This window comes from Dendrobates tinctorius, unplaced genomic scaffold (assembly GCF_039654945.1).
Source record: "Dendrobates tinctorius isolate UK_male_01 unplaced genomic scaffold, ASM3965494v1 ptg000038l, whole genome shotgun sequence".
Taxonomy (NCBI): Eukaryota; Metazoa; Chordata; class Amphibia; order Anura; family Dendrobatidae; genus Dendrobates; species Dendrobates tinctorius.
The window spans coordinates 21,194,956-21,266,687 of NW_027361706.1; the positions used below are offsets into that span (position 1 = coordinate 21,194,956).

General features: G+C 45.6%; 3 protein-coding genes across 7 annotated transcripts in view; 2 read left to right on the plus strand and 1 right to left on the minus strand.

Moving 5' to 3' along the window:
• The first annotated feature begins 19,351 nt into the window (after positions 1-19,351).
• TSEN2 (tRNA splicing endonuclease subunit 2) lies at positions 19,352-41,116 on the plus strand. Of its 5 annotated transcripts, none has more exons than XM_073574258.1 (12): positions 19,352-19,475; positions 21,460-21,658; positions 24,289-24,370; positions 24,796-24,832; positions 27,033-27,495; positions 28,096-28,173; positions 28,260-28,310; positions 36,048-36,186; positions 36,538-36,574; positions 37,404-37,515; positions 37,782-37,871; positions 40,524-41,116. In XM_073574258.1, the coding sequence occupies exons 1-12, from the start codon at positions 19,360-19,362 to the stop codon at positions 40,581-40,583; spliced, it is 1,464 nt and encodes a 487-aa protein (XP_073430359.1). In that variant the 5' UTR covers positions 19,352-19,359; the 3' UTR covers positions 40,584-41,116. The 5 variants fall into 5 exon arrangements, with proteins under 5 accessions (XP_073430359.1, XP_073430360.1, XP_073430363.1 ...); XM_073574259.1 differs by having other exon boundaries at positions 19,359-19,475; positions 21,463-21,658; XM_073574262.1 differs by having other exon boundaries at positions 19,444-19,544; positions 21,463-21,658.
• Positions 41,117-41,248: 132 nt separating this feature from the next.
• On the minus strand, positions 41,249-51,029 carry MKRN2OS (MKRN2 opposite strand). Its single transcript, XM_073574263.1, has 4 exons — positions 50,776-51,029; positions 42,308-42,357; positions 41,966-42,128; positions 41,249-41,888 (listed from the first exon to the last, which is right to left on the minus strand). The coding sequence occupies exons 1-4, from the start codon at positions 51,024-51,026 to the stop codon at positions 41,669-41,671; spliced, it is 684 nt and encodes a 227-aa protein (XP_073430364.1). The 5' UTR covers positions 51,027-51,029; the 3' UTR covers positions 41,249-41,668.
• Positions 51,030-71,123: 20,094 nt separating this feature from the next.
• MKRN2 (makorin ring finger protein 2) overlaps positions 71,124-71,732 on the plus strand; it is a 19,156-nt gene continuing 18,547 nt past the window's right edge. Inside the window, exon 1 of the mRNA XM_073574264.1 lies at positions 71,124-71,319. Coding sequence (XP_073430365.1) covers positions 71,294-71,319 — 26 coding nt within the window. The 5' untranslated portion in view covers positions 71,124-71,293. The remainder of the gene's footprint in view (positions 71,320-71,732) is intronic.

Consider the following 71,732-nt stretch of genomic DNA (forward strand, 5'->3'; position numbering starts at 1 on the left):
TTTCAAATCCAGTAAAATCACAGAGACCGGTTAAATAAAGAAACGAATGAATAGATCTAGGCACATATATATATATATATATATATTTTATACATATCATAGAGACACATTTATATATATATTTCTAATTCATACAGTTCACCATAGCAGAATAGCCGCTGAAACATTAGCCGGCTTTTGGATAATCATTCTCCTAGCCGACATGAAATGACACATGGTTTTCATATAGTTAACCATTTCATTTCATGTTTTTTTTTTATGTCTATCACTATTAATTAGATGAGGGTTTGTGGGTAAAGTTTTGGAGTTGTAGGGGTTCAGTTGGTGTTGTAGGGGTTCATTTAAGGGGTTAATTCGTTGTATTAAATTGCAGGGACTCCCGCTGACGTCACTGAGGCTGCAGGGAGTCTCAGCAATTTAATACAACAAATTAACCCCTTAAATGTACCCCTACAACACCAAAATTTTACCCATAAACCCTCATCTAATTAATAGTGATCGACATAAAAAAAAACATGAAATTAAATGGTTAACTATGTGTGGGGAAACCTGTCATTGGGCTCCATTATATGTCCATGTAGCTATCCTGCGAGAAAATCTCACCAGACGGATGTAAAACGGATCCTTACATGTGATTAAAATCGCATCAATGAAGAAAAATCGCATCAAAAACGGATCACTGGTTAAGATACCTTTGTGCGATTTCGTACCGTTAAAATCGGACCGTTTATTTAATCGTTGTGTGTGAATCCAGCCTTAGATGCAGAATGGACAATCGGAAAGAAACAACATAAAACCACTTTTGATACTTTGGACTTTTAGGCTGTGTGCCCACGATGCGATTTTTAAGCGTTTTTGCAGCGATTTTCGGCACGAAAACGCTGCGAAAACGTTCAAAAATCTTGTACATGGCGCACCCCATGCATTCCTATGGGAAAAAATCGCAGCATGCTCATTCTTTTGTGCGGAATCGCAAAGAATTGCCGCGATTCCGCACCCATAGGAATGCATGAGAATCACTTAATTCCCGCATGTGGCTATGCCCACCATGCGGGAAGTTAAGCGTCTCATGTGCGGTTGGTACCCACGGTGTGGAGGAGAGGAGACTGTCCTCCAGGCCCTGGGTACCATACCCCTGTAAAAAAAAGAATAAAAAATAAAAAATCGGGGTATATTTACCTTCCGACGTCCCGCGCTGCATTCCCGGCCTAAGCGTTCCCAGTAATGCCTTGCGGCAAGGTCCTGTGATGACGTGGTCTCGCGAGATCGCTATAGTAACGCAAGACCAACGTCATCACAGGTCTCGCAAGGCATCGCTGGGAACGCTGAGGCCCGGGAATGCAGCGCGGGACGCCGGAAGGTAAATATACCCCGATTTTTTTTATTTTTTTTTAGCATTTTAACATCCTATCTTTTACTATTGATGCCGCATAGGCGGCCTCAATAGTAAAAACCTGGTCACACTTGTCAAACACTATGTTTGACGAGTGTGACCAACCTGTCAATCACTTTCCAAGCAATGCTTCAAATCGCTTGGAAAATGCTTGAGAAAATCGCGGCAAAATCTCGAACAGAATCGCGGAAAAAACCATGCGATTTCTGGGAAGGAGTCCGGTTTTCATTGTGCGTTTTAAAACACTACGTGGGCACATAGCCTTAGTCGGTTTTTCTCTTGTGGTTTTATATGTTCACATGTTGCATGTTTGCAGGATTTTATTCTACCCCTAAAACCAAAGTGGTAGCAGGAAAATCGCTGCGTACAATCCTCGTGTTTTTGCAGCGTTTTTAATTGTTTTGCTTTTTCATTCATTTATTTGAATTGGTGAAAAACGCTGCAAAACTGAAAGAATTGACAAGCTTCAGATCAAAAATGGAGAAAAAGAGATGCAGCGTGTGACTGAGAGTTTAGAAATCTCTTCTCTAGGCTGGTACTGTAAAATGCGAGGGTTTTTTTGTAGAAGGAAAAAGAAGTTATATCAAAATTATGATCCAAAAAATACCCTGTGCCAAACACAATATATAAATCCCGTCTGTTTCACCAGTTTCTCAACTGCATGAGAAAAGTGAACAGAAAAAGCACAAAGTAGACATTTTTTCAAAATCATAAATTGCAATTTTTATTAAATAAACAACAATAGTAATGAAAACAAGTAATGATAATAAAAAAAACAAAAAAAAACAAAAATGCCTCAGATGTGAACGACGCCAATGGCTGGAGACACCTTTACACACAGTTTGCCAGCATTAATATATGGAAATTGAAGATATACAGATATCTCAAATGTGAAAGAAGAGGGGTACAGCCGCCTATATTAATCTCCCTGGAGTAGGATTAGAACATCATTAAAGTGCCTGTGCTGAGGTAGGAAAATGGCTGCCTAAGTCCAGCATCATATATGGAACACCAGCATGCTCAATTAACCCCTTTACCCCAAGGGTGGTTTGTACATTAACCCCTTTACCCCCAAGGGGGGTTTGCATGTTAATGTTAAGGTTTTTACAATTCTGACCACTGTCCCTTTATGAGGTAATAACTCTGGAACACTTCCATGGATCCCGGTGATTCTGACATTGTTTTCTCGGGACATATTGTACTTCATGTTAGTGGTAAAATTTTATTCATATAACTTGCGTTTATTTGTCAAAAAAAATGGAAATTTGGTGAAAATTTTGAAAATTTTCCAACTTTGAATTTTTATGCCCTTAAATCACAGAGATACAGCACACAAAAAACTTAGTAAGTAACATTTCCCACATGTTTACTTTACATCAGCACAATTTTGGAACAAATTTTTTTTTTTATTAGGAAGTTATAAGGGTTAAAAGTTGACCAGTGATTTCTCATTTTTACAACACCATTTTTTTCTTAGGGACCACATCACAGTTGAAGTCACTTTGAGGGGTCTATATGATAGAAAATACCCAAAAGTGGCGCCATTCTAAAAACTGCACCCCTCAAGGTGCTCAAACCCACATTCAAGAAATTTACTAACCCTTCAGGTACTTCACAGGAATTTTTTTAATGTTTTTTAAAAAAATTAACATTTAACTTTTTTTCACAAAAAAATTACTTCAGGTCCAATTTTTTTATTTTACCAAGGGTAACTGGAGAAATTGGACCCCAAAAGTTGTCCAATTTGTCCTGACTATGCTGATACTACTGTATGGGCACACGTCGGGGCTCGGAAGGGAAGTAGTGATGTTTTGGAATGCAGACTTTGATGGAATGGTCTGTGGGTGTCATGTTGCCTTTGGAAAGCCCGTGATGTACCTAAACTGTGGAAACCACCGACAAGTGATCCCATTTTGGAAACTAGACCCCCCAAGGAACTTATCAAGATATGTGGTGAGAACTTTGAACCCCCAAGTGCTTCACAGAAGTTTATAACGTACAGCTGTACAATTAAAAAATCATATTTTTTTCCACAAAAATGATCTTTTCACCCCCAATTTTTATTTTCCCAAGGGTAACAGGACACCAAAAGCTATTGTGCAATTTGTCCTGAGTACGCTGATACCCCATATGTGGGGTTAAACCACTATTTGGGCGCATGGCAGAGCTCGGAAGGGAAGCAGCGCCATTTGACTTTTTTGGCTGGAATTGAGATCGGACGCCACGTCGCGTTTGGAGAGTCCCTGATGTACCTAAACAGTGGAAACCCCGCACAAATTACACAATTTTGGAAACAAGACCCCCCAAGGAACTTATCTAGATGTGTGGTGAGAACTTTGAACCCCCATGGGTTTCCCATAAGTTTATAACGTACAGTCGTAAAATTTAAAAAATCCTATTTTTTCCACAAAAATGATCTTTTCACCCTCAATTTTTATTTTCCCAAGGGTAACAGGACCCTAAAAGTTGTGCAATTTGTCCTGAGTACGCTGATACCCCATATGTGGGAGTAAACCACCATTTGGGGGCATGACAGAGCTTGGAAGGGAAGCAGTGCCATTTAACTTTTTTGGCTGGAATTGAGATCTGACGCCATGGTGAGAGAGCCCCTGATATGCCTAAACTGTGAAAACCCCCACAATGACCCCATTTTGGAAACTAGACCCCCCAAGGAACTTATCTAGATGTGTGGTAAGCACGTTGAACCCCCAAATGCTTCACAGAAGTTTATAACGTGAAAATAAAAAATATTCTTTCCAAAAACATGATGTCATGGTCAGGCGTGGCTGGACACAGCGCCTCCAGCAGGGCGGATTTAGATGACACGCATGACCCTGGATACACCGCCTCCAGTTGGGCGAATTTAAATAATAAAACTGGATACACCGCCTCCAACAGGTGAATTTAGGTAATACACTTATGTCTGGAAACCCCGCCATCAGTAAGGCGAATTTAAACAATAAAAGGGGAAACCTGGGTAACAATAACAATGGTGGCCCTGCGATAGGGAACGGGGACGTGGAGACCTCCTGCACTCCCCTGAGTCAGTGTCTCTACACTGCTAACGTTCCCTAGGCCGGTTGCGCACCAGGCGCCGATCAGGAACCTAAAAACCCTGACTCGCCCTGCACCTAAACCCTCACCAGTGAAGAGGATGGTGCAGAAACTAATCCCACCACTGCACTAAACACACATAAGGAAAAGTGACAAAACAGGGAATCACCACTTAGCTTTGCTCTGTTGCTTATGCTCCCAGCAACAGAGCCCACCACCTGAGTGCATCTTTTCCTCCAACCGGATCCAACACCATAGTGCAGCCTTGGAGCAAACAGAGTCCACCACCTGCATGCAGCTGTCCAGAAACAGAGTCCAGCATATGAGTCCAGCTTTTCTGCAAAAGAGTCCAGCATCTTGAGTCCAACTTTCCAGCAACAAAGTCCAGCATCATGAGTGCAGCTCTACACCATAGCTGCCACTCCACCAAGCCATGCAAGAACTCCTTGCTGACACCGTAGCTGCAACTCCACCAAGCCATGCCAGCCCTGCTCGCAGACACCATAGCTGCCACTCCAGGACTCTGACTGAGCTGCCCGGGACTCTCCTTCAGCTCCATGCTTCACCCAGGCTTGCTTGTAACTGAGGACTATCACCAACAGTGATTGACACACCTGACACTTCTTTATAGAGCAAACACACCTGATTTATAATAGCGTGCACAAACTAAGGTAACCAGAGTGCAATGACCCTAAAGGCCACCGGGGGAAAACCAGAACTGAAACCACCACAGTGCAATGACCCTAATGGCCACCGGGGGCAAAAAACACACTTTAGCACACAGCTAAAGGAAAAAAAAGGTTACTTGTGCATTTTCTCTTTCATATCCAACCAGGATCATGACACATGAGCTTTTAGTCCCCAATTTTTTTTATTTTCCCAAGGGTAACAGGAGAAATTGGATCCCAAAAGATGTTGTCCAATTTGTCCTGAGTACTCTGATACCACAAATGTGGGAAAAAACTACTGTATGGGCACACGTTGGGGCTCGGAAGGGAAGTTGTTATGATTGAGTCACCGTAGGAGGCAAAAACAGAAATGCTAGGTAAGTCCAGAAAACCAGAGAGGTTGGTAGCTATCGGATTGCAGACCCCTGAACCTATCAACACAACTAGCAGTAGCCGTGGGGGGTTCCTACGATGCCCTAGACCCCTCGATCACAGCCGGAGAATTAAATAGCCTAAAGACAGAAAGGGAAATCTAAACTGCCCCAGAGCAGACCCCAAAGCAAAAGGCAGCCCCCCACATATAATGACGGTGAAGCAAGAAGAAAGAACACAACACAGACAGAAAGATAGACTGAGCAAAGACGGGGCCCAAGCTAACTAGATAGGAAAGGACAGGAAGGCTGCTGTCTGCAATCCGTGAAAAACCCTATGAAAATAAGAGCCAACAGACTGACAGTGAAAAGAGCCCTGAAGACGCTAGGCTTCAAAAAGACTATGTCAGTACTCAGGAATATTCTGAAGACAGAGCAGCAGGCAAAAGAAGAATCAGCTCACCCCAGCAGGGAATGGCAGAATCCAGAAAAGCAAGGCAAACAAAAACAAAACACAAATGCTAAAAGGCAAAGCAGAAAACTTAGCTTTAGAGGAGCAGGAATCAGACTGGTTTCCTAGAAGTCCACAGAGAAATCACCCGCAGGGCAGAAGGGCGTCAGCAGCCTTATATCCAGTCCGTGACTCCACTCAGCCAGTCATCATCATTAGACTCAGGTGCCTGATAATCAGGCTCATTACCTTCCTTTACCAGAATAGGGAGTTCACCAGACCTCAGTGACGAAGGGGAAAATGATCTCACAACACTACCTACCCCTTGAGGAGGGGTCACCGAACCCTCAACCACGCCACCAGGGCGATCAGGGTGAGCCCGATGAAAGGCACACACCAATCTTTTGGCATGAATATAAGAGGCAGAGACCCAGGAATTATCCTCCTGACCATAACCCTTCCACTTAACCAAATACTGGAGTCTCCGTCTAGCCAGACGGGAATCCAGTATTTTCTCTACCTCATATTCCATGTTACCTTCAACCAATACAGGGTCCGGAGGTGCCACCCCAGGAACAACTGGTTCAACAAACCTCTTCAACAAGGACTTATGGAACACATTATGGATTTTAAATGTGACAGGGAGAGCCAAACGAAAAGAGACCGGATTAATAATCTCCAAAATCTTGTAAGGTCCAATAAATCTAGGCTTGAACTTAGGAGAAGCCACCTTCATAGCAATATTTTTTGATGATAACCACACCATATCACCAATCTTAAACTGGGGACCAATGGTCCTATGTCGATTGGAAAACCGCTGGGCCTTTTCCTGGGAGAGAGATAACTTATCCACCACTTGGTCCCAGATTTGGTGCATTCGTTCCACCACAGTGTCAACACCTGGGCAGGCAGAAGGCTCCACCTGCCCTGAAGAAAATCGAGGATGAAACCCAAAGTTACAAAAAAAAAAAGGTGACATCAAAGTGGCAGAACTAGCTCTATTATTTAAAGCAAATGCGGCTAAGGGCAAAAATGAAACCCAATCATCCTGATCAGCGGAAATAAAACATCTCAAATACGACTCCAAGGTCTGGTTTGTTCTCTCTGTCTGCCCATTGGTCTGAGGGTGAAAAGCAGAGGAGAAGGACAACTGAATTCCCAGCTTGGAGCAGAAAGTCCTCCAAAATCTAGACACAAACTGAACTCCTCTGTGAGATACAATGTTCTCAGGAATCCCGTGCAAGCAAACCACCTGTTGCAAAAACAGGGGCACCAACTCAGAGGAAGACGGCAACTTAGGGAGTGGTACAAGATGAACCATCTTAGAGAACCTATCACAAATCACTCAAATAACAGTCATCCTCTGAGAGACAGGCATATCAGAGATGAAATCCATTGAAATATGGGTCCATGGCCTCCTGGGGACCGGCAAAGGCATCAACAACCCACTAGAGCGAGAACCAGATTTAGACCGGGAGCAAGTCCCACAGGACTGCACAAAATTCCTGACATCATGAGACAAGGTGGGCCACCAAAAAGAGCGACTCACCAGATCTCTAGTACCAAAAATACCTGGATGACCAGCCAATGCAGAGCAATGAACTTCAGACATCACTCTCTTCTTCCACTGGTCAGGAACATACAACTTTCCACTGGGACAACGCTCAGGTTTGTCCTCCTGGAACTCTTGCAGAGCACGTCTCAAATCAGGCGAGATGGCAGAAAGAACTACCCCTTCGCCTAAAATGGTAGCAGGCTTGGTCACCACAGGAGAATCAGCAAAGAAGCTCCTAGAGAGGGCGTCTGCCTTGACATTCTTAGTTCCAGGAAGAAAAGAGACCACAAAATCAAAACGTGTAAAAAACAAGGCCCACCTAGCCTGTCTAGGGTTCAAGTGTTTAGCCGACTCTAGGTAAATCAAATTCTTGTGGTCAGTGAGGACCACAACTTGATGTTTAGCTCCCTCCAACCAATGTCTCCACTCCTCAAATGCCCATTTCATGGCCAACAGTTCCCGATTCCCCACATCATAGTTACGTTCAGATGGAGAGAACTTTCGGGAAAAGAAAGCACAGGGATTCATTTTAGATGTTACAGGATCCTTTTGGGACAAAACAGCTCCTGCACCAATCTCAGAAGCATCCACCTCTACCTGGAACGGGAGTGAGACATCAGGTTGCCGCAAAACCGGGGCGGAGGTAAATCTTCGCTTCAGCTCCTGAAAGGAAGCAACAGCCTCCGGAGACCAATTCAACACATCAGCACCCTTCTTAGTCAGATCAGTCAATGGCTTGGCAATACTAGAAAATTTTGCTATAAATTTCAGATAAAAATTAGCAAAACCCAAAAACTTCTGGAGGGCCTTCAAAGAAGTGGGCTGAACCCAATCATAAATGGCCTGTACCTTGGCCGGGTCCATTTCAATAGTTAATGGAGACAAAATAAATCCCAAAAATGAAATCCTCTGTACTCCAAAAAGGCATTTCGATCCTTTGACAAACAGGGAATTCTCCCTCAATATCTGGAACACAGTCCGAATATGTTCCACATGAGAATCCCAATCCTTGGAGAAAATCAAAATATCATCCAGATAGATAATCAAAAATTTATCGACAAAGTCTCGGAAAATATCGTTCATGAAGCACTGGAAGACAGAAGGGGCATTAGTGAGCTCAAAAGGCATCACCAGGTACTCAAAATGTCCCTCCGGAGTATTAAACGCCGTCTTCCATTCATCCCCCTGCTTAATGCGGATAAGATTATACGCCCCCCTGAGGTCAAGCTTGGTAAACCAGCAAGCACCTCTAACTCTAGAGAATAGATCCGAAATCAGGGGTAACGGATACTGATATTTAATAGTAATGTTGTTGAGGGCACGATAATCAATACAAGGCCTTAAAGAACCATCCTTTTTGGCCACAAAAAAAAAACTGGCACCTAAGGGTGAAGAGGATGGTCTAATATGACCCTTCTCCAACGCCTCCTTAATATAGGACCGCATAGCCTCGTTCTCGGGTACAGATAAATTGAAGAGCCGACCCTTGGGAAATTTACACCCCGGGCTCAGTTCAATTGCACAGTCATAACTCCTATGAGGAGGCAAGGACGCAGACTCATTCTCACTAAATACATCATAAAAGTCCGCCAAATAGTCAGGAACATCATGCGACTGAGTAGAGGTGGAAAAAACCGGAGCCTCACTACAGGCACACCAACAACCCCAACTCACCACAGACACAGATTTCCAATCCAAGACTGGATTATGAATTTGCAACCAGGGAAACCCCAGAACAACGGCATCATGCAGACCATGTAACACCAAAAATCTGCAATTTTCTTGATGGTCTGGGGCGACCCGCATGACCACCTGGGTCCAAAACTGAGGTTTATTTTTCGCCAAAGGAGTAGCATCAATCCCCCCCAAAGGGATAGGCGTCTGCAGAGGTGTCATAGGAAATCCACAACGTTTAGCAAAATCCAAGTCCATTAGGTTTAGCGCTGCTCCCGAAACCACAAAAGCCTTGGCGGAAAATGTGGACAGGGAGCAGATCAGAGTAATTGCCAGAAGAAACTTAGGTTGAACACCACCAACAGAAAACGTGTGTGCAAAGCGTTTCGTTTAGGACAAACAGAAATAATATGCGAGGCATCTCCACAGAAAAAACACAGCTTATTACGCCTTCTGAACTCCTGACGTTGCGCCTTAGACAAAACTCTATCACATTGCATAGGTTCAGACGTCTGTTCTACCGGTGGCAACACCTCTCGTGCAATCCTGCGTTCACGTAAACGCCGATCAACCTGAATGGCTAATGACATAGAATCGTCCAGACCAGAGGGAACAGGAAATCCCACCATAGTATCTTTTACGGCTTCTGACAAACCCTTCCGAAAGAGAGCAGCCAAGGCATTATCATTCCAGGTAGTAAGGACTGCCCACTTTCGAACTTTTGACAGTACAACTCTGCAGAATCTCGACCCTGGTTCAATGCCAACAGGGTCTTTTCAGCCTGATCAATAGCATTAGGTTCGTCATACAACAACCCCAACCCTTGAAAGAATGCGTTCACATTAGTCAGAATAGGATCATCTGGTTTCAAAGAAAACGCCCAATCCTGGGGATCGCCACGCAGCAAAGAGATGACAATTTTAACCTGCTGCGCGGAGCTCCCTGACGAGTTAGGCTTCAAGGCAAAAAATAATTTACAATTATTTTTGAAACTCAAAAATTTAGATCGATCCCCAAAAAATACATCAGGTGTAGGGATCTTTGGTTCAACAGCATGCGAACGAGCAAGGTAGGCGGAAATTTCCCGCACTTCAGCAGCGAGCTGCTCCACACGATCAGACAATTGCTTTATCTCCATTGAGAGAAAAGAAAAAAAAATTCCCCCTACGGCCTCAGAGATATAGAGGAAAGAATATACACACTCTTTTTTTTTTTTTTTTTTTTTTTTTAAACACAATTCTTTCCTGCTATTGAGTACCCTAGGATCTGCGGTATGGCGGGTGATTCTGTTATGATTGAGTCACCATAGGAGGCAAGAACAGAAATGCTAGCTAAGTCCACAAAACCAGAAAGGTTGGCAGCTATCGGATTGCAGACCCCTGAACCTATCAACACAACTAGCAGTAGCCGTGGGGGGTTCCTACGATGCCCTAGACCCCTCGATCACAGCCGGAGGACTACATAGCCTAAAGACAGAAAGGGAAATCTAAACTGCCCCAGAGCAGACCCCAAAGCAAAAGGCAGCCCCCCACATATAATGACGGTGAAGCAAGAAGAAAGAACACAACACAGACAGAAAGATAGACTGAGCAAAGACGGGGCCCAAGCTAACTAGATAGGAAAGGACAGGAAGGCTGCTGTCTGCAATACGTGAAAAACCCTATGAAAATAAGAGCCAACAGACTGACAGTGAAAAAGGCCCTGAAGACACTAGGTTTCAAAAAGACTATGTCAGTACTCAGGAATATTCTGAAGACAGAGCAACAGGCAAAAGAAGAATCAGCTCACCCCAGCAGGGAATGGCAGAATCCAGAAAAGCAAGGCAAACAAAAACAAAACACAAATGCTAAAAGGCAAAGCAGAAAACTTAGCTTTAGAGGAGTAGGAATCAGACTGGTTTCCTAGAAGTCCACAGAGAAATCACCCGCAGGGCAGAAGGGCGTCGGCAGCCTTATATCCAGTCCGTGACTCCACTCAGCCAGTCATCATCATTAGACTCAGGTGCCTGATAATCAGGCTCATTACCTTCCTTTACCAGAATAGGGAGTTCACCAGACCTCAGTGACGAAGGGGAAAATGAACTCACAACAGGAAGTAGTGACGTTTTGGAATGCTGACTTTGATGTAATGGTCTGTGGGTGTCATGTCACATTTGGGGAACCCGTGATGTGCCTAAACTGTGGAAAAAAAAACATTTTTGAAACTAGACCCCCCAAGGAACTTATCTAGATGTTTGGTGAGCACTATGAACCCCAAAGTGCTTCACAGAAGTTTATAACGTAGAGCCATAAAAATAAAAAAAAACATTTTTTTCCACAAAAATGATATTTTTGCTCAGAATTTTTTATTTTCCCAAGGGTAACAGGAGAAATTGGACCCCAAAAGTTGTTTTTCAATTTGTCCTGAGTAGGCTGACACCCCATATGTGGGGGTAAACCACTGTTTGGGCACATGGCAAAGCTTGGAAGGGAAAGAGCACCATTTGACTTTTTCAACGCAGAATTGGCTGGAAAAGACTTTTTTAAATTTCATTATTTTTCCCTATCTAAGGGGGTGATAACGGGGGGTTTGATTTACTATTTATGGCGGTTTTTATGTTTGGCAGCTGTCACACTCTAAAACAGTGGTCCCCAACCTTTTTTGCACCAGGGACCGGTTTCAAGCAAGACCATTCTTCCATGGCCCGGCAGGGCGGGGATGGAGGTGTGGCAGGGGCGGGGCTTTGGTCATAAGGGGCGGGGCTATGGACACGGTTGTAGTGTAGCAGTGCATACTTAGAATTAAATAACATTTATAATGTGACTCAACTCACCATAGGTTTTGAATAAGTGCTCCATCACCCCCTTCTCCCCATCATTGCCTTCACCCCATCACTCCCCTCTCCCCATCATTGCCTTCACCCCATCACTCCCCTCTCCCCATCATTGCCTTCACCCCATCATTGCCTTCACCCCATCACTCCCTTCTCCCCATCATTGCCTTCAGCCCATCACTCCCCTCTCCCCATCATTGCCTTCACCCCATCACTCCCCTCTCCCCATCATTGCCTTCACCCCATCACTGCTGTCTCTCCATCACTTCCCTCATGGCCTTCTCCTCATGTCCCCATCTCCTCCAGGGCCAGGCTACACAACCACAGACCAATACATACACACACAGACACACAGACATACAGACATACATACATACATACATACATACGCACACATACATATTATACGTACATACACACACAGACACCACCTCTCACCTGCCCGCCGCCCGCGCTTCCTCGCTCTGACACAGCAGCGGCCGCGCTCCTCTCTGTGTCAGAGACAGGAAGCGTGGGCGGCGGGCAGGAAGCTGGACGGGTCCTTGCAGCTCCGCTCCTGCTATTCCCTCTTGCAGGCAGCGGAGCTGCTTGGATCGCTCCCTGCCGCTGCTACACACGCCGCCCCAGCCCCCGCTACGCCACTGACCGCCCCTGGCTCCCCTTGTGTCCGCGGACCGGCAAGGGCACTGCAGCGGCCCGGTGCTGGGCCGCGGACCGGCGGTTGGGGACCCCTGCTCTAAAAGACGCTTTTTATTGTAAAAATAATTTTTGCATCACCACATATTGAGAGCTATAAGTTTTCCATATTTTGACCCACCGAGTCATGTCAGGTCTTATTTTTTGCGGGACGAGTTGATGTTTTTATTGGTACCATTTTTGGGCACATGACATTTTTTGATTGCTTTTTCTTCCGATTTTTGGGACGTAGAATGAACAAAAACCAGCGTTTCATGAATTTCTTTTCGGGGAGAGGGGGCGTTTACACCGTTCCGCATGTGGTAAAATTCATAAAGCGGTTTTATTCTTCGGGTCAGTACAATTATAGCGATACCTCATTTATATTTTTTTATGTTTTGGCGCTTTTATACAATAAAATTTTATATAAAAAATAATTATTTTTGCATCGCTAAATTCTGCGAGCTATAACTTTTTTATTTTTTCGCTGATGACACTGTCTGGCAGCTCGTTTTTTGAGAGACAAGATGACATTTTTAGCGGTACCATGGTTATTTATATCCGTCTTTTTGATCGCGCGTTATTGCACTTTTTGTTCGGCGGTATGATGATAAAGCATTTGTTTTGCTTTTTTAAGGGGTTCACTAAAGGGGATAACTAGTGGAACAGTTTTATAGGGCGGGTGGTTACGGACACGGCGATACTAAATATGTGAATTTTTATTGTTTTTTTAAATTTACAAAAAAAAAAGAATTTATTAGGGATTTTTTTTATTATTTAGGAATTTTTTATTAATTATTTTTACAACTGATTTTTTTTCACTTTATTATATTGTCCCAGGGGCGACATTATAATTCCTGTGCCCCGGTACACTGCGATCATGTTTGAATTATGATTTATGCCCTTAAATCACAGAGATACGGCACACGAAAAACTTAATAAGTAACATTTCCCACATGTTTACTTTACATCAGCATAATTTTGGATTTTTTGTTAGGAAGTTATGAGGGTTAAAATTTGACCAGTGATTTCTCATTTTACAACACCATTTTTTTTTTAGGGACCACATCACACTTGAAGTTACTTTGAGGGGTCTATATGATAGAAAATACCCAAAATTGATACCATTCTAAAAACTGCACCCCTGACAGAGTACAAAACCACATTCAAGAAGTTCATTAACCCTTCAGGTGCTTCATAGGATGTTTTGAATGTTTAAAAAAATTAACGTTTAATTTTTTTTCACCAAAAAATACTTCAATTTTTTTTATTTTACCAAGGGTAATAGGAGAAATTAGACTGCAAAAGTTATTATGCAATTTGCCCTGAGTACGCTGATACCTGATATGTGGGGGGAACCACTGTTTGGGTGCATGGCAGAGCTCGGAAGGGAATGAGTGTCGTTTGACTTTTTCAACGCAGAATTGGCTTGACGCCATATCGCTGTCACGAAGTGACTGTCCCTTTGTGACACGACTCAACAAACCGTCGGTCACAAAACGTAAAACAAACAAGGGAACACCGGGGACACAATTACAATGGTGGGCCATGCGATATGGAGCAGGGAAATGGACACCTCCTGCACTCTCCTGAGGCTGTGCCCTGGTCTATCCTGATGTCCCTATTCGGTTTATTTCAAATCATCGCCGAGCAGGATACCTTAGCCCTCACTTGCCCTGCACATATCCCTCAATAGAGAATTGGTAAGTGCGGATACTAGTCCCACCGCTGCACTAATATAACACCAAGGGAAGACATACAAGCGAGGTAAGACAAACAACAACTAGCTTTATCTGCTGCAATGCACCGCACAGCAGAGTTAGGCACCAGATCACGGCTTTCAGCTGAAGCACCACTGCACTCAGCCAGCTCCTGACTCCAGCTTGGTTGGTCTCCAAAGATGAAGTGTATCATCAACAGTTAGCTGAAGCATCAGGAGACCTTTTAAAGGAAGGTAGGAGTGGTCACTACCAGCATCATCAAACTGACCAGCCACGTAATTACACCAGCGGCCACCGGGGAGAAAAACTGAAATTAACCCCGATGGCCTGAAAGGAAAAAAGGTTTAATATGCAAAGCACAATCTGCCACCGATCCACAAATGGATCGTGACAATCGCATTTGGAGAGCGCCTGATGTGCCTAAACAGTGGAAACCCCCCACAAAAGACACCATTTTGGAAACTAGACCCCCAAGGAACTTATCTAGATTTGCGATGAGAACTTTTAACCCCCATGGGCTTCACATAAGTTTATAACGTACAGCCGTAAAATCCTATTTTTTCCACAAAAATGATCTTTTCACCCTAATTGTTATTTTCCCAAGGCAAACAGGACCCCAAAAGTTGTTGTGCAATTTGTCCTAAGTACACTGATACCCCATATGTGGGGTAAACCACTGTTTGGGTGTATGGCAGTGCTCGGAAGGGAAGGAGCGCCGTTTGACGCAAAATTGGCTGGAATTGAGTTCGGGCGCCATGTCGCATTTGGAGAGCCCCTGATGTGCCTGAACAGTGGAAACCCCCCACAAGTGATGCCATTTTGGAAACTAGACCCCCCAAGGAACTTATCTAGATGTGTGGTGAGCACTCTGAACTCCCAAGTCCTTCACAGAAGTTTATAAATCCCAGCCGTGAAAATAAATCATATTTTTTCCACAAACATGAGCTTTTAGTCCCCAATTTTTTTTTATTTTCCCAAGGGTGACAGGAGAAATTGGACCCCAAAAGTTGTTGTCTAATTTGTCCTGAATACGCTGACACCCCATATGTGGGAGAAAACTATTGTATGGGCACACATCGGGGCTCGGAAGGGAAGTAGGGACGTTTTAGAATGCAGACTTTGATGGAATGGTCTGCGGTTGTCATGTTGCCTTTGTAGAGCCCCTGATGTACCTAAACTGTGGAAATCCCCACAAATGACCCCATTTTGGAAACTAGACCCCCCAAGGAACTTATATAGATGTGTGGTGAGCACTTTGAACCCCCAAGTGCTTCAAAGAAGTTTATAATGTAGAGCCATAAAAATAAAAAAAATCATTTTTTTCCACAAAAATGATACTTTTGCCCCCAATTTTTTATTTTCCCAAGGGTAGCAGGAGAAATTGGACCCCAAAAGTTATTGTGCAAATTGTCCTGAGTATGCTGATACCCTATATGTGGGGCTAAACCATTGTTTGGGTGCAAGGCAGAGCTTGGAAGGGAAGGCGCAACGTTTCACTTTTTCAGCGCAGAATTGGCTGGAATTGAGATCAGACATCAGGTCATGTTGCGTTTGGAGAGCCCCTGATGTGCCTAAACAGTGGAAACCCCCCAATTCTAACTCCAACCCTAACCCCAACACACCCCTAACCCTAATCTCAGCCCTAACCCAAGCACTAATCCTAACCCTAACCGGAAAATTTAAATAAATACATTTTTTTTAATTTTATTATTTTTGCCTTACTAAGGGGGTGATAACGGGGGGTTTGATTTACTATTTATGGCGGTTTTTATATTTGGCAGCTGTCGCACGCTAAAAGACGCTTTTTATTGTAAAAATAGTTTTTGCATCACCACATATTGTGAGCTATAATTTTTCAATATTTTGACCCACAGAGTCATGTGAGGTCTTATTTTTTGTGAGACGAGTTGATGTTTTTATTGATACCATTTTCGGGCACGTGACATTTTTTGATCGCTTTTTATTCCGATTTCATGAATTTCTTTTGGGGGGTGCGTTTACACCGTTCCCCGTGTGGTAAAATTGATAAAGAGGTTTTATTCTTCAGGTCAGTACGGTTACAGCGATACCTCATTTATATTTTTTTTATGTTTTGATGCTTTTTATGCAATAAAAACAATTTTATATAAAAAATAACTATTTTTGCATCGCTTTATTCTGCGAGCTATATCTTTTTAATTTTTTCACTGGTGACGCTGTATGGCAGCTCGTTTTTTGTGGGACAAGATGACGTTTTCAGGGGTACCATGGATATTTATATATGTCTTTTTAATCTCGAGTTACTGCACTTTTTGTTTGGTGGTATGATGATAAAACAATGTTTTTTGCTTTGTTTTTTTTTATGGGGTTCACTAAAGGGGTTAACTAGTGGGACAGTTTTATAGGGTGGGTTGTTACGGACGCGGCGATACTAAATATGTATATTTTATTGTTTTTTATTTACAAGAAAAATAATTTATTAGGGAAATTTTTTTTTAAAGGTTTATTTAGGAATTTTTTAAAAATTATTTTTACACTTGATTTTTTTTTTTTACTTTATTACATTGCCCCAGGTGGGTCGCTGATCTGATACTTTGCAGTACACTGTGTCAGATCAGCGATCTGACAGGCACTGAGGAGACTTTCTCAACGCCTTCTCTCAGCAGGCACTGAGAAAGCCGCTTCTCTGTAGGACCCCGAAGGCCCCTGCGGCCATATTTGATCCGTGGGCCTGCAGGGAAGAGGCCCTCGGAACAGCGCGAGCTCTTCCCCCGGAACCTGGATGACGGCTCCTTTGGTTCCGGCCCGGACACTCGACGGGGGACCGTTCCTCCCACACTAGCAATCAGGGGAATGGTTTTGGTGTTGATGTCAGCTGTGTAATGTCTGCTGACATAAAGCTCAGGGTTAATATTGAAGAGGCGTCTATCAGACACCTCCATTACTAACTCTGTAGTCAGAAGAAATAAACTCACACACAGAGAAAAGTAATTTTATTGTCAAAAGCACTTCCCGACATTATCCCTCTTCCCCCATGTATTACTATGAAAAAAATAATGCACAGGTCCGCCGGAAACCAAATGGAGGTCCCACGGCAATCCCCATCTAATTTATCTAGTGTATGGAGGCCCATTCAGAGAACGAAGCTCCATACACGGGAGCAGGAGCTGATGCCAGTTCTCACACAAATCTTTAAAGCGTTTTGAACAAGCGAACGGAGCTTCAAGCCTCTATGGGAACAAAAATATTAAGTGTAAAAGAAAGATCTAAAAAACACTAAGAAAGCGAGAGAACATTACTTAATGGGTGCGGAAAATCTGCAGCATCTAAAACTGATCAAAAGCTCATGGTGGGAACGTGACCTAAGAGATACGGGTCTTGGAAAATGCCAGAAAAAGATAAACCCATAAAAAAATGGAGGATTTGCCTTTATTTCACCATTTTGCCTCACGTGGGAGTTTTTTTCTCCGCTTTTCAGAACATTATGTGGTAAAATGAGTGGAGTCATTTGAAACTACAACTCGTCCTGTAAGAAATAAGCCCTGTGCAGGCGGAAAAGGGAGGAAAAAGCTACAGCTCTTGGAAGAAGGGGAGGGAAAAAAATAACCCCTTTCCGACATTGGGCATAATAGTATGCTCACGTCACAATCCCTCCTTTTAATATGTGCTCCGGTGGTGAGCCCACATCTTTCCCGGCACATGTCAGCTGTTTTGAACAGCTGACAAGTGCATGGGACAGCTGCGGGTGGAATTGCGATCCACCCGTGGCTATTAACCCGTTAGATGCTGCTGTCAAACTCTGACAGCAGCATTTAATATGCAATTGCGCCGGAAATCCGCCCATCGGTGACCCCCATCACGTGTTCGCATGGTCACCATGGGTTGGCATGACAACTGGAGGTCTCAAGCAGACCTCTATGGTTGTCAGTGCCAGATTGCCCGGTGCTCATAGCAAGTGAGTAATCCTGCTATATAGAGGCGATCTGATCATATATAGAGCCGATCGGGTTATGGCAGCTTCTAGTCTCCTATGGAGGCTATTGAAGCATGACAAAAGTAAAAAAAAAGTTTTTAAAAATATTAAAAATATATAAAAGTTTAAATCACCCCCCTCTCGCCCCATTCAAAATAAAACAATAAAAAAAAAATCAAACCTACACATATTAGTTATCGCCGCGTTCAGAATCTCCCGATCTATCAATATAAAAAGGATTAACCTGATCGCTAAACGGCGTAGCGGGAAAAAAAAGTCAAAACACCAGAATTAGGTTTTTTTGGTCACCACAATTTTAAAATGCAATAATGGGCGATCAAAAGATCGTATCTGTAACAAGATGGTATCAATAAAATCGTCAGCTCGGCGCGCAAAAAATAAGCCCTCACCTGATCCGAGATCGCGAGGAATGGAGACGCTACGGGTCTCGGAAAATGGCGCTATTTTTTTTTTTTAGACTTTGTATTTTTTTTTCCACCACTTGGATAAGAGAGAAGCGAGACATGTTTGGTGTCTGTGAACTCGTAATCACCTGGAGAATCATAATGGCCGGTGTCAGTTTTAGCCTTTAGTGAACCCAGCAAAAGAGCCAAACAAAAAACAAGTGTGGGATTGCACTTTTTTTTTGCAATTTCACCGCTCTTGGATTTTTTTTCAAACTTTCCAGTACACAACATGGTAAAACCAATGGTGTTGTTCAAAAGTACAACTCGTCCTGCAAAAAACAAGCCCTCACACGGCCATAGTGACGGAAAAATAAGAAAGTTATGGCTCTGGGAAGGAGGGGAGCGAAAAACGAAAACGCAAAACTGAAAATAAATATTGTCGTGAAGGGGTTAAAGCGCAAAAATGAAAACAGGAGATTATTCAGGGTTCAGTGCAGCAATTCTGTCAGCCGCCAACTTGCTGATGGTTTCCAAGTGGCCGGTAAAGGTTTTTGCAGTGTGCCATTAGTCAGGCTCTATGCATTGCTCTCTACTGCTAGCTCTGCTGCCTGTCTCTCCTCTCCTTCATGGGCCTCTGCTTTCCTAATTCACAGATTATACAGGACAAGGGAGGAAGGCACCCAGAAGGCGCGTATAATCCAGACAATACGGCAGAGGCTGCGTCTCCTGCAGAGACATTACGGTAAGGTCACATGACTCGTGTAGGCGTGGTCTGGGTGGCAGCACGTGGTGCTTCCTGAGTGTCTCTGTGGTGAGTGACAGCGGGACGGTATATTTCGGGTGTCTGGTCACTCACAGTAGTGACTGTCAGCAGCGGTCACACTGGCTGCACTGACCGACGTCGTCACCAGCAGCTCCGTAGTGTGAATGTGATGGAGACACATTTCTGTGTATTTGTATTAAGAGGGCATAGACAACCAATCAGAGTCAATCTTTTATCTCGTAACCTGGACTGGAAAAATGAAACGTGGAGCCTGATTGGTTGTCTGGGGCAATTCGGTGTCATCACATCAGTAGGGGTCTCTCCACTGCCTCCCCCTCATTATACCACAGCCTGCTCCTAAATGTGGGGTCACCCGGGGTCTCCAGTGTCCAGTATGGTAGGAGACGGCATATTATACCTAGCAGCCATGACACTTGGCTCAGACTCTGCTGCGAGCGTGAGCCGAGGGTCAGTGCGCCGTGCTCCGATCCTGTCACGGCACAGGTGCGGAGGAGACAGAGAAAGTAATTTCTCCATCTCCTCTGCTGCCGGCGTCCGTAAGAATAGCACTGCACTCTGATGACATCCAAGTGCAGTCCGATGTGTCACGCGCCCCCACAGGCTTATTGTGGGTACCCGGGAGCCGAGTCTCGCTGCCTATTGCTGCATTGGTATGAGAAAATAATGGCCGATCTGAGCTGCCCCATAGAGTAACGCTGGGCTGGTGTGAGCGAGCCCTAACAGGCTGCACAATGCAAAAGGGGGCAACAATGTTTATCCAGTTACATGCGCTTAACGGGAACCTGTCATGTAAAAAAAAAAACCTCTCTTACCCCTTCTATATGGGGTTAATCTCCAGGTTAATAGCGCCCTGTACCTGCACTGAGAGCCCCTCAGCCAGGAGGTAATGAGCGTTATTTCTCCCCAAGCATATGGGTGCAGCTTCCATCGCTGCTCAGTACAGAGCTGTGACCGGACCGACTGACAGCCGGCTCTAATGCTGAGCTGTCAGTCAGTTTCTATGTGCACCCCTAGCCTGAGAGGAGGAAACAGGTTAATTTCCTGCGGTGATGATCTCAGTGCGGGCAGCTTCAGAACCCTATTGGCTGGCAGATTAACCCCTTATCTGCAGGTTAATAGCATTTTTTGACATGACAGGTTCCCTTTAAGTTGAAAAAAAAAATATTATTGTCCCCAAAAATTGGACTAGTCGTATAAACAATTCTGCAGCTTCCATGTAGTTCAATGTGTTGCAGGCTACTCAGTGCCGGCCCACCAGCCGGCCGGCCCCCTGCACCTGATCTCCACAGATCTAAGCTATAGAGGGGCTCTCCGGGTTTAGATTCCGTCCATGGCCTATCCGGTAGGACTCGGCAGCAGCCACGACACATTGGAGCTAGGGACGGCTCATCAGTGTCATGTGCCCGGACAGCCCCCATAAGTCTAGTGTGATAGGGTCAGCATTAGGCCTGTTTCACACTTCCGTTTTTGTGTCCGCCAAACGGATCCGTTTCCGTTTTTTGACGGAAACTGATGCAAACGGATCCGTTTTTTAAAAACGGATCCGTTTTTTTGACGGATCCGCGGTAACCGTAATGGAAGTCTATGGGACAAAAAAAAACGGATCCTGCAAAAAATGGCGGATCCGTTTTTTTACGGAAAACAACGGATTTTGACGGATTTGAAAAAACGGAAGTGTGAAACAGGCCTTAGTCGTAGGTTTGTAGTCAGGAGAAGCTGGAGACTGGGAGGGGGGGCATTGGGTTTGGGAGACCCTCGGCGGGTCCAGACATCGCCCTCCGTCCCTGGGCCGTGAATGTCAGATGTGTGGATGTGGCCTCAGTGTTATGGGGGAGAATTCACAGCAGCCGCGCCGTGGGCACATCTAGCGATGGGATATATGGCGGTCTGTCTCTTTCTGTATTCTTTATCGTATAGTCCAATGCTCCTTCTCTTATACCAGCAGAGGGTCGGCCATGTCTCAGGCCACGTTCCACGCTCCTCGGAGGAAGAGGAAGGTGTACGAGTCCTACGAATCCCCCTTTCCCATCCCGCTAGCTCATGATTGTGTCATGAAGGATTTCCGGATCTGTAGGGGAGAGATTATTAACAATAATGTGATTGTGAGGAGCACAGAGGATATAGAGCTGCTGTATGGGAAGGTAAGACCCGTCACACCCTGGGGGACAGCGTAGGTGGCCGTATCATGACGCCTGGCTACAGACTATAGGCCGCCGTACTGGAAGTGCAGCTGCCGGAGCCGCCGGCTTTCAGTCATAGGGGAGATGATCGGAGGGGCTACTGCCTACGATACAGTGAGTGGCTGCTGTAAGCCCACCAAGGCCCTGTGATTGACAGCCGACTCTGCAGCACGAGCTGTCTAACTGCTGCACCCCCATGTATGTCACTCAGTGTTACATCTGACTCTTTTCCTGTGGAGCCACGCTGCGATCTAACGTGACAGCGACAGTCACAAATGTCCCCAAACGTGTCCCGTCTTCCATCACTGGTCGCAGAGTTGCACGTGAGCGGTTTTGCCGTAGAGGACAATGCAGGTGGCATTTGACAGCGATTGGCTTGAGGTTCGGCTCTAAAATATCCGCGCAACAGCAAGTTACAGACAAGCTGCGGAAATGTTGTTGGCCGCGTGGCCGGTGTGAGAATTGCTGCTGCGCGTCATATGTCACCGTGCTCACCCAGCTTTCATCTTCTATAACATCAGGTCGGAGTTCTGAATGATTGATCCAGTGGACCGACGACCGGCATCAGGAGGAAAAGATCGGCTCTTTTGGGCCGGACTGGATCATGCATTGCGGTTGCGCACGTTCCTCTTCCCTTTGTCATTTTCCATCCCTCGGATGAACTTGCTGAGCTTTTCTCTTCTGTCAACCATATTCACTGAGTAATTGGTAGAATTAACCTTCTCTTTTACTGTTGGATCATTTTATAGATTTATCAACTTAATTGGGTCTGTCAGATTTTATACAAAGTAAGGGCAGGTGCAGACGACTGTGGGACCCGACAGAACATCAGATGGTTCTAGGACCAATGTTAGTCTAGTCGGCTTTGCACATGTCCAGTTTTTATCCTCAGAGTCTGTCCGAGGAAGAGATTGCAGCTTGCACGATTTGCATGCGATTTTCTGATCGCACTCGGCCATGGAAGTAAATTAGTGCTTGAGAATCATTGAACTGCATTCGGATGATGTCTGAGTGCAGTCCGATTTTCAAGTAGTCACAAAATGGAGAAGATGGAGACATATTTTTTACATTGTCTCATCTGAGAAAATCAGAGTACTCTCTGATCACGCTCTCGTCACCCTCTGACCGCGCTCTAATCACGCTCTGACCGCGCTGTGGTCACCCTCTGGTCACGCTCTGATCAGAGTGTGATTCGCATAATAGGCCTGGTTCTCTCGGATGAGAGATATTAGGCCGGGTGCACACGGTCAGTAATTTTCAGCACTTTGGATGCATTACATGTTAGCTGCGTCCAAACCGCTGCCGGCTATTGAATGCAGGTGATTCCGCATGTGATTCCTGAACCGTGCGGATTCACTGCGTCCTGTACATTGTACGGGTGAGGTTTATATTGCTGAGACTCGCCTCTCCACAAGGTAAATGGACATGCATCAGTTTTGAAAGACGCGTCGCCTGTCCGTCTCCGTGGGTGATCCTCAGGCATCGATGCACGCATAGTGGGCATGGGAGTTCGTGAAATCCTATCCACTATGCTGTAACATCTGGCCGGTGCGGATGTACCAACCCGCAGCGTTTACTGACTGTGGGAACATACCCTTACCGTCCTGTGACCCTCGCCTGACCTTCATTATTCCGTAGGCAAAAAATAAAAGCGCAAAATCTTTCAATTCCTACAAAACCCGTCACTTGCCGCTTTCCCCATCGGCTTTTGTCACAGTTTACTTGCAGTCTAAGGCCCCATTTTCGCGTCCATGTCTCATGTGTTTCCTCTAACCGTGCCTTATATGGGTATAACACGTACACTTTATAGTCTATGGGAATGTTCACATGTTGTGCACCGATAGTCGGCCAAAAGAAAAAAGTTTTTTTTTATGTGACATGATAATCAAATTTATTAAAATCTATGGGTCCATGAAAAAAAATCTCCTTAATGCCATCTGTCTGCTGCGTGTATTTCACTGCCTAAAGCTATGAGACGCTTCAGAATCTGCCATCAGCTTTTTGGGGGGTTTTATGGTTTTTTGTTTGCATGTAAGAAAAACTGATGACACACGGGTGATAAAAATGGACCCAATCACGAAAAATGAATGAGAACTTGATCCTGCACACTGATAAAAATCATCTGTCCTTTTTTTTCAGACTGATGTGTGAAGGTACTTTTAGGCCGAAAGGTCCTGGAACAAAACCATACACCTTTTGGTCTCGGAGGGACACATTATCTTCCCATTTGCACACACCCTATAAGACCAGAAGACAATGGAAGGGGTTTGTTAGGCAATCACTGCCTGTCTTGCAGCTGTAGAACAGCCGTGAGACATGCCGCCGCGGTGACTCGAACATTTTATTCGATCACACCAAAGACACATGGTTAGGACCCGAGCATGCTCAGATAACACCTTATCCAAGCTCGTTCGCTCATCACTATTAGCTAAGCCTTTCCCTTTGGGCTGAAATCAGGAATTTGGGGCGACCATTGTAGGTAAAGTTATAATAGACTTGCATTTTAGACTCCTCAAAACGAGCCCATCAGAAAACCGGAACCAAACCTAACCATGGATTAAGGATTGTTATTTTTGTCCTTTTGTCTCCAGGGATATTTTGGGAAGGGGATTTTGTCACGCAGTAGACCAGATTACAACATTGCACAGGAGGAGCTGAGAAGCCGCTGGAAAGGTAAAGTGAATATCACCCGCAGCTTGATATATCCATCAGCAAAGACAATGGGTGCAGAGAGTCAGCGCTGATAGGCCCCATACACATGGGACAAATGTGGGCTGACGAACGGTTGGGCTTATACTCCATTGACCTTGTTGGTTTATTTTACACAAGAATACATCCAGAGGGTGTTGGGGCGAAAAAATCCAACATGGTCGATTTGGTCTTTATAACAATGGCGAATGTTCGTCGGTCGGCCATTGGTCAAAAATGACTACTCTTTCATTTCACCTAGGCAGCCAGCGATGATTCGTTATGGTCAAAATTGGATGTTTTGTCTGATGTGTATGGAGACCTTAAGGATTTTTTGCCCCTAAATCCATGATCAGTGCTGATAAATACAGGAAAATAGTCCAACACTAAACTATGTTTCTCTTTTGCAGATTCCAAAATTAAATTTCCAGTTATTTCATCCATCAAGTAAGTATATTCTGGCCATAAGTTCATTGCTTTACATTGTGAAGCAGCCAGCGCCATCAGTAAGATGGGAGACTTTTGTGTCACCTCCTTAATTAGGCCATAGATCTAATGGGTTGCATGCAGGACCACAAATCCATCCAGTCCTCTGTCTAAGGAGTCTGTCCTCACAAAAAGACTGTTCACCCCAGGCAAAGGCGCTCCGTGCGCTCTTGGCGTGGCCAAACTGCTCAATCCATCTGGCCACCTACTCGTTTTCCATCTGTGAGCTGGAATGTAAGTTGGTATAAATGCAACATGTAGGCGCGTGTTCACACTGGCCGCTAAGCAGACAAAACCTAAGATAAAACCAAAATGAGAAAATACCCTGCAATAAATGAATATATAGTAATAGTGCATGAAAATAACATAGGATGCTTAGTTAACATGATTTTGCTAAAAAAAAAAAGTAAAAGCCATCCCACCACGTCACGGTGACCCTATTCGGGACGGTCTTAACCTCTGTTATTAAATCTTTACCATATGTTAAATGACATGAATGTGAATAAGGGTCGAGCAGGACTGATACCCCGACTAATGGACACCCAGGGAGCGATATAAACAACATGAAAATAAGTTTGGGCACTTAGTTAATGTGATCAGAAAATGAAAAAGCCATCCCATCACATCAAGGTTTTGTCTGTTTAGTGGCCAGTGTGAACATGCGCCTACACGCTGAATGCACACCAACTTATATTCCAGTTCATTTCTTTAGGTTCTTGTTTCAAGTTTTTGCGCTCTATGCAAATAAGGGGGTGGCCTCCCTTTTTTTTGAGCTGGACATCACATTTATATAGCTCCTGATGGCTGGGTGTCCATTAGTCGGGGTCTCTGTCCTCTCGGCCTTGATTCGGTTATCTCATTTGACATATGGTAAGATTTTAATGCTAGAGCTAAGGACCATCCTGATTATGGTCACCTTGATGCGGTGGGATGGTTTTGACATTTTCTTTTAATCAAAATCACTTTAACCCCTTTCTGACATCTGACGTACTATCCCGTCCACGGTACCCGGGCCCGTATGACCGGGGATGGGATAGTCGGCGCTCACGGGGGGAGCGCCACTTATTGCGGCCGGGTGTCAGCTGATTATCACAGCTGACACCCAGTGCTATGTGTCCAGGTCATGGACCGCCCCCGACACATTAACCCCTGGCACACTGCGATCAAACATGATCGCACTGTACTGTGAGCACAGGGAAGAATCACGCGGGGAGGGGCTCCCTGCGTGCTTCCCTGAGTCCCTCAGAACAGAGCGATGTGATTGCGCTGTTCCGAGGGCCTCCTCCCTGCAGGCCCCCGATCCAATATGGCCGCGGGGGCCTTCCGGGTCCTATAGGGAGGCAGCTTCCTCAGTGCCTGCTGAGAGCAGGCGCTGAGAAAGCCTGCTGCAGCGCCTGTCAGATCGCTGATATGACACTTTATAGTAATGTCCCACACTGGAGGCCTTTTGATGAAGTAGCTAACGAAACGTGCGTTGGGGCGAGGTGGAGCACTCTGACTGAGTTGATAAATTTGTAAGTAATATGTTTACTCCTTGATACCCAATTTTGGCATTTTTTAATATGCAATGATGAGTTGTAGATCAGATTAATGCTCTCTTTTTTTTTTTAATTAATCCAGATCATTAGTCACCTTTTGTACGGCCATTATTTATACTGAACTGATCAGAGGATGTAAATTAGGCTTTAATGTGTACTTAAAGTGACTTTTATATTTTGGCATTCTTTTTGGTCAAAGTGTCATTTATCCCAGTCATTGTGTTCCACTTATTGTGCCTTGTAGACTCTGTGTTATTATTATTTTTTAGGAATATTTATTTTCAATAAAATTTGATTTTTATTTGGACATATACTGTGGTGTTTCTTTGGTGTTGGTAATAGTATTAGTCTATGTTTAGATGAAAGCATTACAATCTTATATCACATTCTGAAGGCAGACAATATCGGAAAAAGCTTTATAGTCAAGAGGAAAATAAATCCAACCTTACAGATCAGCATTTTGCACAAAAGGTGATTATAATAAAGCCGATAATCATAAATCATACACATCGGCCACGGGTTTAGATTACTTGTTTATGTGACTTTTTTATCCCTTGATTGTATTTCTTTTTTTTCCTTTGGTTTATTAATAATTAATTTGGAAAATGATTGTATGTTTTTAGGTATCGGCATCATGTAGAATGGGCCAAAGAGCTGTTAAGAGGACAGAACATGGACTCAAAGTCAATCGGCAAGATAATTGGCGATTACACCAGTACTATTGATCTGCCAGGCGAAAACGATGAGACTGTAAATTTGGAGGGTAACGTAGAGGAGCTGCAACCCGGGTCTCCTAATAAAGACTGCGTAGTTCGAGAAGGAGATTCTCATTATGATCCTTTGTTCCAGTATCGCTCCGACCCCGGCGCCAATCACACCGCCACTCAGCAAGGCAAAGAAGCTCTTGAGAAGATGCACTGCCATAGGCACGATGACCTTATCATACACTGTGGATGTAAGCCTGAAAAACAGACTGTTCACACTGAGCCTGAAGGGACGAGCGTAATGGAAGATAGGGGGCATGAGTACGTCATGGTAGAAGAGGAAACTATAGCTGAGGCTGAAGACATGGGGGAGGACAGAGGTGTAAGTGTTGTGCACGGTGGACCTGTCACTATACACTGCTGAGCTTTTTTTGTCACCCCTGAAAATACACATGTCCACGAACCAGTTCGTAAAAATCTTCTTGAATCTCTAGCTTTGTTGTGTGGACAATCCTTGTCCTGTGATTACATTTTACCACGTACAGGCCTCCTATAGGCCCTCACATCCGCTCTTACACACAGTGCTAAATCCGGGCAGTGGACCCTTCATTTCGAAAATCGGTGAAGGTTTCAAGATGTAGCTTGGATAAGTTTTAGATTAGAGCTCTTCTCTAGTGATCAGCGAGCGTGCTCAGATAAGGTGTTATCCCAGCACGCGCGGGTCTTATTTGAGTATTTTCGGCGTGTTTACAAATAAAAGAAATGCTCGAGTCCCCACGGCTGCATGTCTCGCATCTGATTGACAGACGCTAAATCAGACTTGTGCCCCGTAGCATAATATTGGACCGGGTGCGATCTGATGGGAAAGCAGGAGGAATAATAATAAGGTAGTGAAGTATAGCACAAAACTTCATAACTTTCCAAAGGTTGCTCTCTAACTATACACATTGATTTGCTCCCATTTTAATGTTTACAAATTTAGGAAGTGAAGACGTTGCAGTTAGTCTGCCGCCGGAATCCGTTCAGAATTTTGGAGTATTTACAGTTGAGCCATGAAGAAGTAAGAGTTTCATTCCCTCCCGTGCTTCATGTAGAATCATAGCACATTTACATTACTCAGTCTTTTCTTCACACACTGTCTTTTAGGCCTTCTTCTTAGTATATGCCTTGGGGTGCCTGTCCATCACGTCTCAAAAGGTAAGATGCGTTGAGGTGGTCTTAGATGTACACAACACTCCAGAGAAAAATCCGAGGGGGGATTTATCATCATCGTTACTATTTAGTACAACTCCTGTTCCCCTCCACTGTGTTTCATCTACTGTTGGGCCTTCATCATTCCCTCAAAAACAGTTTTCTGGTGTAACACAAGCAAAAAGTTGCACATTTTTACATGCACCATATTCGTGATTATTTTACTAGAAAATGTCATTTATCGTGCAAATATTTTTTAGTCAATGGCCTCTCACTAAATTAGGCAGTTTTTACTCCAGTGAAGTAACACTGCTCTTTATCATCAATTCCTCCCAGTGTGTCAATTTATCCAGATGTTTTCTTTAAAGGCTATGGACCTTTCACATAAAAATATTTTCTCCTTCGTCTCATTGGGGGACACAGAGACTGTGGGTGTGTGCTTCTGCCGTCTGGAGGCTGACACTAAGTATACAAAAAAAGAGTTAGCTCCTCCTCCGCCGCATACACCCTCGCCCCCAGACCGGGCGTAACTCAGTTTTTTGCTTAGTGTCTGATGGAGGCACACGCAGTCTGGAGCTCCAGACTAGATTTTTTTTTTTTTTTTTTGGTCTCTTTCTATGAAGATAAGATAGGGGCGACGGATCCTATAGAGAGGGTCCGATCTCCCCAAATCATCAACGGGCGACCATGTGTGAGTAGCCCTCCACGTGTTTTCTCTCCCGCACCGAGGGACACATCTGGGACTTTTCCCCAGACAACTATTTTTCTTTGTTATTTTTCTAAAGAGGTGGCAACGCATCCTGATAAAAGGATTCGGTTCCCCATGAACCCCAGCGGGCGAGCACGTGTGAGTGATCCTCCACGTTGTTACTCTCCTGCAACGTGGGAATGCATTAATGCCCCGACCACCCCTAGGTAGGACACCAGGGGTGGTCCTGGAGGCGCAGGTGAGCCAAGGGAGCGAAGCGTCGAAGACTGGTGCAGTAGCCTCCCCCTCCCGGTCAGGTCGGGCTGGCAGGGATGGGGTTGAGAGCACCACAAGCCCACGGCGCAGAAGCCACAGGGGGGAGGCCCGGCTCACCTCTCTTGTTGATGGGCGTGGAGTGTAGCCAGAGCCCCGTCGGCGGCCGCGCTGTGTGGTGAGGCCCGAGCGCCCGCCCGCCGGCCGACTTCCGGGGGTAGCCGGAAGCCCCGCCCACTAACTTCCGGGGGCGGAGAGCGGCAGGCGCGCTCAGTTACCGGGGAGCTCCCGCCCTCCTCCCTCGAACGCCGCACGTGTAGTGCGGCCAGCGGCGGCCGCGGTCCCCGCTGTATGGGAAGGTCCGGAGTTCCGCGCGCCCGCCGACTTCCGGGGGTAGCCGGAAGTCCCGCCCACTAACTTCCGGGGGCGGAGAGCGGCGGGCGCGCACAGACACCGGGGAGCTCCGCCCCCCTCCCTCTCCTCTTTTCCTCGCAAAGTGCGGCCGGAAGCCGCCGCCTATCTCCCGGAGTGCGCCGCAAGTGCCCCGGCGAGTAACGCCGCACGCCCCGTGGAAGAGACGCAAGGTGGACATTACCGGTGGGTGAGTGCAACCCCGTTTCGAGTGCCGCACTAGTGGTCAAGGAAGGGGTTATCCTCCTCCTCCTACCCTACCCTGCAATATGTCTGGCAAAGGGAAAGCTCATTCTTTCCTATATGCTGTTTGCGTTTCCTGTGGGGTCAGGCTGCCTAAGGCGCAGCCAGATAAATTTTGTGAAGCCTGCGAGTCGGAGCGAGCCCAGGAGCCCCCCATTGTTGCAGAGCCCAGAAGTCAGGACCCCCCAGAATGGGTGGTGTCTTTATCACACTCTATGATGTCCCTTACAAGGGCAATTGAGTCTCTTCGAGGCCCGGGCAGGGACAAGGATGGTGGTCTGCCAGCGGAAGACAGCTCGTCCACGTCTCAGGACCCTCCGACCGTTAGAGGCCGCTCCAGCACCAGACAAGCTCTTAGCAAAAGAGCTCGTTCCCCGTCGGCCGGACCCTCTGGGGTTTCGGCGGCGGGTATTAGGGCATCTCGTTCCCCGTCGCCGAGCTCGGGAAGCGAGCAGGATGAGGGCGAGGAGGAGGGAGAGGAGGCCTGGAATCCAGAAAGCCTGGGATACCAAGACTCGGTGGACAGCCTCATTGAGGCAGTCAACCAGACTTTAGAGATCGAGGACGATGTGTCCACGGCCTCAGGTCACAAGGTCTCCTTCAAGAAGACCAGGCGACCGCATAGAAGGTTTGCCACACATCCGGAGTTCGAGGAGCTAGTCCAGAAACATAGGGAACACCCGGATAAGCGTTTTGCAATGCAAAAAGCGCTGCAAGCGAAGTATCCGTTTCTTCCTGAACTCCATAAAGGATGGGTGGAGTCGCCAGTAGTGGACCCACCGGTATCACGTTTAGCGTCAAGATCACTATTGTCGATACCCAGCGGTTCTTCTATCAAGGACCCAACTGATCGCCTTATAGAGGGGCTTGCCCGCTCAGTGTATGAGGCAGCGGGGTCGGCCCTGGCCCCCTCCTTTGCGGCTACTTGGGTGGCTAAGGCCATGGTTTCATGGGCAGACGCTCTGCATAATGCCCTCCAGGACAGAGATCTGCCTGCGGAGGTCTTGGAGGTTACAAATCAGATATCAGGGGCAAGTAATTTTCTCGTCAGCGCCTCTCTGGACGCGGCCGAGTGTTCTGCTGTGGCAGCAGCAAATGCAATCGCCGTTAGGCGAGCATTATGGCTGAGATTATGGAAAGCGGATTCTATCTCCAAAAAATCCTTGACCTCATTGCCTTTTCAGGGCAATCGGTTGTTCGGTGAGAAGCTTGATAAGCTTATCTCAGAAGCCACGGGGGGGAGGAGTAGTTTCCTCCCGCAGCAGAGGACTTGGCCAGCATTCAGGCAGACACAGAGGCGTTTTCGGCCCTTTCGTAACCCCTGGAGGGGGACTTCGGCCAGAGCATCCACCTCCGCAAATGATGGTCAGATTAGGGAAAGGCAAATCTCTTACAGAGCCAATCCGCTGGGCAGAGGCCGAGGCCGTTTGCCCAGAACGAGGGGGGCCAGATCCCAAAAGCCTCCAGCAAAATGACTCGAGGCGCTTCGTACCTACGGACGACAGGGTGGGCGGACGCCTACTAAAGTTCAGCCACGTTTGGGTCGCAGTGGCACGCGGCGCCTGGGTGGCAGAACTGATATCGTCCGGGTACAAGATAGAGTTTGTCGGACTCCCGCCACGGCGATTCTTTCATTCCCGGTTTTCCGGAACAGGATCGCAGGCAGAGGGTTTGTTACAGGCCATAATGACGCTACAGCGCAACGGGGTCATTGTCCCAGTGCCGAAAAGCGAAGAGACACAAGGTTTTTACTCCAACCTGTTTTCGGTCCCCAAAAGAGACGGGACAGTAAGGCCAGTACTAGATCTAAAAATCCTGAACAAATTCATCAGAGTCAGGCGGTTCCGGATGGAATCCCTCCGTTCGGTCATTGCAGCCATGGATCCAGGGGAGTTCCTGGCCTCGATCGATGTGCAGGATGCATATCTGCACATTCCGATTTTTCCTCCACACCAGAGGTTCCTGCGTTTTGCGATCGGAGGGCGACATTTTCAATTTGTTGCTCTGCCTTTCGGTCTGGCCACTGCTCCCAGAGTCTTTACGAAGATAATGGCGGTGGTTATGGCCATCCTGCATGCTCGGGGCATAACGGTACTACCTTACCTGGACGACCTGTTGGTAAAGGGGCCGTCGTTTCAGGCGTGCCAGGAGAATGTCAGTATCACGCTGGATACCCTGGCCCGTCTAGGCTGGTTAATCAATCGGAGCAAGTCGTCCTTGGTTCCAGCCCAAAGAATCGTGTTCCTAGGCATGATTTTCGATACCTCCCGGGGGCTGGTGATCCTCCCTCAGGACAAGGCGCAAAAAATCAAGCAAGGAGTACGCAACCTTCTGCAGCCGGGCACCAGACCCATCTGGTACGGCATGAGTGTGTTGGGCAGAATGGTGGCGGCGATGGAGGCAATCCCGTTTGCCCAGTTCCATCTCCGTCCGCTTCAGCATGCGCTCTTGTCTGCATGGGACCGGAGGCTGCTTTCTCTCAGTCATCGGTGCAAGTTGTCTCCGCTGGTCCGACATTCACTCCGGTGGTGGACTCGCGACTCGTCCCTGGTCCAGGGGAAACCTTTTCCCCCGGAGCAGTGGTTAGTGGTGACGACCGATGCAAGCCTGCATGGTTGGGGAGCAGTTTTCCAGAGTCACACAGCCCAGGGGCGGTGGTCCAGTCAGGAGATAATTCTCCCGATCAACATTCTGGAGATACGGGCAATACGATTGGCCCTGCAACATTTCCAGTGTTTTCTGAGACACCGGCCGGTGCGCATTCAGTCGGACAATGCTACAGCAGTAGCATATGTCAACCATCAAGGGGGCACGCGCAGCCAGGCAGCCATGCGCGAGGTCGGGCTGGTACTGCGTTGGGCAGAGAAGAACCGCGTGGTAATCTCAGCGGTGCACATTCCGGGAGTCGAAAACTGGGCGGCAGATTTCCTCAGCCGACAGAGGGTCGCGGCAGGGGAATGGTCCCTGCACCCCGAGGTTTTTCAACAGATCTGCCAACGGTGGGGGACACCGGACGTGGACCTTATGGCATCCAGAGAGAACGCCAAAGTACAAAGGTTCGTCGCTCGATCCCTCGACCCACAGGCAATCGCAGCAGACGCTCTGGTGCTTCCGTGGAGCCAGTTTCGTCTCCCGTACTTGTTCCCCCCGCTACCTCTCCTTCCAAGAGTCATCAGGAAGTTAAGGAGAGAGAAGGTTCCAGCAATTCTGCTGGCCCCAGACTGGCCTCGGCGGGCCTGGTATGCAGATCTGGTTCAGCTAGTGGTGGACGTACCCTGGCGTCTCCCAGATCGCCCGGACTTGCTGTCCCAAGGGCCGATCTACCATCCGAACTTAGGGGCCCTGTGTTTGACGGCATGGCCATTGAATCTTGGCTGTTAACACAGGCAGGATTCAGGCGCGATGTGGTAGCCACGATGGTGAGTGCCCGAAAGCCTTCCTCGGCGAGAGTATATCATCGGACTTGGGAAGTTTTTTTTCCGTTGGTGTAGGGATCGCGGAGTGGCTCCTCTGGTTTTTTCGATCCCCAACGTACTGGCTTTTCTGCAGGCAGGGCTGGACGCAGGATTGGCTCCGAGTTCGCTCAGAACGCAGATCTTGGCTCTGTCGGTGCTTTTCCAACGAAAGGTCGCTTCGGTCTGGCAGGTTAGGACGTTTATGCAGGGGGTCGCACATTTAGTACCCCCCTATAAGGCGCCGACGGAATCATGGGACCTGAACTTGGTGCTCAGGGCCCTTCAAGAGGCTCCTTTCGAACCGTTACAAGAGGTTTCCTTACCTTACCTGTCCAGGAAGGTCGTTTTTCTGGTAGCTATTACGTCTATTAGACGGGTTTCGGAATTGGCGGCTTTATCTTGTAAACCGCCGTTCCTGACCTTTTATAAGGATAAGGTAGTTTTAAGGCCAGCTCCTCCCTTCTTGCCGAAGGTTGTCTCTGCATTCCATATCAACGAAGACATTGTCTTACCCTCGTTTTGCCCGGCACCGGTGCACAGGGTAGAAAAGGCATTGCACACCTTGGATCTGGTAAGAGCTCTTAGGAGGTATGTGACAAGGACAGCTCCTTTCCGCCGGACAGACTCTCTATTCGTGATCCCAGAAGGGCGGCGGAAGGGGCTCGCTGCGTCCAAAGCGACTTTGGCCAGATGGGTTCGCCTGACGATCCAAGAATCTTATGAAATTAGTGGCACGCCGGTTCCGGCAGGGATCAAGGCACACTCGGCTCGAGCAGTGGGTGCCTCATGGGCACTGCGACACCAAGCTTCAGCGGAACAGGTGTGCAAAGCAGCCACCTGGTCCAGCTTGCATACGTTTGTCAAACATTATAACGTACATACCCAGGCATCCTCGGATGCATGCCTGGGAAGAAAGATTCTCCAGGCAGCAGTTGCGCACCTCTAATCAGGGGCGCAAAATAGCATGGATTGGGTGAGCTAAGATCCCGCCCAGGGACTGCTTTAGAACGTCCCACAGTCTCTGTGTCCCCCAATGAGACGAAGGAGAAACATGGATTTTTGTGAGTACTCACCGTAAAATCCTTTTCTCCGAGACGCTCATTGGGGGACACAGCACCCACCCTACTAGCCAGTTGGCTTTTGCTTATTTTGAGTTATACAAATCCTTATGTAAGGATCAGGGTGGTCCCTTTTCCAGACGTATAATTTCTTGCCTGAATTTAAGGCGCGTTCTCCTACTGCTTATGCACTAAACTGAGTTACGCCCGGTCTGGGGGCGAGGGTGTATGCGGCGGAGGAGGAGCTAACTCTTTTTTTGTATACTTAGTGTCAGCCTCCAGACGGCAGAAGCACACACCCACAGTCTCTGTGTCCCCCAATGAGCGTCTCGGAGAAAAGGATTTTACGGTGAGTACTCACAAAAATCCATGTTTTTTTTACATATGTTAGTGGTTACCTTTTAGGTAATAAAATTGCAGCCTGCAAATGTGATTCCTTTATTCATTTTCAGCCCCCCTGATTAGCTGTTTTTAGCCTGTTCCAAGTTTCAGATTTTTCTCGTCTGAGTGTCCCTCCCTGTAGTACATGCTGGATGTGAGCTCTGTGTATACAAGGTGCTGCTTTGTTCATCGTCACTTGTTTTTATTTATCAGCACAGCTCCAGTACTTTATTTGTTTCTTCACCATGTGCTTTTCTCCCTCTCTATAGCATTTTTTCTCTGCCCTCCATGAGACTATACATGCTTTCCCCACTTATCTACTGTGTATGTACTCTCACCTCTTGCATTCTCGAACATTGAGAGAAGGGAGAGGAGAGTTGAGAGAGTTGGAAGGATCTCTTAACATTTCTATAAAGCTCTCGGCTTTCAGACCTTTGTGAGAAATGTCCTATATGCAGCAGAAAAGTTTTGCTGAAACGATGCTTTCTCCATTCACTCCTATTACTTCTAGCTAGATTACCCTGTAACCCCGACCACAGAATTGCTAATCTGGAGTCCTATAAGTAAGGATATTTGAGGTTCTGCTGTGCCTCGACCACTTTCCCATTATCTGTTATCACTGGAGAAAATACAGGAATAGTGGAGAATTCAGAATAATGTGATTTGCTATAGTTTGTAGTGTATTTTACTCTATGAAAGGGTTATTTCCTTGTTCCTAGATGGGAGTTGTGTGACAGCTTGTAAAAACAAGCACTTTTGCAATTTACTTCTTATTATAATCTGTTGCCGTTCTTGAGATATTAACCTTTTCTCTTGTTTACAGCTCGTTGCCTAGGAGACCGACCACCGCTGCTATCTAGCCCGTAAGCACAGTACTGAAGGCTAGCGATCTTGGTGCTTGTAAGCACTGCTCAGGTTCTGCTGTCTAGCAGCGGTGGTCGGTCTCCAAGACCACGAGCTGCAAGCAAAAGAAGTGTTCGTATCTCAAGAACGGCTGAAAATTTTAACAAGCCGTAAATTGCGAAACTGCTTGTCTTTACAAGTACTATCTGACTATACCCATATATGAGGATGGAAATAACCCATTAAATGCAGGTGCTGCGTGAAAGAAAGTCTCTTTGGTTTACTGTGATTTACTGTCCAGCATATACCTGTATAATCTAGAAATCCAGCATTTAACCCTATTACACCATTTAGTATTAATGTCATTTGTTGTTTTTTTTTTTTTTCCTAGGAACCTTTAACTATAGTAAAACTGTGGGAAGTGTTTAGTTCAGCACAGGAAAACTTCCAGACCCGTTATATGGCATATCACCACTTCCGATGTAAGGGCTGGGTGCCCAAAGTGGGACTGAAGTATGGGACTGACCTGTGTAAGTCAATCGCGCACCTTTCTATAGGTGACCTGTATTTTTCCCATTGCCTTTTAGTTCGATGTAATGGCTCATGGTCCAGCAGTGCAATAAGGTCCGGCACGTGCATTGTAAACCTTATATCTCCGCTACATATACATGGCGCTATAGAAAAACGTATCACTTGGATTGCAGCAGTTTCTAACATGGGGCTCAGGGTAGTTGTTAAATTTGACAGCCAAGATTGCCAAGTCTTATATCCCACAGGTTGCTCAGCATTCCAGAAAACTGATTTCCCAATTCTTGTTCCTTTGTTTATGTATTTATTTTTTCTGCTTCTGTTAAATATCCGAATTTTGTTTTGTTTTTCAGTGCTGTATCGTAAGGGACCTCCGTTCTACCATGCCAGGTTGGTGCATGTTATTGAAATTGTAATGTAATCAGCATATGCACCTTTCATTACGTAACATTAACAGGCTTAAGTCTTGGGTTTTGTGCTTCTAGATTTCATTTTGTCTCATTTGAGCGCCCATTGGCTCCGCGAAGCGATCGCAGGGCGCCGGTGGTTTACCGTGTGGGGGTCATAAACACCATCTTGGTACCCCTGTGAAGCCCATCTACTAGAACTGAAGTATATAGTACATACGATCAAACGATCGAGGGTTCAAGTGCCCTAACAAAGACAGTGAAAGTAAGATAAAGAAAAAGTGAAAAAATTAATAAAAATATGAATCATCCCCTTTTCCTTAAAAAATAAATTAATATTCGGTACCTCTGCGTCTGTAAAAGTTCAATCTGTCAGAACATAAAATTATTTAACTTGATAAAGGAAAAAAAATCAAAATACCAATATTCTCGGTCACCACCTCCTCCAAAAATTGCAACAAAAAGCGATCAACACATTAGAAAATAGGTCAATTGAAATCTATAACTATATAAGTCCCAGAAACTGGCAAAGCAAACACATTTATTTTTTTTTTACTTTCAGATTTTTTTCTTAAATTACTGCAATAATAATAATAATAAAACTAGTTAAGTTTGGTAAGTTCAGTATAGGAGATGATACAACTCGCCCCACAAAAAGCAAGTTCTTGTATGGCCACGCCGAGCAAAAACAAATAGGAAAAGTAAATAAAAGTTATGGCTCTTGGAAGAAAGGAAGGAAAAACACAAAATTGCAAAAGCAAGAAGCTTTGTGATTGATGTGGAGAGTGATCCTTGTTCTCGCCTCCTGACAGTTACTCGGTGATTGTAGAGCTTGTTGATGAGAACTCTGAGGGTCCTCCTGTGCGGCCCCTGACTTGGAGGTCCTTATCTGGTCTCAACAGGACGACCATGAATGTTTCTAAGGTAAGAAGTAACCCGCTGTGTAATAACGTCATATGTTAATAGTTGATGGGTGTTCTATAACTTAGATATAATATGAAAAAAACAATCTCTATTTTCAGTAAAACTGTTTTTATAAAATCAGCTGGCGTGGAAAAAAATGATGTATCCACCGATAGATGATGTGACCTGGAAGCCCTGGGTCAGAACATTTCATGTGTTTGCCATTGTAACAGCGGTTCTGTCATTTACAAAGTGAGCGCAATGTCGACCTCGTTCTGTCTTTACAGGAGCTGCTGATCTGTTATCTAATGAAACCTCCCGGCGTCACAGAAGAGGATCTGAGCTCCCCCGAGTGTATAAAAGGGTTTAGAGTTCAGGCAAGTCGATGAGCTGGTTTACAATCATGGGTTACTGCTAGCGACGAGAGAGCGTGCTGGGATAAGGTGTTATCTGAGCATGCTTGGGTCATGACTAAGATGCTTCTAGCGCACCAGAAACGCGTCGGCTTGTTTTCTCACATTTTAACATGACTTGAATAGCTGAATATAATTTTGTATTTTTTACGGGTTGGTGTGCCGATTTTTTTTTTTCTTTGAATAAAAGTTATACTTTATTAAATCCTGATCATAAAATGATAAATGAATTGTACACACATGATAAGCTGTACATTGGATCACAGTGTATGAACCGCTATATTATCAGCACCACTGTGATCCACTAGATCCCTAATGATAGATCTCAGAATATATAATATAAATGATATCCTGCTAATGACCCTCCAGTAATGCTGGTATTCAGTGTATAACGGACAGTAAAGGACCGAGATGTCTGATTATGAATTGGCCAGAACTGTTATCCATATCCCCATGATATACACACATGATGAAGAACATCTGAGACAATTTGTTGATATCCTTAATGATAATCAACTAAATCTAAAACTTGCACTCTCCATGTGGCCGATCCTGCCCTTAGAGAAAGCCGGTTTTTTCCCAGCGAAACGCGAGTCAGGGACTCAAATCCCTAGTTGCAATGGTCTCAGCATAATATGGCACTTACCATAAAGCCAGTGTTACTCGCAGCCCTGCCAGATCTCCGATCGAGACCTGGTCTTAGGGATTCAGGGGCTGCGCGCTTACCTCACGATCACATGATCTCCTGATACGAGACATGTGGAATTGATAGCGGCTAGCGCTGGCAGCACGCACCGCCCTCTGTGAGACACACTAATAAGAGAGCGGCGTATTCTGATCCGCTCCAATGTGTGGCAGTCTGACAGGCAGAGCGCTCTGAGGTGCCGTGCCGATGATCTCCGTGATTTATACCGCGTAGCGGTCGGGGACGGTCGGCATTGGCAAATACTCTTAGCGCTACGGCCAGGTAATTGGCCCCGGTTTGCAGCGTTGATAGTGCAGCTTCGCTGTAAAGGCAATGCCATGATCTCCTTAATTGACATCTGTGGGCCAGTTGGAGATTTTAGGCATATAGCGATTAGGTATATTCTGTAATTACAGCTGCTGATTACACGCTTCATGAATACAATAATGTGTCACTGCTGCACATCATAACCCATGTGTGTACATCATGGGGATAGAGATAACCTTTCTGACATCGCGGTCCTTTAGTGTCCATTATACATTGAATACCAGCATTATTGGAGGGTCATTAGCTGGATATCATTTATATTCTGAGATCTATCACTAGGGATCTAGTGGATCACAGTGGTGCTTATAACGGTTCATACACTGTGATCCAATGTACAGCTTATGATGTGTACAATTCATTTCATTTATAATGTTATAATCATGATTTAATAAAGTATAACTTTTATTCAAATATTTTAAAAGGAGTCTGCCACCCTCAGCACTCCACTTTACCCACTTATATGTTCATATAGGGGAATTAACGACACTTGTCGAGCAGATGTTACTGATTTCCTGCCTCGGTTACAGTCCTCAGCCCCGCACACACTGACACTGCAGGAGGCGAGAACACGCCGTGTCAGCGTTGGTGCTCGCTCACCGCCCTGACTACTGTGTGATTCTGGGTGCAGCAAGCCGCACTGACACTGCGCACTCTCAATTCTTGCAGTGTCAGTGTGCGCAATTCAAGCAGCACTCCAAATCGAGCGTTGCCGACATTAGCGCATAGGATGGTAACTGAAGAGGCGGAACGATGCGCCAAGCATTTTGCCCACCAAGGGCGCACCATTGTCAAATGAAATCTGCACTGTAGAGATGACTTTTATAGGGGCCAAGTCCGCTCTGGAAAATGCTTCCCAATGACATGAGGCCCATTATAATCAATAGATGGGAAATGTGCGCCCTAGTGAGAGCTCATAGCGGGGTCATGACCAAGAGATTCCCTTCTCTGTATGACCTAATAGGATATATGTAGAGGGTTCATATCTGTATATTAGTCATTGAGTTGGTGTGTGGAGCGGGCTCAGGAGCTGTGCCTGCTCCACAAAGAATAGACGCTAGCTGTATTATACAGCCAATATACACCTCTAACAGCATCGCTGCCGTTTAACGACTTAATGCCACCGTGCATTTCTATGATGATCCCCTCAATAATTTTTGTGTCACTATTAGTGATGAGCGAGTATACTCGTTGCTCGGGTGACCTCCGAGTATCTTGGCGTGCTCGGAGATTTAGTTTTAGTCGTCTCAGCTGCAGGATTTGCGACTTGTAGACAGGCTGACTACATGTGGGGATTCCCTAACAAACAGGCATTCCTCACATGTATTCAGCCTGTCCAGCAGTCGCAAATCATGCAGACATAGCGAAAGAAACTAAATCTCAGAGCACGCCAAAGTACGTGGAGGACACCCGAGCATACTCTGAAAAACCCGAGCAACGAGTGTACTCACTCATCACTAGTCACTATCACAGAAATGAAAATGTGACGCTAGCCTAAGAGTGGTGAATACAGCTGCCATCCCCGTGCCCGCAGGCGGTCCTCATAGTACTTTGTGTCTATTACCTGTCCTGTATTGCGTCTTATAACTGTTCTTTTCTTTTTGCAGGAGGTTGTTGTAAATCGCTGGATTTCCTCCCGAGAGAGAATGGAACATGATGAACTCTAACGTGATTTTTTTTTTTTTTTTCATAAAATGTTATCAGGCCAGCCTGGTGCGTTAATGGATAATGACTGGTTTAGCCATCTTTATTCCAAATGATAGAACGAGGTAAATTAATTATTATTTTATAATAAATTATAGATAATCAGTAGTGATGAGCGAACGTGCTGGGATAAGGTGTTATCTGAGCATGCTCGGGTGCTAACCGAGTGTCTTCGGCGTGCTTGAATACTATGTCCTGCTCCCCGCGGCTGCATGTCTCGCGGCGGTTCGACAGCTGTAACATATGTAGGGATTTCCTAACAATCAGGCAATCCATGTATGTGTTGCAGCTGTTGAACAGCCATGAGCCGCACGGAGTCGGACATAGTATTCCAGCATGCCAAAGACACTCAGCACCCGAGCATGCTCAGATAACACCTTATCCAAGCACGTTCGCTCATCACTATTAATCAGTCAATGTCCTCTCCACACAGTCCATGTCCCGTCTTTCCAGCGGCTTCTTGCTGCCCAGAATTGGAATAAAGTTTATTAATATATTTCCTCCAATTTTTTTTTTTGGACCACAGCCCCTACTAGTCTTCATAGTAACATAGTGTTGAAGGCTGAAGGAAGACCTTATGTCCATCTACTTCAGCCTATTTTTAGTGCAGCTGTTCTGCATTGTTGATCCTGGGGAAGGCAAAAAACCCACAGAGTAGAAGCCAATTTTCTCCATAGGGAAAAAAATTCCTTCCCCTAAGCTGGGTCAACCATCTACCTATAATATTATGTTATTCGTAACCTTCTATACTGTTACTCACAAGAAAAGCATCCATTCCTTTCTTAAAGTCATTCAGTGAGTTGGCCATCACCACTTCCTCAGGAAGAGAATTCCAGAGCCTCACTGCTCTTACCGTGAAGAACCCTCTTCTATGCTGGGGCAGAAATTGACTTTCCTCCAAACGGAGAGAATGCCCCCTTGTTCTTGTCACAGTCCTTGGTACAAACAGTTCATTGGAGAGATCTCTGTATTGCCCTCTGATATACTTGTACATATATATTAAGTCTCCCCTAAGTCTTCTCTTTTCTAGAGTAAATAGACCTAATTTTCATTCCCCTCCGTCGTATCTCGGGTGGTCTACCACGTAGTAATAATTCCGGGACACCTCATGACACAGAGTGATGTACTTGGATGCTCGGCGGCTCCTTGGTAATACAAATTTCTCTGTGAATTCCTCTTTGGTGAATGTTCTCTTCTCCTGGAGATGTAGGAGGCCGTTGATGAATTGTAAGGCGTACGTGTAGCAGTTGTGCTCTTTTTCATCGTATCTGGAAGAGGTAATGGAAATTTAAAAATGGAAACATGGAAAGAATAAAACATTTACGGCGGAAGCTTGGAGACGGACCTGTAAGGAAGCCACTTGTCATGATGGGAGAAGTCTTCTATGTACAAATCCCACTGGTAAATGAGGGCATGTTGGTCGGGCGGCACCAGTGGGACGCTCACACACTGTTCCCAGCCGCTCGCATCTTTGTGGGTGCCAGATTCATTGTAATGGTGCACGATTCCTTGGGAAAAGAAAGCAATTAGGTGTTTGTACTAAAGCAATCCATATAGGCGGCATGTATGGACGTAGGCCTATACAATGGCGTAAGTCACAACCTTCCTTCAGAATTATTCCCCCGATACTGCGGTATATGTGACTAGTGCTTGAATGCTACCATGCAATATGCAACATCACCTTTACCTTTAGAACTGGTGATGCCAACATGGAGATCTGAGCAGCCGTCATATTCCCTAGAAGAAACAATGAGAAGTGGCAGCCATCATTTAAATAAGTAAGGGAAATAATAGTACAGATGATTTGGGCAACGCTAGTAAGTAAATGACTGCAGGGTCAGCACAAAACATCAGAGAGTTGTCAGCGCTAAATGACTCTTCAAACCAAGCTCAGGCGTTTGGTGCGGCCAAACAGTTACCTACACCTTCCCATCTGCTTGATTTCCGTCTCTCGCTGCTCTGGATTTACAGTAGCCGAGGAGAGTGAAATAAGCAGGTGGGAACTGTTTGGTCATGCCTTGGGTGGTACGACCAACTGTTCTTGGTTTGAGCAGTCATGTTGTGCTGACGGAATCACTATCCGGACATCCTCCTTGTAAGATAAAGTAACATGCTCACCTCCCGCACTGGTGCTGTTCCAGCGATGTTGGTGACCGGTCTCCCGGGGCTCGCTTGACAATTTTATGCCACGTCAGCCCTGCAGCTAATCAGAGGCTGCAGCGCTCTTTCTTTGGATGAATTGTGATCAAGCAAAAAGTGAGAGCGAAAAAGTCCAAAAGCCACCACTGATCGACTGCAGGGCGTACGGGAGCCGTGGCGTCAACATCAATGGAAAGGCGTTAGTGCCGGAGAGGAGTATCTATTTTTTTTTTTATTTTACAAGAGGGGAACTACTTGATTAAGAAAAGGATTGTCCTGGTAGCGGACAACTCACAGTAATCAATTTAGAACCCCAATTAGAGTAAAAACAGTGTGCACTCGCCTCCTGCAGTGATGTCGCTCCTGAAAAGTTGGCACCGTTGTTCCCAGAGAGTGGCATGAAGGGGCATCTGTTGGCCCCTTCGGGAGGTGAAAATCCACAATTTTTATGTTAATTGGGGTCCTGAATTGATTAGGTTGGGGTCATCCTGTAGTGGTCAACCCCTTTAAGATATTCTGCTTTGCATCAGAGTGCTGATTTTCCTTATCCTTGGTAAATTATTGCCTCACCTGAGGCTGCGTTCACATATCTGTTTTTGTTTTGTCGGACGGCACAGAGACCCCCAGCGTTTCATGGATCTATACACCTAGCTGTGAAAATCACAGACCCAAATGTGGGATCCATAACGATCAGAGCAGATCATATTCATATCTGTTTTTGTGGATCAGAAACAGAGACACTGTGTGATCATCTGATCGCAGGGGTGGCTTCTATGTATAATGAGCTTTTTAGTGAGACTTCAGCTCTCGCAAATCTAAAACTTCCACCATGGATTGAAGTAGATGCACTTTAACATCCACGTAAAAAAGGCCTTCAGATGTGAATATACCCTTAACCCCTTCCCGACCAATGACGCCTACGTTGGCGTCATGAAAACCTGTGCCAATACGACCAATGACGCCAACGTAGGCGTCACGGTATAAATCACCCTCCTGTGGATCGGGTGACCGTGGTCACTGAAAGGTCATCCGACCCGCAGATACAGGAGGCTTTGTGGTTCACCCCGGGGGGTGGCTTGCCCCCCCCTCGTTGCTACGATCGCTCTGATTGGCTGTTGAAAGTGAAACAGCCAATCAGAGCGATAGTAATATTTCATCAATGAAATTTGATGAAATATTACAATCCAGCCATGGCCGATGCTGCAATAGAATCGGACATGGCTGGAGACCACGGTCAGACGCCCCCCCACCGACTGACGGGGGCGATCTGCCTCCGCCACCGACTGACGGCAGTGATCTGCCGCCGCTGTCATCATCTCCCCCCTCCCCTTCCCTCCGCTCCCCCAGCCCTCCGATCACCACTTCCCCCCCCCCAATACCCTCCAAGTCCCGCTGTCGCTCCTGGTGTCCCTCTGGCATGGATCATGGGCGCCACCATCTTCCAAAATGGCAGGCGCATGCGCAGTGCGCCCGTCAAATCTGCCGGCTGCAGTTTCCATTCATTCATTTTGATCACTGTGATAGATACTTTCACAGTGATCAAAATAAAGAAAATAGTAAATCTCCCCCCCTTATCACCCCCATAGGTAGGGACAAATAATAAAATAAGATATTTTTATTTTTGGGTTAGGGTTAGAATTAGGATTGGAATTATTGTTAGGGTTGGAATTAGGGTTAAGATTAGGGTTAAGGGTGTTTTGATGTTAGAGTTGGGATTAGGGTTAGGCTTGTGGTTAGGGGTGTGTTGAGGTTAGGGTTATGGTTAGGGGTGTGTTGGGGTTAGGGTTGGAATTAGAATTGAGGGGTTTCCACTGTTAAGGCACATCAGTGGGTCTCCAAACGCGACATGGCGCCACCATTGATTCCAGCCAATTTTGCGTTCAAAAAGTCAAACTGTGCTCTCTCCCTTCCAAGCCCCGACGTGTGCCCAAACAGTGGTTTACCCCCACATATGGGGTATCAACGTACTCAGGAAAAATTGCACAACAACTTTTGTGGTCCAATTTCTCCTGTTACCCATGTGAAAATAAAAAATTGCGGGCTTAAATATAATTTTTTGAGGAAAATGATTTTTTAGTTTCACGGCTCTGCGTTATAACCTTCTGTGAAGCACTTGGGGGTTCAGAGTGCTCACCACACATCTAGATAAGTTCCTTGCGGGGTCTAGTTTCCAAAATGGGGTCACTTGTGGAGGAACTCCAAAGTTTAGGCACACAAGGGCTCTCCAAAGGCGACATGGTGTCCGCTAACGATTGGAGCCAATTTTCCATTCAAAAAGTCAAATGGCGCTCCTTCCCTTCTGAGCCCTGCCGTGCGCCCAAACAGTGGTTTATGAGCACATATGAGGTATCGGTGTACTCAGGAGAAATTGCCCAACAAGTTTTAGGATCCATTTTATCCTGTTGCCCATGTGAAAATGAAAAAACTGATGCTAAAAGAAAATTTTTGTGAAAAATGTACTTTTTTTTACGGATCAATTTGTGAAGCACCTGGAGGTTCCAAGTGATCACTATGCATCTAGATAAGTTTCTTGGGGGGTCTAGTTTCCAAAATGGGGTCACTTGTGGGGGAGCTCCAGTGTTAGGCACACAGGGACTCTCCAAATGCGACATGGCAACCGCTAAATATTCCAGCATATTTTCCATTCAAAAAGTCAAATGGCGCTCCTTCCCTTCTGAGCCCTGCCGTGCGCCCAAGCAGTGGTTTATGACCACATATGAGGTATCGGTGTACTCAGGAAAAATTGCCCAACAAGTTTTAGGATCCATTTTATCCTGTTGCCCATGTGAAAATGAAAAAATTGATGCTGAAAGAAAATTTTTGTTGGAAAAATGAAAATGTCTATTTTTGCCCTCCACGTTTCTTTAGTTCCTGTGAAGCACCTGAAGGGTTAATAATATTCTTGAATGCAGTTTTGAGTAGCTTGAGAGGTGCAGTTTTTAGAATGGTGTCACTTTTGGGTATTTTCTGCCATATAGACCCCTCAAAGTGACTTCAAATGTGAGGTGGTCCCTAAAAAAATGGTTTTGTATATTTTGTTGTAAAAATGAGAAATCTCTGGTCAACTTTTAACCCTTATAACTCCCTAACAAAAAAAAATTTGTTTCCAAAATTGTGCTGATGTAAAGTAGACATGTGGGAAATGTTATTTAGTAACTATTTTGTGTCAGATAACTCTCTGGTTTAACAGAATAAAAATCCAAACTTTGAAAATTGCGAAATTTTCCCTAAATTTCCGATTTTTTTTTTTCCCACAAATAAATGCAAAAATTATCGACCTAAATTTAACACTCATATGTCACGAAAAAACAATCAGAATCGCTAGGATCCGTTGAAGCGTTCCTGAGTTATTACCTCATAAAGGGACACCGGTCAGAATTGCAAAAAACGGCCTGATCATTAAGGTCAAAATAGGCTAGGTCATGAAGGAGTTAAAGGGGTATTTCCATCTTCAAGATCCTATCCCAACATGTACAGTAGTAGGTGTAATAATAATATTAGCAAACACCTCCAATTAGTAGTATAGTTCTTCTGATTCGCTATGTCACTTTCCTCATGCAGTCATTGCAGGACCTTAGGTATCCATGGTTACGACCACTGCTTTTCTGAAGAGACAATTTGCATATGTCCACTGACATAGTCACAGCTTGTTGTTAGAGGTCATAACCATGGTTACCTAAGGTCCTGCAATGTCCTGCACATGAGGAAAGACAGTGAATCAGAAAAACTGCTACATTTCTAATTGGAGGTATTTGCTAATATCAGTATTATTACTCCTTCTACATATTGGGATAGGATCTTGGTGATGGGAATACTCCTCTAACCTCTTCACGTCATGGAAGGGAAGGAGTGCCCAACCGATGAAGTATAGGTCCATCTTGGCATTCATACGACCACTGTGACTGACCACACAGAGATCGCATGAAGGTTCCCGCTGTTTCTGACAGCAGGGCTCCAGGACTCGTCATGGGGGGGTTCGTCCCTACCCCGCAACTACAATTGCTGTGATTGGCTGTTCAATTCTGAGCAGCCAATCACAGCGATTTCAGTGTTTAAGACAATTACAATGCCTGAAACACTGAAGTTAGGCCATGATCAGTGCTGTAACATCACCGATCATAGCCTGGAGCTAAGAGACCGCAGCGTCACCAGCCCCAGTAGTGATTGGAGCGATCGGGCGATGCAGTTTGATCCCACAGTGACCGCTCTGCACTGCCTCATTCTAACTTGGAGACGTTGCAGAGTGGTCACTGTGTTGTTCTGCTGTGACTTGTGGTGCCACAGACTTTTTCAAGCCTGTGTCATCACTTCTTGTGACATTCCAGAACTGTTCCTGTCCCCTGCTTTTTCCTAATTCACCCCAATCCCCATTTCTCCCCAACTTATTCCCCCTTCTGCTGCCGAGCGCTGATCAGTACTTGATCGCTTGATTTTTGGCAGTTTTTTTCTTCTCTGTGCGTCCTTCAGCCGCCAAGCACTGATCAGTGATGCACATCCCTGATCGGCACCTGTGCTCTCTTTTTTCGAGGACTTTCTTTTTCCCTGTCCATTTTTTCTGTGGGGAACCTTTGCACCACCTCCGTGCATGCGTCCGGCAGCCGCTGATCAGTGGCGCACATCACTGATCATCGTCTGTGCTCGCTTTTGGCCAGGACTTTCCCCTTTCTATTTTTTTCTCCTTCTATTCTAAATTTAATTTATTAAAAAAAAAGTTTACACCAAACACACACCTAAATAACATTTGGTCCACACACGTGAAAAAAAGTCTCACTCCTCCCAAACACGGTCTTCAGCCAAGGAGGCATGCTCCTTCCTTGCATGTGACAGTGCTAGTGAGCGAGAGGATCCCACCTTCCTCTAGTTTTCCTCCTCATCCTCTAGCATAATCTTTATTTCTATATAGCGCTAACATATTCCGTAGCGCTTTACAGTTTGCACACATTATCATCACTATCCCCGATGGGGCTCACAATTTAAATTCCCTATCAGTATGTCTTGGGAGTGTGGGAGGAAACCCACGCAAACACGGGGAGAACATACAAACTCCTAGCTATAATAATAATCTTTATTTATATAGCGCCAACATATTCCGCAGCGCTTTACAGTTTAACAGTTTCAAAACACAAGTCATAAGTAACAACGTTAACAGTACAGTAATTAAAGTAAAATAAGACGACCCTGCTCATGAGAGCTTACAATCTACAATGAGGTGGGGGAGATACAAAGAACAGGTGTGTATTTACAATGATGGTCCAGCCATCTTGAGAAGGTGGGGGACAGAGATAGTGACTGGGCTACATACTCACACTTGCACATAAAATGACTGATTAGTGAACGTGATTGGCTGCTCTGAATAGATGTGTTTTGAGAGAGCACCTAAAACTGCAAATTGTGGATAGTCCTAATTTCTTGGGGTAGAGCATTCCAGAGGATTGGCGCAGCGCGGGAAAAGTCTTGGAGTCGGGAGTGGGAGGTGCGGATTAGTGCAGAGGTTAGTCAAAAGTCTTTTGCAGAGCGCAGCAATCGGCTAGGCCGATAGAAAGAAATGAGGGAGGAGATGTAGGGGGGTCCTGCACTGTGGAGAGCTTTGTGGGTGAGAGCAAGTACTTGGACCCTATAATGAATGGGCAGCCAATGTAAGGACTGGCGAAGAGCGGACGCGTCCGAGTACCGATTTAGCCAGGTAGATGACCTTGGCTGCTGCATTAACTATGGACTGGAGAGGGGAAAGTCGAGTAGCGGGAAGGCCAATTAATAGAGCGTTGCAGTAATCCAGGTGGGAGTGGATCAATGCTACAGTGAGGGTTTTTGTTGTTTCCATGGTGAGAAAAGGGCGAATTCTGGAGATGTTCTTTAGGTGTAAGCGGCAAGAGCAGGCAAGAGATTGTATATGGGATGTGAAGGAGAGATTGCTGTCAAACATAACCCCCAGACAGCGCGCCTGCTGCCGGGGTGTTATTATGGTGCCACCCACGGAGAGGGAAATGTCAGATTTAGGGAGGTTAGTAGATGGCGGAAGCAGAAGAAGTTCCGTTTTTGAGAGTTTTTGAGTTTCTGTTTTTGACAGACAGTCACTGGCGTTCTTTAGTACAGCGGGGGGTAAGGTCGGGGAATGACGTATATAGTTGTGTGTCATCAGCATAAAGATGGCACTGAAAGCCAAATCTGCTGATGGTCTGTCCAATTAGGGCCGTGTAGAGAGAGAAGAGAAGGGGGCCAAGGACTGAGCCCTGAGGTACCCCGACAGTGAGAGGAAGAGGAGATGACGTGGAGCAAGAGAACAAAACACTGAAGGAGTGGTCAGAAAGATAGGAAGAGAACCAGGAGAGAGCAGTGTCCTTAATGCCTAGTGACTGGAGCCTAGAGAGTAGGAGACGGTGGTCAACAGTGTCGAAAGCTGCAGAAAGGTCGAGAAGAATGAGCAGAGAGTGTTCACCGTTACATTTTGCTGTCAGAAGGTCATTGGTCACTTTGATGTGTGCAGTTTCAGTCGAATGTAGGGGTCTGAAGCCAGACTGTGAAGGGTCTAGGAGGGAGTGAGTGGAGAGGTAACGGGTAAGGCGGGAGTAGACTAGGCGCTCCAAAAGCTTAGAGATGAAGGGGAGATTGGAGACTGGTCTGTAATGAACCACCAGGCAGACGCCCCAGGACAGCAAATGAGCCATCGCTCACCGTTAGTGACCTTGTATGGACCTCACCCCCAAGGACTATGAGCCACCTATTTCTGATTTTGTGGCACAATCAGGAATCCAATTTGACACCACTGGCCTCACACAAATCGACTTTTTCTAATCCTTTTTCTTTGACAAATTTGTACACCTAACAATTTTTATCCCAAAATCCCACTCCATAATTTTCCAACCGGACCCCTGTAGACACAGTAGAAATGATGAAGTTTTGGGGCCTGGTTCTTCACATGGGGATAGAGAAGAAGCCTGAAATTTTGCAATATTGGAGTATTGATGTTTTATACAATGCTCCACTGTTCAACATGGTTATGACCTGGACATGCTTTGAGGCCATGCACAAATTTTTGCATTACAACGATAACGCACAATGTCCACCCCGAAATGACCCCAGGTTTGACTGACTTTTTGAGGACACAGCTGAGCAGAGATATAAAAATATAAAGAGCTGGGAGAAGGTGTTATATCCTCTGATGAAGCCATCATGTGTGGCGAAACGTGCGGGGTTTAATACCTTCTCCCATCTCTCTTTTCCCAGGTGACATCCCTCAAACTGCAAAGAGAGGAAAGTTGCAAAAAACGTGCAAAGTGTGTTACAAAAGGAGGATACAAAAGGACACCACTTATCAATGCAACACCTGCCTCAAAAAATCAAGCTTGTGTATGAAAGATTGCTTCAAAGTCTGCCACTCATCCATGGACTGCTAAATGTATTTCTGTACGAGTTGCTGTACTCTACACAACGTGCATATGCCAACCTGATGCATTCTACACAACTCGTTAACCTGGGGCACTCTACACAATTCATATATGCCACCGTATTACGAAATTCACATACCAGGAAAACAGTAGTTCGATTTCAATATAGGGTTTCTACTGTTTAGATATGCTTGGTTTGAACAGTCATTTTGTGCTGGAAAACTCCCTTTATATAACTAGTAGTGATGAGTGAACGTGCCTGTTAGGCAATCCCTGCATGTGTTGCTGCTGTCAAACAACGGTGAGACATCCAGGTGCAGGGACTCGAAGATATTAATCGAGCACACCGAAGTCACTGTTAGCACCCGAGCATGCTCAGATAACACCTTATCCCAGCACGCTCAGTCATCACTAGTAATCACTAGTGATTAGTTGTTCCTCATGGCCTCCTTTCTTCCCATACAAATCAATGGAAAGCTGAGCTAATGTTAGACCATCATTGCAGGATTTCTTATGTAGGTGTCATTCAATAGCTGCCATTTTTCAAGGTTGTTGCACTCCAGTGGTAATCTGTGGAGCTTTTGATTTTCCAGAAAGTCTACAGCTTAGGTCTCATTGATGATTAACTTACCCTAGAAAGTGGCCTTTTGTTGGTTTCAGTACAAAAGAGCATTTTTCGCTGTGTGCATTAACAAAAGGGTTAGGAATGCTGACCGGAGCGTGCTCCAGGGCCCAGGAGCTCACCGGACTGCGCCCACACAGAGGGCACTGCTCAGGGACAGAGCGGCTGTAGATGTCTCGATCACAGTGTGTGAACTTCACCAGGCATGGTGCGAGAGGCTGCGGGGCTCCAGCGTCTTCCTGATCCCTGAACGTCGCCATAGGAGCTGTCCGTCTGCCACATGAAACAGGAAGCGGCACAACACCGGAGCTGTCCCCAGCAGCTGCTCATTGTGTCATGAGGACATACACCCACTCACAATAGTGTCCTGGAGGACATATACTCCACTCACAATAGTGTCCTGGAGGACATATACTCCACTCACAATAGTGTCCTGGAGGACACACGCCACACACAATAGTATCCGGGAGGACATACACGCCACTCACAATAGTGTCCTGGAGGACATACACGCCACTCACAATAGTGTCCTGGAGGACACACGCCACACAATAGTATCCGGGAGGACATACACGCCACTCACAATAGTGTCCTGGAGGACACACGCCACACAATAGTATCCGGGAGGACATACACGCCACTCACAATAGTGTACCGGAGGACATACACGCCACTCACAATAGTGTCCTGGAGGACATACACTCCACTCACAATAGTGTCCTGGAGGACATACACGCCACTCACAATAGTGTCCTGGAGGACATACACGTCACACACAATAGTGTCCTGGGGGACATACACGCCACTCACAATAGTGTACCAGAAGACGCCACACACAAGTGTCCTGAGGACACACATGCCACACACAATAGTGTTCTGGAGGACATACACGTCACATAAAATAGTGTCCTGGAACTATAAGGGTGTGTTTCCATGTTCTGGACTGTCAGTGCTTTGAACGCAGCGGATCCCCGCTCCACCCAATCTGCTGCCCCCTTTTGTAAGCGTGGTGATTCCGCATCCTATACATAGAATGGTGTTATTGATCTTACGGAGACTGAGCCTCACCGCAAGATAACTAGACATGCTGCGGTCTATAAAGCTGCACCGCTTATGCGGGTCTGCCACCTGCGTCTCTGAATGCATAGAGGAGATGTGATTTCATAAAATCCCCACCACTATGCTGTAATATCTGGCCACGGAGCATCCAATCCGCAGCAAATCCTGACCATGGAAACATACCCTAAACCCCAGAAAGTTAGGAAACACAGGAGAATAGTGCCAAAGATAAAAAGACAAATCTTTATTGAACTAAATTTCAAGACATATTTAAATATAAAAGTAGAGTGTCAGACATCGGCAAAGCCACACAAAACGCCTCCAGATACAGCCAGTAATAGACATTGTAAGTATACACACAAAAAGAATTTCACATACAAAAATAAAATAGAGCAATCAAATAATTGATCTCTAGAGGCATACATCAAGGTAAAATGGATAAAAATTGGAATGAACTATGAACCGCTACAAGGAAAGAGATTGAAAAAAAAACGCCACTTGAAATTTAACCGAGAACTTTGCTGATAAAAGAGTGCCAGCAAAGGTTGTGCATTAGTCACAGGAGTACCATCACTGGTTCTAAAGAAGGAGCAATACTGAGAACCAAGTAAATGGACAAAATGGTAGAAACAACAAGGCACTCAAAGTAAACAGCCTCTGATAGGTGCACAAGTAAGGTATCCAGCCCGTTTCTGAAATAGTAATGAACTTGGCACTCAATACTTTTTGAAAAGAAGATTCAATTTTTTATTTGCATCCAGGTGAAGTTTAATTCTAAACGTTTTCAGTCCAACACAAGACCTTCATCAGAGAATCTCTTTAAGATTACTGTACAAGACACACATAAAGAAAATTACAATGAGAAAAATTGCAAATAGAATAAATCAGACAAGTGAAAGATAAAAGCAAAGCAAAAATAAAATTAAATGTCAATCGATGCATACGGACAAAAAGGAGGCAGGACAAACTATGATCATCGTGTCAATCATAGAATCGTAGAGTTGGAAGGGACCTCCTGGGCCATCTGGTCCAACCCCCTGCTCAAAGCAGGATTCGCTAAATCATCCCAGACAGATGTCTGTCCAGCCTCTGTTTGAAGACTTCCATTGAAGGAGAACTCACCACTTCTCGTGGCAGCTTGTTCCACTCATTGATCACTCTAACTGTCAAAAAGTTTTTTCTAATATGTAATCTGTGTCTCCTCCCATTCAGTTTCATCCCATTGCTTCTAGTCTTTCCTTGTGCAAATGAGAATAAAGTTGATCCTTCTACAATGTGACAGCCCTTTAGATATTTGTAGACAGCTATTAAGTCTCCTCTCAGTCTTCTCTTTTGCAAACTAAACATTCCCAAATCCTGCAACCTTTCCTCATAAGACAGGGTTTGCAGACCGGTCACCATTCTGGTCGCTCTTTTCTGAACTTGCTCCAGTTTGTTGATGTCTTTTTTAAAATGTGGTGCCCAAAACTGGACACAATATTCCAGATGAGGTCTGACCAAAGAGGAGTAGAGGGAAATAATGACTTCACGTGATCTAGACTGTATGCTTCTGTTAATACATCCTAGAATTGCATTTGCCTTTTTTGCTGCTGCATCACACTGTTGACTCATATTCAGTCTGTGATCTATTAGTATACCCAAGTCTTTTTCACATGTGCTGTCACTTAGCCCTATTCCTCCCATTCTATATATGCTTTTTTCATTTTTATTGCCCAGATGTAGTACTTTGCATTTCTCCGTGTTAAAAACCATTCTGTTAGTTGCTGCCCACTTCTCCAGTTTATTTAAATCTTTTTGAATCCTCTCTCTCTCTTCTCTAGTATTAGCTATCCCTCCTAGCTTTGTGTCATCAGCAAATTTAATCAGTTTACCCTCAATTCCTTCATCTAAATCGTTGATAAAGATGTTGAACAATACAGGGCCCAGGACAGAGCCCTGTGGTACCCCACTTGAGACATTCTTCCAACTGGATGTGCAGCCATTTACGACCACTCTTTGGGTCCGATCACTAAGCCAGTTATGAATCCACCTAACAGTTGCCTTGTCCATTCCATACTTTGTCATTTTTTCAATAAGGATTGTATGAGAGACTTTGTCAAATGCTTTGCTGAAGTCAAGATATACTATATCTACAGCATTTCCTTGATCCACCCAATCAGTGATACCGTCATAGAAGGAAATTAAGTTAGGCCTCTTTCACACATCAGGTTTTCGCCGTCAGGCGCGATCCGGCGCTTTTGACAGAAACCGGATCCGGCGAAATGCAATGCTGGATCCGTTTTCCCCCCCATTGACTTGCATTTGCGCCGGATCGCGCCGGATGGCCATGCGTTTCATCCGGTTTTCGCCGGATCCGGCAATGTGTCGCGATCCGGCGTCTGGAAAAAACGGTGACTGTAACGTTTTTTGTCTCCGTCGAAAAAGCCGGACACGCCGGATCCGGCGCGTCCGGCTTTTTCACACAACGAAAGCCTATGAGCGCCGCAATGCGCCGGATCCGGTTTTTTGGTCTGAGCATGCTCAGTAGCTCTGCCCACAAGACATATATAAAAGCAAGACAGTGGGACCCACAGCCACACCCAACATGCCACCCAAGACAGCAACCAGGCGCAGGAGAAGGCAGGAGACCACTGCAGCACCATCAGCACCACCACCACCCCAAATGGAGCAGCAAATAGAACATGCTGAGGAGGGGAGGCCAGCAGCAGATGAGAGACGGTAATTATCAAATCCCCCATTCCTCCAAACTAGGGCTATTGAATATCAAGATATTCATTGGCCCTTTGTTTCTCTTTATTCAACAGCCGCCCAAGAGATGCAGCAGCAGCAGCAGCACTGGCTTCACTGGCAGCAGCTGTAACACCACCCACAGCCATGGAGTCTGGCCAGCAAGAGGACAGCACATCTTCTGGGAGCCCTCCCTCGCATCGTCAGCGTTTGACGGTAAGTTTTTATTTCCAAAATCCATCTTCTCTGTAATATATGTCTATTCATTGCCTTTTATTTCAAAACAGGAATCACAAGATGAAGAGGAGCTCCCAGAAGAAGAAGGAAGGGGTGGACAGACACTTGGAGTGGGCTCACAATTCGTAAGTTTTTTGCATCAAACGCAGAAACACAACATCACACTACACACAACACATAGAAAACAATGTTCTGCAGACCACACACAGCAAACAAATGCCTACATCCAAAGACATAACTTTTTTTGTTTTCTTCTCTAGTCTTCCCAATCTGGTGCTTGGCCAAGAGGTCCTCGCAGTGCCTCCCAGGGTCGTCGGCGACAGCAACGCGGCGGTCACCAGCGTGTAAGTATAAATATTTTTGCTTTGTTTTTTTGCACTTTTTATTTCATTTCTTTTGTGGAGGCTAATTATGTTATTTTTGTCTTTTTCTTTAACAGCCTTCACAGCGTGCTCCCGACTCTGACGGTGAGGATGGAGGGATTGATGTGGACCGCCTCATCGATCTCGTCAGAGAAAGGGAGCCGCTCTGGAATATGGCTGACCGCCGCCACGCTGACCTGATTGTTACCCGACGACTCTGGGAGGAAATCTGTTCTCTCCTTGTGGGCCGCTGGGAGGACCTCGAAGCTCGGGCCCAGATTAAAGAGCGTAAGTATATACAGTACCGGTTGCTTGATGTAAACCAGTGTTTCCCGAACTCCAGTCCTCGTGGTCCCCACGGATCATGTGTTCAGGATTTCTATTTACTATAGAAATCATGAAAACATGACCCCTGGGGACCATGAGGACTGGAGTTTGGGAAACACTGATGTTGTATACTAACCACTCCTTTCTTGTTTCAGGGAACAGAATTGTGAATCGGTGGCGGTCTGTGAGGGATCGTTTCAAGAAGGAGTTCAATAAAGAGATGCGGGCCCCGAGTGGATCTGGAGGACGCAGGAGCAAGTACAAGTACGCAGAAGCCCTGTCGTTCCTCCGGGAAACAATGGTCACCAGAAGGTAAATATTACACACCACATGTGAAAAAAAATGTTATATGTAAAAAAATTTTTCAGCCAGGGCCATACCATGTCAGTATTTTAATTGTTTTTTTTTCTCTTTATTCCACAGCACGGTGAGCAGCACTCGGGAGCCGGCACAATTGGACCGTTCTGAGGCGATCCCTGAGGAGACCGGCACCGAGGGACACTTCGACCGCCCCGGTACATCTGCACCTTCCCAGCCTTCCCACACATTCGACCCATCTGTCCCATCCACCAGCACAGGAGCATCGTGGCCGCCTACATTACATGAAGCTGCTGGTGAGGAGATCGCTTTCCCTTTACCCCACCCTTCTGCCCCTGCCACCTCTAGTACACCTGCGGGTACTGGGCGGCAGCGGCAGAGGGGTCAGGAAAAGACTTATGCGCCAGAGTTCTTGCATCTGAATGCATCTTTCCAGAACTGTCTAAAAGTCTTGTCAGAGCAAATATCCGCAGGCTATCAGCAGATCAACTCCAGCATTCTGGAGGTGAAGACACTTCTGCAAACCATGCATTCAGAAGCAAGATCTTCGCCAAACCACACCTTTTTCAGGTCTGTTGTGGAGCGCATGGAAACGCTCTCTCCTGCCCAGCAGATGCATGTAATGCATTCATGCCACGCCGCTCTCCAGCAAGTTACCTCCCAACCTCCTCCTCCTCCCACCACAGTAGTTCCTCCACCTGCACCCCCTCCAGCCACTTTCCATCCTCCCCCTCCTATTACATCTACACCCCCTCCAGCCACTTTCCATCCTCCCCCTCCTATTACATCTACACCCCCTCCAGCCACTTTCCATCCTCCCCCTCCTATTACATACCATCCACCTCCAGCCACTTTCCATCCTCCCCCTCCTATTACATACCATCCACCTCCCCAGCACCATCCACCTCCCCAGCACCATCCACCTCCCCAGCACCAGCAACCTCCCCAGCACCAGCAACCTCACCAGTACCAGCAACCTCCACAGTACCTGCAACCTCCCCAGTACCAGACATCTCCCCACTTCCAGCAACCTGCCCCGTACCAGACATCTCCCCACTTCCAGCAACCTGCCCCGTACCAAACTCCTTCCCCATACAACTTGCCATCAACATCATCTGCTCCTACAGTCCCTGCCCAACCCTCCACTCCACCACCCACCACCTCTTCTGCTTCCCACATGTCCACCCATTCTGTAGTTTTTTCCACACCTTCACCTCTAACTGTTCCTTCCCCACCACGATCCCAGTCCTCTCTCCACACTCCCAGTGTCGAAGTGTCCCGCAGCCCCTACAGCAGTATTTCCACCACACACTACACAGAATTATAATGTGTGTATTTAAATAAAAATGACCAGTTTTATGGTTTCAGTTTTATAGTTTCAAAGTTTTATTAAACAAGTTTATTAAAATTTTAAAAAAGTTTACTAAAAAAAACATTTTTCAATAAAAGTTAAATTATTTTACACTGGTTGTCTGTCATTTCTTTCTGCGGCGAAAAAGGTTAAATACAGGGTATTTAAAAGGTGAAATGGTATTCAAAACTAGGTATATAACTGTGGGTAAATTTTAGCTTTTTGCCACAGTTGTGTTCCTGGTTGTGTTTGAAGCAAAGTATTTCACCTAAAAAGTTGTGTTTATTGTTGGTGATTTCCTAACAATGTACACAACTTTTGTTAAAAGGTGAAATACTTTGCATAAAACACAACCAGGTACACACCTGTGGCCTAAAGCTAAAAATAGAGACCATGACAAGATAGCCAACTTTGGTTGGCAAAGGTATATACTGTTGGTCCAGAAGGTACACAAGTTTGGTTAGGGCACAAATCTTTCACACTCTGTCATCCTGCCAGTGTACTCTGCCTTGAGGTGACATAAAGTATAGTGCAAAATTGTCCCTCATTACTGAAACCGTCACAGAACTTCTAGTGGTAATGTCATGGTAATCTTGCAAGGTGGTTTCTTCAGAGGTGTCCTCAATGGAAATGGGTTCCTTGCAGATAACAAAATTGTGGAGTACCACGCACGCTTTGATCACCTCGTCCACAGTTTCTGTCTTGAGGTTGATCGCAGTCAATAGGACCCGCCATTTGGCTGTCAGAATACCAAAGGTACATTCAACCATTCTTCTTGCTCTTGTGAGGCGGTAATTAAAAATGCGTTTTGGTCTTGTCAATCCTCTGCTAGAGTACGGTTTCAAAAGGTGTTCTGACAGCTGGAAGGCTTCATCCCCTACACAGACAAATGGCATAGGTGGACCAGATGTTTGCGGCAGCGGTCTAGGTGGTGGGAACTGGAAGGTGTTTCCATACAGTTTACGCCCCATGGCAGACAGTTTGAAAACTTGAGAGTCATTGGAGCGGCCATAGGCCCCAATATCAACCGCAATAAATTTGTATTCCGCGTCAGCGATGGCCATGAGGACAATTGAAAAATATTTCTTGTAATTGAAATATTCCGATCCCGATCCAGCTGGCTTTACAATGCGGATATGTTTCCCGTCCACAGCGCCCAAGCAGTTTGGAAACTGACATATCTGTTGAAACTTGTCAGCAATTTCAATCCACCTCTCTGTTGTGGGCTCTGGTAAAAACTCTTCAGCTAAGGAGTCCCACAGTGCACGGCATGTGTACTTCACAATTCCAGATATGGTGGAAATCCCGAGTCTGTACTGGAAATGCAGTGACGAAAGGGATTCTCCAGTTGCAAGAAATCTGTGGGGAATTAAAAAACAATAAATTAGTTTTAAATCACAGCATTACATACCAAAACTGACCTAACACTTGGAGATACAAATTACCACCAACAAGATTGCAGTGAAAGTGTGCTCTGATGCGATCATATCCAATAAATGTGGCTTACCTTAAAGTCACCATCAGACGCTCTGCGGGTGAAACAGAGAAGCGGCAATAGGTGTCCGCTTTTCTTATGAGGTGTGCAATGCGCTCCACCAAGTAATCAAAATTCTCCATTTTCATCCTAACATATCCAAAAAATTTATCCGGGTTTCGTCGAAGGTCCATGCATAGTGTAGAATAGACCCCACGCGTCATTCTCTTGGCTGTGATGGGGTGGATCCACAAACGTTGTCTACGATGCCTGATGCGCTGCTGTCTCGCTCTCTCCTTCTCCAGAACAATCACCCTCAAACGATTCGCCTCCGCTGTAAAATCCGCCAAATTCTTCAAAATATTTCCAATCACAACATCCATCTTCGCCAGTAACTTGCTCTTCTCTCCAACCTGCACTTTCTCCTCTACAACCTGTCAAAGAAGGGCTGTAGGAACACGCTATATATAGTTTTCCAGTAGCCAATCCCGTTCGGAAGGCCACAAGGGTCAATTTTAAAAACCGGATCCGGCGTAATCCGTCGAAAAAACGGATAGAAAAACGGATGAACCGGATGAGACGGATCCGGTTTTGTCTGTCCAGAAAAAGACGGATCCGGCAGAAAACCGGATCCGTCACATCCGGTTTTCAGAAACATTTGCCGGATCCGGCGTTCCGGCACGACGCCGGATCGCGCCTGACGCCGAAAACCTGATGTGTGAAAGTAGCCTTAGTCTGACATGACTTATTAGTTACAAACCCATGCTGAGTCTGTTTAATCACTTCATTCTTATCCAGGTATTGACATACATGTTTAATAATTTGTTCAAAGATCTTTCCTGGTATAGAAGTCAGACTCAAAAATCTCTTGACAAAGAAATACAGTCTTAAGGGATCGTTCCGCGGAAGAGTGGCCCATAGAAGTGTCTCTTTATCCATTCACATGTAGAAAAAACCATGTTAAGAAGAAAATAAGGGCAATCCATTTCATATCACATTTAAATGAATGGTACGCGTATAGACGAAATCTATTCAAGGCAGTGAAAGGATATAGGTGCGCCAAGGTATTGAGTGCATAAGCCCGTGTGGCCTGGCCTACGTGGGCAAAACGACACAGATGGTGCGGGATAGAAAATCCCAACACGAATCGAATATTAGGTGTAAAAGAACACACTTTCCTTTGCCACATCATTTCCTGGAGAAGGGACATAGCATCTCTCAACTAAAATTCCAAGTTTTGGAACAGGTGGGACCCAGCAGAAGAGGTCAAAATAGGACCAAAACCCTCACAAGGAGGGATGCAAATTGGATTTTTAGACTGCAAACCTTGGAACCAAAAGGACTTAACAGAAAGTATGATGTCTTAAGTTTTCTGTGAAGCAAAGGGATTTTGACCTATAATATAAAATATTGTCCTATGTATATTTTTGAACACTAATTTATTCTCTTTTTCCTCCTTTCTCAAATAGAACCGTTAAAACTGCTCTTCACCTTCCTACTGGGCACCCCTATTCACTCGGTACAGTACTCACTAATAATACCTATTAATGGGCTTTTCGTAATACTCTATCCATTCACTGTGGACATGAGAGTGACTGTAAGGTGATTCCTATAGTATAATCCATATCCCTGTTCACAGTGGTACATCTTCCCCTACCTTGATTTCGTCATATGTATACCAAAGGGACTCTCCCCCACACCTAGACGGGGGTATAGGTATCTCTACCAATGCTGATATTACACGAATGACGAATGTGAGCAATGTGCCTAGCCTTATATGTTCATTTTGGCTACCTACAGAGCGCTTTATATAGTACTCACACACACACGTATAAATATAAGACTTAATGCCTCCGTTATGCTTCTCCTTCTAAGGCCTGTTTCCCACCTCCGTTGTTGGCGGACAGCTGACATCCGCCAAAAACGAAAATTAACGGATCCGCCTCCGTTGTGACATACGGATGTCAGCGGACGCAAATTTCGTCGGATCCGCCGAAGATGAAAAGTGCAGCAAATTTAAAGCGACAGCGGTCTGGATAGAGAGAGAGATTTTCACCGATCCCGGAACGGCATGTCATTGTTAAAGTGTCTCTTGGAGTAAGGCTACTTTCACACATCAGGTTTTCGGCGTCAGGCGCGATCCGGCGTCGTACCGGAGCGCCGGATCCGGCAAATATTTCGTAAAACCGGATGTGACGGATCCGTTTTTCTGCCGGATCCGTCTTGTTCTTGACAGACAAAACCGGATCCGTCTCATCCGGTTAATCCGTTTTTTGACGGATTACGCCGGATCCGGTTTTTAAAATTGACCCTTGTGGCCTTCCAAACGGGATTGGCTACTGAAAAATTATATATAGCATGTTCCTACAGCCCTTCTTTGACAGGTTGTAGAGGAGAAAGTGCAGGTTGTAGAGAAGAGCAAGTTACTGGCGAAGATGGATGTTGTGATTGGAAATATTTTGAAGAATTTGGCGGATTTTACAGCGGAGGCGAATCGTTTGAGGGTGATTGTTCTGGAGAAGGAGAGAGCGAGACAGCAGCGCATCAGGCATCGTAGACGACGTTTGTGGATCCACCCCATCACAGCCAAGAGAATGACGCGTGGGGTCTATTCTACACTCTGCATGGACCTTAGACGAAACCCGGATACATTTTTTGGATATGTTCGGATGAAAATGGAGAATTTTGATTACTTGGTGGAGCGCACTGCACACCTCATAAGAAAAGCGGACACCTATTGCCGCTTCTCTGTTTCACCCGCAGAGCGTCTGATGGTGACTTTAAGGTAAGCCACATTTATTGGATGTGCTCGCATCAGAGCACACTTTCACTGCAATCTTGTTGGTGGTAGTTTGCAGCTCCAAGTGTTATAGCTGAGTTTTGGTATGTAATGCTGTGATTTTAAACTAATTGTTTTTTAATTCCCCACAGATTTCTTGCAACTGGAGAATCCCTTTCGTCACTGCATTTCCAGTACAGACTCGGGATTTCCACCATATCTGGAATAGTGAAGTACACATGCCGTGCACTGTGGGACTCCTTAGCTGAAGAGTTTTTACCAGAGCCCACAACAGAGAGGTGGATTGAAATTTCAGAAAAGTTTCTACAGATATGTCAGTTTCCGAACTGCTTGGGCGCTGTGGACGGGAAACATATCCGCATTGTAAAGCCAGCCGGATCGGGATCGGAATATTTCAATTACAAGAAATATTTTTCAATTGTCCTCATGGCCATCGCTGACGTGGAATACAAATTTATTGCGGTTGATATTGGGGCCTATGGCCGCTCCAATGACTCAAGTTTTCAAACTGTCTGCCATGGGGCGTAAACTGTATGGAAACAACTTCCAGTTCCCACCCCCTAGACCGCTGCCGCAAACATCTGGTCCACCTATGCCATTTGTCTGTGTAGGGGATGAAGCCTTCCAGCTGTCAGAACACCTTTTGAAACCGTACGGTAGCAGAGGATTGTCAAGAACAAAACGCATTTTTAATTACCGCCTCACAAGAGCAAGAAGAATGGTTGAATGTACCTTTGGTATTCTGACAGCCAAATGGCGGGTCCTATTGACTGCGATCAACCTCAAGACAGAAACTGTGGACGAGGTGATCAAAGCTTGCGTGGTACTCCACAATTTTGTTAGCTGCAAGGAACCCATTTCCATTGAGGACACCTCTGAAGAAACCACCTTGCAAGATTACCAGGACATTACCACTAGAAGTTCTGTGACGGTTTCAGTAATGAGGGACAATTTTGCACTATACTTTGTCACCTCAAGGCAGAGTACACTGGCAGGATGACAGAGTGTGAAAGATTTGTGCCCTTAACCAAACTTGTGTACCTTCTGTACCAACAGTATATACCTTTGCCAACCAAAGTTGGCTATCTTGTCATGTTCTTACTATTTTTACCTTTAGGCCACAGGTGTGTACCTGGTTGTGTTTTATGCAAAGTATTTCAACTTTTTAGGTGAAATACTTTGCTTCAAACACAACCAGGAACACAACTGTGGCAAAAAGGTAAAATTTACCCACAGTTATATACCTGGTTTTGAATACCTTTTTACCTTTGAAATACCCTGTATTTAACCTTTTTTTTAAACATAGTTCGCCGCAGAAAGAAATGACAGACAACCATTGTAAAACGATAATTTAACTTTTATTTAAAATATTTTTTTTTTTGTAAAATGTTTTTAAAGTTTAAAAAACTTTTTTAATAAATGTTTGAAACCAACCAAATGGGCATTTTTATTACAACAAAACACATCATAAATCTGTGTAGTGTGGGGTGGAAATACTGCTGGAGGGGCTGCGGGACACTTCGACACTGGGAGTGTGGAGAGAGGACTGGGATCGTGGTGGGGTAGGAACAGTTAGAGGTGAAGGTGTGGAAAAAGCTACAGAATGGGTGGACATGTGGGAAGCAGAAGAGGTGGTGGGCGGTGGAGTGGAGGGTTGGGCAGGGACTGTAGGAGCAGATGATGTTGATGGCAAGTTGTATGGGGAAGGAGTTTGGTACGGGGCAGGTTGCTGGAAGTGGGGAGATGTCTGGTACTGGGGAGGTTGCTGGTACTGGGGAGGTTGCTGGTACTGGGGAGGTGGCTGGTATGTAATAGTAGGGGGAGGATGGAAAGTGGCTGGAGGGGGTGCAGGTGGAGGAACTACTGGGGTGGGAGGAGGAGGTTGGGAGGTAACTTGCTGGAGAGCACCGTGGCATGAATGCATTACATGCATCTGCTGGGTAGGAGAGAGCGTTGCCATGTGCTCCACAACAGACCTGAAAAAGGTGTGGTTTGGCGAAGATCTTGCTTCTGAATGCATGGTTTGCAGAAGTGTCTTCAACTCCAGAATGCTGGAGTTGATCTGCTGAAAGCCTGCGGAGATTTGCTCTGACAAGACTTTTAGACAGTTCTGGAAAGATGCATTCAGATGCAAGAACTCTGGCGCATAAGTCTTTTCCTGACCCCTCTGCCGCTGCCGCCCAGTACCCGCAGGTGTACTAGAGGTGGCAGGGGCAGAAGGGTGGGGTAAAGGGAAAGCGATCTCCTCACCAGCAGCTTCATGTAATGTAGGCGGCCACGATGCTCCTGTGCTGGTGGATGGGACAGATGGGTCGAATGTGTGGGAAGGCTGGGAAGGTGCAGATGTACCGGGGCGGTCGAAGTGTCCCTCAGTGCCGGTCTCCTCAGGGATCGCCTCAGAAGGGTCCAATCGTGCAGGCTCCCGAGTGCTGCTCACCGTGCTGTGGAATAAAGAGAAAAAAAAACAATTAAAATAGTGACATGGTATGGCCCTGGCTGAAAAAAAAAAGTTACATCTAAACATTTTTTTTCACATGTGGTGTGTAATATTTACCTTCTAGTGACCATTGTTTCCCGGAGGAACGACAGGGCTTGTGCGTACTTGTACTTGCTCCTGCGTCCTCCAAATCCACTCGGGGCCCGCATCTCTTTATTGAACTCCTTCTTGAAACGATCCCTCACAGACCGCCACCGCTTCACAATTCTGTCCCCTGAAACGAGAAAGGAGTGGTTAGTATACAACATCAGTGTTTCCCAAACTCCAGTCCTCATGGTCCCCAGGGGTCATGTTTTCAGGATTTCCATAGTAAATGGAAATCCTGAACACATGATCCGTGGGGACCACGAGGACTGGAGTTCGGGAAACACTGGTTTACATCAAGCAACCGGTACTGTATATACTTACGCTCTTTAATCTGGGCCCGAACATCGAGGTCCTCCCAGCGGTCCACATGGAGCGAACAGATTTCCTCCCAGAGTCGTCGGGTAACGATCAGGTCAGCGTGGCGGCGGTCAGCCATATTCCATAGCGGTTCCCTTTCTCTGACGAGATCGATGAGGTGGTCCACATCAATCCCTCCATCCTCACCGTCAGAGTCGGGAGCACGCTGTGAAGGCTGTTAAAGAAAAAGACAAAAATAACATAATTTGCCTCCACAAAAGAAATGAAATAAAAAGTGCAAAAAAACAAAGCAAAAATATTTAAACTTACACGCTGGTGACCGCCGCGTTGCTGTCGCCGACGACCCTGGGAGGCACTGCGAGGACCTCTTGGCCGAGCACCAGATTGGGAAGACTAGAGAAGAAAACAAAAAATGTTATGTCTTTGGATGTAGGCATTTGTTTGCTGTGTGTGGTCTGCAGAACATTGTTTTCTATGTGTTGTGTGTAGTGTGATGTTGTGTTTCTGCGTTTGATGCAAAAAACTTACCAATTGTGAGCCCACTCCAGGTGTCTGTCCACCCCTTCCTTCTTCTTCTGGGAGCTCCTCTTCATCTTGTGATTCCTGTTTTGAAATAAAAGGCAATGAATAGACATATATTACAGAGATGATGGATTTTGGAAATAAAAACTTACCGTCAAACGCTGACGATGCGAGGGAGGGCTCCCAGAAGAAGATGTGCTGTCTTCCTGCTGGCCAGACTCCATGGCTGTGGGTGGTGCTGTTGCTGCTGCTGTTGCTGCTGCCACTGTTGCTGCTGCTGCATCTCTTGGGCGACTGTTGAATAAAGAGAAACAAAGGGCCAATGAATATCTTGATATTCTATGGCCCTAGTTTGGAGGAATGGGGGATTTGATAATTACCGTCTCTCATCTGCTGCTGGACTCCCCTCCCGTTGTTCAGCATGCTGCTCCATTTGGGGTGGTGGTGGTGCTGATGGTGCTGCTGCAGTGGTCTCCTGCCTTCTCCTGCGCCTGGTTGCTGTCTTGGGTGGCATGTTGGGTGTGGCTGAGGGTCCCACTGTCATGCTTTTATATATGTGTCTTGTGGGCAGAGCTACTGAGCATGCTCAGACCAAAAAAAACGGATCCGGCGCATTGCGGCGCTCATAGGCTTTCATTGTTTGAAAAAGCCGGACACGCCGGATCCGGCGTGTCCGGCTTTTTCGCCGGAGACAAAAAACGTTACAGTAGCCGTTTTTTCCAGACGCCGGATTGCGACACATTGCCGGATCCGGCGAAAACCGGATGAAACGCATGGCCATCCGGCGCGATCCGGCGCAAATGCAAGTCAATGGGGGGGAAACCGGATCTGGCATTGCATTTCGCCGGATCTGGTTTTTGTCAAAAGCGCCGGATCGCGCCTGACTGCGAAAACCTGATGTGTGAAAGAGGACTAAAGCTTCCGGGCATGCGCAATTCAAATTAGTGGACTGTCAAACAAAAAAAAAGTTGCAGAGTCCGTCTCATCCGCCCGGAAGACGAAAACATTTTGACGGATCCGTCAAATAACGGGTGGGACGGACGACCGCCAGTCAAGATCCGCCGCTAATGTAAGTCTATGGGGGATAAAACGGATCCGCCCCTTTTTGGCGGATCCGTTTTTTTCAAAACTTGGCGGATTTTGACTGACGTCGAAAAACGGAAGTGTGAAACAGGCCTAAGACACAAGGGAGTTGAGCGCCTCTTATACTGGTAAGCACAGCGCCACACTAAGATCCCCCTGCAGCGCAGGCGCCCTGAAGTTAAGCGCGACTACTATGCAGCAAATCCTTCAAACGCCCCAGCTCCTATAGCGCAGGCGCGAACAGTCCGATCACGTGACTGCGATGACACGGCACATTACATCATCGGGGCCGGGATAATAACCCGGAAGTCCACTATACACCCATGGCCTCCTCCACACAGAGCGGTACTGACCGCACCCCAGAAGAGCCACCACCCCAGGTAGGACAGAGGGCTCTTGACTCTCAGCGCCTCATCCTGTAGCCTGCTCTTATGCTATACTCCTCTCTCCAGCGTAATACCACAGTGACGGACGTCGCCATACTACCAGCGCTATTTAACCCAGCGGCACAGACCGCAGGCCAGAGGAGCCATCTTCACACGTACCTGAACGTTTTATATAGCACTCCACTTTAGACCCAGCGTACTTGGCTCACTTCATTTACATTCGTCTACGATCTTTCTCAGCGCACAACAAAAGCGACGGTTGGTCGCCTTATCATTGACACCATTTAGCACATTACATGGAATACAGCATCCAGGTAAATATAGAGACACCACAATTTCATTTGTTTTCTCCCTTGGTCCTGATCCTGTCATTTACTGGCAAATGCTCACGGCTAATTAGGGGCACTTGTCCCACTATCATTGGTGCTATGAATATAATGTATATTGACTTCACTAGGTAACTAAATATGTGATAGAACAGCCTCTCTTTGTTTTCTCTCCTCCCAGGAGAACCAGAATAATCAATCTACAGTACATATAACACAAGCACCGCTTTACCTTTTTCTGATAGTGCCACCCTAAGCACTCAATGCCTTGGCGCACCTATATCCTTTCACTGCCTTGAATAGATTTCTTCTATACGCATACCATTCACTAAATGTGATATGAAATGGATTGCCCTTAGTTTCTTCTTTACATGTTTTTTTCTACATGTGAATGGATAAAGAGACACTTCTATGGGTCACTCTTCCGCGGAACGATCCCTTATGTCCGTATTTCTTTGACAAGAGATTTTGATTGACACGATGATCATAGTTTGTCCCGCCTCCTTTTTGTCCGTATGCATCGATTGACATTTAATTTTATTTTTGTTTTGCTTTGATCTTTCACTTGTCTGATTTATTCTAATTGCAATTTTTCTCATTGTAATTTTCTTTGTGTGTCTTGTACAGTAATCTTAAAGAGATTCTCCGATGAAGGTCTTGTGTTGGACCGAAAACGTTTAGAATTAAACTTCACCTGGATGCAAATAAAAAATTGAATCTTCAACAAGTATTGAGTGCCAAGTTCATTACTATTTCAAGTAAATGGACAGTCACCCCTCAGAGGAAGCTGAATGCGAAACGCGCGTCGGGGTGCCTCTGTGGCTGCCACGCAGGTTTATATACCTCCTTATACCATTATTGGTTTAATATTTTCTCCACAGTTCTTGTTTAGTTCAGCACAGGGTTATATTATGCTGGTCTCTAAATATTATGATTATAATTGGGAGATAATATACATGACCTTTCACCTGACTGTCCACTTACTTGGCTAGTTAATGTCTATTATTAGCTGTATCTGTGTGGCTGACACTTTACTTTTAGATTCTTTTAATATGTCTTGACATTTTGTTCAATAAAGATTTGGCGTTTTACCTTTGGCTGCGGCCTCCCGTGTTTCTAGAGGCTTTTTGGTCGGTGTTATGGGAGGGCCCTTATAGTGTTGGCCCATTGGGTCACTATGTGCGCTAGGCTTTCATTGCACATTTCAGCAGCTGCTCCCCCTAGTGTTCAAAAGTGGAATATATAGAAACTTTTCAAATTATTTTTCATATTTTACGCCACTGAAAACAAATGATATTTTGCTTTTAAATGAAAACATTAATACTTGACTTTTTTTAATTGTTGTAAAATTATTTTTCATGGCACCTTCCCTTTAATTTAGAAAATTAGGAAGGGGAAAGGGAAATTTTGTGCTCACCAAAATAGTCCTGTAAGCCGGTCGTGCCTAGGGATCAAATGGCTGACCACCATGTGTTGCAAACATGAAGAGAGAAGGAAGATCCGGCACTGGAGACTTAATAAAATCCACGATAAGTTTTATTCACATAATTTCATGATAAAACCATAAAGGGGAAAACAGACCCCCCACGCCTGACGCGTTTCGAACCTTACACCAGGTTCTTCCTCAGAGACATGACACAAAACAGTTCACAAAATGATTATAAACATTCCTAATCAGCAGAGGGACTCCACACATGTGTATAATCAAAGAGGCAGACAACTAAGCCCTCAAATCACTGGTGGAGTCACTCCCTTGCAAGAAGAAAGAAAAAAAAAAAAAGGAAAAAACCAATACAACAATGGACAAGACATAGAATAAATAAAAACATGTGCAATACACACGTATAAATGCATAAATACATAGCAACTATCAAATGACAAACAGAAAAAAAAAAAAAAAAACCAAAAAACCCCCCCCCCAAAAAAAAAATAAAAAAATAAAAAACAGCAAAAATCTCAGCACTCAATAGAAATACATAAGATCATTTCTATAATTTAGACCTTGCGGATATCGTGCATCAAGCGCAAGTATCCAGAAGGCTTCCCGACAGTGTAGTAAATGTTCCCAGTCACCCCCTCTGGGGGGTTTCAATACCCGTTCTATTCCCTTAACTTTAAGACTGCATAAATTACCCTTGTGTATTTCAAGGAAATGTTTGGACAAGCCAGACACATTCCTACGACTGGACATAGACTCTGGATTAGAAGCGGTGATGTGCTCACTTAGTCTCCTCTTCAGGCTGCGTGTGGTACAGCCAATGTAATATAAACTGCACAATGTGCACTCTGCCATATACACTAAGTGTGTGGTGTTACAATTCATGTAGGTTTTAATTTTGTAGGTTTGTTGTGTACTAAAATTAACAAATCTATCTGTAATATCCATATAGCGGCACAAACCACACAATTTTTCACCACACTTATAATTGCCCAAGTAATTTAACCACGTAGGTTTAGTGCAATCAGACAAATACAATGAGGGGGACAAAAAATGACTCAAATTTTTAGCTCTCTTTGGAACACACCTATGTCCACCAGCCAATATCTGCGATAAGACTGGATCTTGATGCAGTAAGGGAAGATGTTTATTTATGATTTTAATAACACCCTTGTAATCTGAACTGAAAGCGGTAGAAAAAGTGGGAATATTTTTATTTTGATTAGTGTGTACCATGTCATTCTGCAATAAACTACTCCTAGTTTTGTTATCCACTTTCTTAATAGCCCTGTTTAACATCCAGTTCTTATAACCCCTTTTTGATAGCCTGGTGCAAATTTTACGACGCTCGGATTCATAAAGAGCGTCATTAGAGCATGATCTTTTGGCACGGATTAATTCACCCAACGGTAAATTTCGTATCACATGTGGCGGGTGACAACTATCCGCATGCAATATGGCATTACCACTGGTATCTTTTCTATATAGGGAAGTATTTATATTCCCCGTTTTGACATCTCCCATAATTTTAACATCCAGATATGTGGCACAAATGCCATGTATTTCGTGGGTGAATTTAATATTCAAAGAATTAGTCCCAATATACTCAAAAAACTTAAGCATGCCAGGAGAGGGAGATACATCACAACGATCAAACCACAATAGGATCACGTCATCAATGTATCTCCCCCACCACAATACATTGTCTAAATAGGGATTATCCATAGTATATATATATTTGTTCTCCCAAAAGGACATATATAAGTTGTCCAGAGTAGGAGAGAATTTTGACCCCATCGGGCAGCCACACACCTGAAGATAGTACTTAGTGTCAAATTTGAAAAAATTGGTGTTCAAAAGATGTTGTAACGCCATAATGATAAATTTTTTAAGATCAGAACTGAAATTACTTTCTTCAGTCAAAATGGTGGAAACAGCAGATAATGCCAAATCATGAGGTATACATGAATATAGAGCAACAACATCACGTTATCCATGTGTGGGGAGGCCCCCATGCAACCTCCTGAAGTGCCTGCAGAAGCTGTTTGGTGTCTCTAATGTGACCTGGTGTTTTCAAAACCAAAGGTTGTAATTTTCTGTCTATCCACTCGGAGAGTTTTTCATTAACCCCTCCAATACCGGCCACTATGGGCCTGAAAGGTGGAGGAAACACGCCTTTATGAATTTTGGGTAAGGCGTGAAATACAGGACACACTGGTTTATCCACATATAAAAAATCAGCCATGCGCTTGTATTGTTTTTTTCCTTTTTTTTTTTTTCTTTCTTCTTGCAAGGGAGTGACTCCACCAGTGATTTGAGGGCTTAGTTGTCTGCCTCTTTGATTATACACATGTGTGGAGTCCCTCTGCTGATTAGGAATGTTTATAATCATTTTGTGAACTGTTTTGTTTCATGTCTCTGAGGAAGAACCTGGTGTAAGGTTCGAAACGCGTCAGGCGTGGGGGTCTGTTTTCCCCTTTATGGTTTTATCATGAAATTATGTGAATAAAACTTATCGTGGATTTTATTAAGTCTCCAGTGCCGGACCTTCCCTTTAATGCAGCACTCCCTTAAGGTTTTTTATTGTTATTTCAGCGCTGGAGTGTTGCTTCTGATCCAAGGTCCCTGCGAATGGAATGAATACATAGAATGAATAGAAATCCGCTGATTTGAAGTGTTTTTTCACACGGATTTTGGAGCAAAATCTAAAACCCCATTATAAAAAGCTGAGTGTGAACACGCGCTGAGGCGAGAACTCACATATGGGGAATTTTACGCTGCGGTTGCAGAGCGACGAGTAAGATTTGCATTAATATGTATTAAAAAAAAAAAAAACAAGCTGAATTTGTTGCAGCGAAATAAGTGGAATAATACGCCACACGTGACTCTCCACAGTGCAGGGATCCGTACACCCCCGGGTATATAGATGTGTGAGAGGAGTCAGCTTTCCTCATTGTCAGGATGTGAGGGGTTAATAGTCGCACACAGGAGCGGGAAGGAGTCAGTAACGGAACACTAAGAACAAAAAACTTGCGGAATGCTCCGGAACTGAGGCGCTGCGGACATGTTTATCGCCGGGAGAGTTATCGAGCTGCACCTCTAGTGACGTCATACCGGCGGCAGCTGGGGGCGGGGACAAGGAGAAGAAGGGGAGGAGCCTGTGGGAGACCTTTGCGCGACAATAACACGCGTGTGGCCGTTGTCTGGTCGGAGCCATGAGCACAAAACACGTGACATGCAGGTGAGAAACGTGAGGGCGGTCTGTCCTGTGTACGGACCGGGGAGAGGGGGGCCCGGGGACTGTCCTGCTAGTGGGCGGGACTGTGCGGAGTGTCAGGGGGTGGGTAGTCCATGTGGAGGCGCTCTGCCTGCAGGGGGAGGATTCTCCTGTACCGCAGCCGTGAAGTCTCTCTACAGGGGAGGACATGTGGGGTGAGGAGGTCAGGGGGCCTGACTATACTGCAGTGCGATCAGCGGGGCGACCGCTGGGCCCCTCCCGTAGGATCGGCGGGGCGACCGCTGGGCCCCTCCCGTAGGATCGGCGGGGCGACCGCTGGGCCCCTCCCGTAGGATCGGCGGGGCGACCGCTGGGCCCCTCCCGTAGGATCGGCGGGGCGACCGCTGGGCCCCTCCCGTAGGATCGGCGGGGCGACC

Excerpts from the sequence above, each read along its gene's own strand:
- TSEN2 (XM_073574258.1), top strand. The coding sequence starts at position 19,360 with ATGGGCCTCTGCTTTCCTAATTCACAGATTATACAGGACAAGGGAGGA. Across the intron at positions 37,516-37,781 it reads CGACCATGAATGTTTCTAAG|GAGCTGCTGATCTGTTATCT; the intron begins GTAAGAAGTAAC and ends CTGTCTTTACAG. Across the intron at positions 37,872-40,523 it reads TAAAAGGGTTTAGAGTTCAG|GAGGTTGTTGTAAATCGCTG; the intron begins GCAAGTCGATGA and ends TTCTTTTTGCAG.
- MKRN2OS (XM_073574263.1), bottom strand. The coding sequence starts at position 51,026 with ATGGCGACGTTCAGGGATCAGGAAGACGCTGGAGCCCCGCAGCCTCTC. Across the intron at positions 42,358-50,775 it reads ACAAAAGGCCACTTTCTAGG|GGAATATGACGGCTGCTCAG; the intron begins GTAAGTTAATCA and ends TGTTTCTTCTAG. Across the intron at positions 42,129-42,307 it reads TGGCATCACCAGTTCTAAAG|GAATCGTGCACCATTACAAT; the intron begins GTAAAGGTGATG and ends TCTTTTCCCAAG.